The sequence below is a fragment of the Macaca nemestrina genome, chromosome 8 (assembly GCF_043159975.1).
Source record: "Macaca nemestrina isolate mMacNem1 chromosome 8, mMacNem.hap1, whole genome shotgun sequence".
Taxonomy (NCBI): domain Eukaryota; kingdom Metazoa; phylum Chordata; class Mammalia; order Primates; family Cercopithecidae; genus Macaca; species Macaca nemestrina.
Window position 1 is genome coordinate 113,302,157 of NC_092132.1, and position 70,872 is coordinate 113,373,028.

Consider the following 70,872-nt stretch of genomic DNA (forward strand, 5'->3'; position numbering starts at 1 on the left):
CACTGTGCCTGTAGCTAATTCTTAATCAGCTAATTCTTAAAATTCTTAAAATTGTGCCTAATCAGCTAATTCTTAAAAATTATTATTATTTGTAGAAACAGGGTCTTGCTATGTTGCCCAGGCTGGTCTCAAACTCCTGGCCTCAAGAGATCCTCCTGCCTTACTTTCCCAAAGTTCTGGGATTACAGGTAGGAGCCACTGTGCCTGGCCATGGGTGTCCTGTATTTTTATTTGTAAATCTGGAAACCCTATGAGTAGTAGTTTGTACAAAAGTAGTGAAGGGCATTACAGATAGAGAAGACAGCATGTGCACACAGCATGAGCCCAGGATGAGAGGCAAGCGAGAAGCCGTTGGGTGGGAAAGTACAAGTATTTCTGGAGACTGGAAACTAGGCTGGCGCGGAGTGGTGGGGAGGTGATGCTGGAGAGGTCATGGGGGTCAGGGCTGGGTCCTGATATTATCCTGGAGCTTGGGCTTTTTCCTGTGGACAAAGAGTGTGTGAGAATTTTAATCAGAGAAATAGTCCATTTGATATTTTTATTTCTATTTAAAGAGTCCTCTTAAAATATGCCTTTTATTTTTAGTTCTCTTCTTTCTAGGAGGTGGTATGCAGATCTTCATTTATTTATATACAAATTATCGCCATAAATATATTTATAATATAAATTATAAATCAATTAATGTAGTAATAAATGAACAAAAATTGTCAAGCCCAGTTTGACAGAGCCTCACCTGGAGAGTGGGCAGTTGTCACCATCTGAACAGAGGGGCAGGGATGGTGACCCTGGCCTCCCAGTTTGGGGCTGGCTGAGGGTGTCTTCCTGGCTGCTTATGATAGGAACTCATCCTGCGATGGCCTAGTAAGAAATCATAGGGAGCAGAGTTTCCCTTCAAGGAAGGAAGAACATTCTCGTGGACTGTTTGAACTTGGTGACTATATCCCAAACAAGTAAAAGGAATGCTCCATTAGCTTCTGTCAAGAATGGTGCAGAGGACTAGGTGCGGTGGCTCATGCCTGTAATCCCAGCACTCTGGGAGGCCGAGGCAGGAGGATTGTTTGGGGCTAGGAGTTCAAAACCAGCCTGAATAACATAGCAAAATCCCATCACTCCAAAAAAAAAAAAATAATAAATAAAAATAAAAATAAAAAAATAGCTGGGTGTAGTGGCCTGCGTCTGTAGTCCCAGCTACTTGGGAGGCTGAGGTGGGAGGATTGCCTGAGCCCAGGAGGTCAAGGCTGCAGTGAGCCAAGGTCCTGCCACTGCACTCCAGCCTGGGGAACAGAGTGAGACCCCGTATTGAAAAAAAAAAAAAAAAAAAGATGAAGAGGGAGGGGTGCTTACTCTAAGAAGAGATGGGGCTGGAATTTGCCTTCAACTCCGAATTTTTAAGATGCTTCCCAGACATTCCCAGAGTTCAGGTAGCAGGTCAGGCCAGTTCTTGAAAGAGTTAAAAAGGCTCAGGATTACACATCTACAGAGGCAGAATGCAGAAGAAGCTTGTCCAAGTAAGAGCATGACCAGGTTTCACGGCATCTGACATCGAATACCATTTTGGTCCTTTCAGACTCGCTTGAAAGTCTAAGGATGTGCCTCGAGTGACCCTACATGCTGAGAATTCACACTTGTGAGCTAGCAGGGCAGCTGGGCAGGCATTAATAGCTCTATTTCACAGATGAGAACACTAAGGCCAGAAAGAGGAAGGGTGATTCCCATGAGTCAACCCAGCCAGTTAGGAGCAGAGCTGAGGCTGTAGCCTGTGTCCTCTGACTGTGGGCCAGCATGCTTTCCTTGGCATTGCCCCTGACCCACGGACACCCAGCTTCAGGCGGAGCTCCCTCCCTAGTGCTGTTGGCTGAGGGAGAGTGAGGTGAGTGTATCTTTGGAGAGGATGGCAGAAATCACTGATGATATGATAGTGGAACACAATGGGAGCTATGGCTGGGAAGGCTCCCCTCCCAGTTTTTCCAGGAGAAGCCAGGAAAAAGCTCTCTGTGTGGGAAGAGGCCACCTGGGAGGCACCTGGGGGGGGCCCTCTGTGACCCTCTGTGGAGGCTGAAGAACTGCGAATGCCTCCTCAAGCTGGTGTTTTGAAGCAACAGAGGACGTGCTTCCAGGCTTCATGCATGGGCATCTAGCAGTGTGGGAAAATCAGAACTTTTGGGAAATGAGAAACATAAGTTAAAGCTGCATTTTGCCTCTGTTTATTTAAGCCATTTAAGAAGAAGGGAGGATATGTCTCCTGGCCCACAGTTCTCATACTCAGGAATCCTTATATCTGGGAGCTCTGTCATGTCAGTTGCATGTTTAAAGGACCTTTGTTCCAGAATCTTCTCCTGTACACACAGGAGTGCATGCACACACAAACACACACACAGTTGCCATTAGGAAACAGGGGACTGGATTTTGAAGTGCAAACATTTGACAATAAGTAAAAGGACAAAAGTACTGTATGTACCTCTACAATACAAAGTCCTCAGGTTGTTCTGCCTGGCGCTGTTATGCAGCATGTGAATTGCCTGGAAGGGTGGGGGGCGGGCGGTCCCTCTCCCACATCCCAGGAATGGATTAAAGTCTCTCGGTGGGACTGAGGTCTAGGGTCTTTCCTTTCCAGCTGGGTCTGGGAGGAGTCAGGAGTGCACTGGATATAGGATTCTGGGGTCTTCTCCCATCACTCCCTTTTCCACAGAGACAATTGTGTTCCCAGCAGGGGTCAGTAAAGCAGTAGGACCACTAGGGGTGGGTGGGGGAGGTGGCAACTGGAGGTGATCAAAGTCTACGCGGAGTGAACAGACACGGGCGAGGTCTTCCCCTGAATGGATTTGTGAGATTTACTCTTGACTTGGGACTTCCAGGGCAGTCACCTGGATGAATTTCCAGCATTTAACGGTGGACAGACACAGGCCCTCCTGCCATTCGAGAAAACTGAAATGTGACTGAGCCGTCAGCTAAGCCTGGGTTCAAAGGTGAGAGGATGTTATCTGCAAACACCCATCTTTTCAGTGAGCAAAGACACATTTGGCTTGAGGCAGGGGACCTGGCCCTAGGAGACAAAAAGACCCCCTACCAAACAGCATTTTTCTCTAAATGCCCCTTGAATTGAGACACAGTTGCCGGGTCTCCTGCGGTCTATTCTCTGTGAGGAATGTCTTCCTCAGCTCCACAGGCTGGCCTCACCAATTGTCTTGGGATTAACCCTTGGCCATCCAAATCTTGCTTTCTCTTCTCTGTGTCTACCTCCCAGCCCCCGTGTCACCTCTTGGGTGTCAAGGCATCTTCCATTGGCCATGAAATGACAGAGAAGTCATCCCTCTGCAGAAGCCTCCTGTGTGCATCGTGGAATCACCGTGTCCGTATGGGCACGATTGCTTTAAGAAAACAGCCCTGCTTCTTCACAAACTCTAGTCGTTTCACTTGGAATCTGTCCATCAAGAAATTAGGTCTGCAGAGTCCAAAGCAAGCTCCCTAGAGCTTTACAAACAAGCTGGCCGGCAAGGCAGCGCCTCCTACGGTGTCTCTGTGGAGCGCTAAGATCTGTGGCCCCTTTGCCACATGGGGTGTGCGCTCAGATTCGGTTATGAACACATCGGCCTCTCTCCACCCGCACTTAGGAACAGAAGGTGTGGAGACTCCAGGAACTTCATGAACTGTTTGCTGTGGTCTTCTGTCCCGGGATAGTCCGGGTCTCACTCCCAGCTCTCCGGAGCTTAACCCTCCCTCTCAGGGGAATGTTTGAAATCTACGAAGAATTCTCAGGAATTCGAGGTAGAGGGTAGCAGAGAGACTTCCGTTCCTGGGGGCCCAGCTGTTTGTGCTGATGCTGTCCTCTTGGCGTCTGACCTAGTGGGGACCCTTGGTTCTGACTTGACGTTCCTGGACTGCGTCTGACCTTAGCATGTGTGTCTGAGTGATGGACTTGGTATTCACACCAGCCACGCTGATAAGTGCACATGTGTTTTTAATGTTTTGGCTTTCCACACCACAAACACACAGATGTGCTGTCGCCTGGGCTAGGACTTGAGTAGAGTTTTTCTATTTAAATCTATCTATCTATCTATCTATCTATCTATCTATCTATCTATCTATCTATCTATCTATCTATCCATCCATCCATCCATCCATCCATCCATCCATCCATCCATCCATCCATCCATCTATCTATCTATCTATCTATCTATCTATCTATCTATCTATCTATCTATCTATCTGTGTGTGTTTAAAAAAGTGTCCTCCCAAAGCTAATACCGTTGCTAGCAGGACTTCCCGCCACACCGGGCAAAGTCCACCCACTGCCCCAGTGTTGAGGGCCACCATGGGTGGCCCCACCTGGAGAGGCGCTGCTCACAGCAAACAACTCCAACTGCGCCTTCGCCTCGCCTTCCAGGGAGCCCAGCCAGGCCCGTTGGGGATTTATACGCAGACCTCCCTCGCTTCAGCGTTCCTGACCCCCAGTTAGTTGGGAAACGACCTGTCTGCACCGCAGCTAGAGAACCGAGGAGAGGAGCCTCTAGTCTAAAGGGCTGTTGGTTGAAATTAGGAAACAGTGTTCAAAAAGAAAAAGAAAGAAGAAAAAAAGTTTGGGAGGCCGAGGGCAGGCGGATCACCTGAGGTCAGGAGTTTCGAGACCAGCCTGACTAACATGGTGAAACCCCGTCTCTACTAAAAATACAAAAAATTAGCCGGCATGGTGGCGCGCGGCTGTAATCCCAGCTACTCGGGAGGCTGAGGCAGGAGAATCGCTTGAACCCGGGAGGCGGAGGTTGCAATGAGCCGAGATCGTGCCACTGCACTCCAACTTGGGCAACAACAGCGAAACTCCGTCTCAAATAAAAAAAAAAAAAAAAAAAAAAAAAAGCCTTCATAATGTCATGGGTTTAAGTATGATCCAGGCTCCTCGCTTCTCTGCAAGCCAGTGCGAGTTAATTACAGGGTCTGCCCTGGTCTCTCTCCACCCCACGCCGCGATCCATTCCCCCTCTTTTTTTCCCCTTGTCTCTTTCCTCCTCCCCCTTTCATTTATGTATTTTTGGTTTTGTTTTTTAAGGGATGTTGAGCTGTGGCTGGTTCTAGTAAACCGAACCCGCTCGCAAGGGAGGCGATTGGCTCCCGCGCCGGTGACGGACGTGGTAACGAGTGCGGCTCGCCCCGCCGGGAGCTGATTGGCTGCGCGGGGCGGCTCCGAGGGCTCGGCCGTAGGAGCCCCGCGCACTCCAGCCCTGCAGCCTCGCGAGTCGGTGCTGCGCGCCCGCCGCCCCGCGCCTTCCTGCTTGCTGTGCCTCCTGGAGCCGGGGCGCACCCAGCCGCAGGGCCGCCTCCCCGCCCGCGCCGCCTCCGACCGCAGGCCAAGGGCCGCCACCGGCTGGGGGGACCGGGCAGCAGCTTGCGGCCGCACAGCCGGACAGCGCTGGGGACTGCGCCTTTTGTCCCAGGAGGTCCCTGGAAGTTTGCGGCGGGACGCGCGCGGGGAGGCGGCGGAGGCAGCCCCGACGTCGCGGGAGACAGGGAGCAGAGCCGGCATGGGCAGCAGGCGCAGCGCGGGGGGCTGCCGGGGGGCAGCCCTGGGAGTGCTGCTGGCGCTGGGCGCCGCGCTCCTGGCAGTGGGCTTGGCCAGCGAGTACGACTACGTGAGCTTCCAGTCGGACATCGGCCCGTACCAGAGCGGGCGCTTCTACACCAAGCCGCCGCAGTGCGTGGACATCCCTGCGGATCTGCGGCTGTGCCACAACGTAGGCTACAAGAAGATGGTGCTGCCCAACCTGCTGGAGCACGAGACCATGGCGGAGGTGAAGCAGCAGGCCAGCAGCTGGGTGCCCCTGCTCAACAAGAACTGCCACGCCGGCACCCAGGTCTTCCTCTGCTCGCTGTTCGCGCCCGTCTGCCTGGATCGGCCCATCTACCCGTGCCGCTGGCTCTGCGAGGCCGTGCGCGACTCGTGCGAGCCGGTCATGCAGTTCTTCGGCTTCTACTGGCCCGAGATGCTCAAGTGTGACAAGTTCCCCGAAGGGGACGTCTGCATCGCCATGACGCCGCCCAATGCCACCGAAGCCTCCAAGCCCCAAGGTAAGGCTGCCCCCTCCCACGTGTGCGAACCGCCCCCGCCTCCTCCCCACTCCCCCGGCGGGGGCTGCAGGAGAACCAGCGCCACCCTACGCCTGCCCGCCGCTGGGTCCAGGCGCTGGGGACTGACGGCCCGAGGTTGCTCGCATGCTGTGCACGTGATTCCTAAGCGCGTCTGGTCTGTCCCAGGTATCGCTCAGCACCCCTCGCGACCCAGGTGCACGGCGGGGCTGGCCCAGGAGCGGTGGATCTGTGCCTCGGCCTCGCAGGGACTCGCTGTGGTCTCCGGAGCCAATCTTCCTGGGATCCAGCTTCGCCTTTTCCATACCTGAAGCAAAGCTTTGCGCTTTAAGTAACAGGGAAGCTTCCCTCTCCTCGGGGAGAACTCCGAGACCCCATCGAAGTTTTTAACCTCCTAGACGGGAGGAAAAAACCAAAACCCAAAATGTAGAAAGTTCAGAAAGGCCGAGAGAATGTTTGACGCAGCTTTTGTTTATTTTCATAGGTTCGACAAAGATTTAAAAAATAAAACCAAGCCCTTTCCTTCCCTGGTCATTCAGTCAAGTAGCTTCGGGATTGCTGCGGAACTGGCTGAGAAAGTTTAGGAAGCATGGAGGCTTCTGTTTCTCCACCCCTTCCAGGTACCAGCTCTGCCCTCGCAGGGCTGGGGGTGGAAAGTATTTTCTCCCTCCCTCTCGCTTACCCCCTGCTTCTCTCATTTACACAAATCCTCAGCTCATTAGAAAGATAAAAATGTAATTAGCTCATTGTTCATCTCCTCCCGGGGAGAGCAGCCCTGCAAATTGGAGACTTTCCTAATAGCCTGAGGGACCGGCCTGAAGTTCCTCTCAGAACCCCCTTATTCTTGAGGGGGAAGAAAAAAATTCTGGGAAGTCAAAATGAAATAAATATAAATATAAAATATGCACATCACAGGCCTGACTTCGATAGCAGTAAATTGAACCCAGAATTCGTTGGAAGCGAAGTTTAGGCTCTGAGGTGTGGAGAGGGTCAGGGATGGGGGAGCTGTACCCCAGCTGCGCTTAGCAACACACAGGCTTCCTGAGGGCTTTTTGAGGAGGGCCTTTAGGGTGGGGAGAACGGTTGCCTACACTTAGCTCACCTAAAGTGTCTTTTTAACTCTGTTATTGATGCTAAAAGAGGGGCGTACAGTCACCTGGCTCCTCAGAGTGAGGATTTGGGCAGGTTGGGAAAAGGGACACCCCAAATTTTGGATGCTTTTGCTTATTCTAAGGAGGGAGGAGATGGGTCCACAGTGACTGACATTAGATGGCTGGGTGGAAACGCACTGATTGTCCGCAGTGGCCAGATCTGGGCACCGCTGCTCTCAGGGTCAGCTCGTGGTGGGAATGGAGTGTGGGTAGCGGATACATCTGCACTTCGCGAGCGAGAACTGAGCAGTTACCTGGAGCAAACAAAGCGCCTTGTGTTCTGTTGGCGTGCACCCATTCCCTGAAGCCTGCGGGAATTTCCTTCTCCCCTTCCTCAGCCAGTGGGGATTAGCCCGGCCCTGCCCTGAGAGGCCGTGCCCAGCCCTGAGCTGGAGTCCATTCCCAATGGCCACCGATGGTCTCTTTCTGGGACTGGCTGCAGACATGAGTGGACACCTTAGGGGGATCGGCTGCGGAAAAGGTGCTGCAGTCCACAGGGAACATGGGGGGATTGGACGGGTTGCCTGCAGAAGAGAGGAAAGAATCCTCACCCCAGCCCCCAAAAGGCTGTGATGGGGTGGGGAAACCCCATAATCGCTGTCTTCCGGACACCTTTTGCCCCTTGGCTGCAGTTCCACCAGTCGGCGCCCTTCTCAGCCTGGCTTGGAACCGTCCTCACTCTCCTCCCAGCAGCGCTCAGGTAGTCACCCTCTCAAGACAGGTCTTTGAGGAACAAAGAGAAAAGCGGGGAGAGGGCCGGTCGGGAGTGGGGCTTGGAACTGGTTTTCCCCTCAGTGGTTTTGGTGGGGGGCTCTGCCCTGAGAGGGCACACCATCCTCCCCAGGACTGCAATCCCTGGTGTAAGGGAGCCCCACGTGATTTCCTCCGAGGTCCCTGTGGAGGGGAGGGTGGGGCGTGTGTGTGTGTGTGTGTGTAGGTGTGTAGAGACAAACCTGACTACTGATCCTCATAACCTTATGGCTTGTGGCTGTGGAGTAATAACTGGTACTTTCCAATGAGAATAAGTACGCATGCACTACTCTTTTATTCGTTTATTCTTTATGCTTTTATTCTTTAAAATTAAAATGCATTTTCAAAGCAGTGTTGTATCTTTGCATACTAGTTTCTTTTCACACACTTGGGCATATTCAGTTTTGGGGTATTGGCCAGCTCTCCGTGGTCATGTGTTACTAAGGAGAAACCTGATAATGAGAAATGACTTGACATTTTTCCCCCCACAAAGGCTGATACCCAAGCCATAGCAGCTTCTGTTATGGAAGAGGCAATTGTTCCTTTTTCTAGGGAAGTTATTTCTAAATTTGGCACTTCCACTAGAACTGTGAACTCCCAGGCTGATGCATTGTTGTTTCCCTCTCTGCCTGGTTTTACTGGTTGAAGTTGTATGAGCCAGCGCACTGGGTTTGATTTTGTTGTCGTTTGGGCATGTCGTGCATTTAATCAGCCTGGCAGAGGCCACAGAGCCCTCAGTTCCCCAGAAAGCCTTCCTTAGGGCTCCTTTTTGGACCCCCAGGAACTGGCCAGGGAAGATTGTGGGGGTTGTATGTGAGAGAGGGAAAGAAAAAAGAGAGAGAGAGAGAGAGAGCGAGAGAGAGCGTGCGCACTTGTGTGTGTGGATTGATATATTACAAAAATCACTTAATCCTGATTCAGTTGTTGGGCTGTCTCCTCCACACCCCCTTAAATATTAATAAACACAAAACTTTTTTTTGTTGTTGTTGTTCATTTGCTTTAAACATTATTTGAAATACACCTGAAAACAGCTGTTTAGTTCCACCTTTCAGAAGGATGACTGGGTGGATTTCTCCTGCAGACGCAGCCTGTACGGCCCTAAGACGTACCAATGAGGTGCAGATTAATACCGTATCACACATTTCTCTTTCTCTCTCTGGATCAGGCTGCTCCAGAGTCAGCCGTTAGAAAAGCTGAGATAGGGGAAAGCCGTGATAAAAACACACAGAGCCCACCCCAATGAGCTCCTGCCATTCTGAGAGGCACTGAAGTCAAAACATATTTGACGGGACTGAGGAAAATGTCCCTGAGAAGTGCAGAGCCATCCTTGGCTGGTTGGGTCAGGTGAACTTCAAGCGTCCAGAGGAGATGCAATGAGTGTGTGGAGTGGGCAAGATGTGCCCTTTATATTCGGATCACTGTGACTTTGCTATTTGGTCAAGATTGTATTCACAGAACCTTGCAATGTGTGTTTGTGTAAATCCCACTTTTCTTTTTTCAAAATAACCTAAACAAGGAAAACCCAAAAGCACAGTTCACTCTCCTTGTGCAAGCAACCTGGTCTTTTCCATGTTGTCACACTTCCTCTTCCCCAAGCGGAAGCAAAAACCATAATGCAAAATTCTTGTCTCCTTTGTGAGAATGACCACCTCTAGAACCCAATCTCAAGTTCTGGGTGCAAAGCAGATTTCCAGCATCTGGGCTAAGGACAGTCATGCCATCGTCTGCTTGGAGCGTGGTTCTTAACCGCACTGAGAATCTGGAAGGTGTTTGCTCCTGGGTGCAGAATAAAGGTGGGAGAAGAATGTGTCAATAAAAACTAAGGATGGGGTCTCTGCTGGGCCCTGCAGGGACCCTGCTTGGAAGTGGGGAGTGGTCTATGGGCACCTGTGTCTTGAGGGCAGCCTTGAGCTGGGGGTGCTCTGCAGGTCCACTCTTCTCTTCCACTTGTGGAGCCTTTGCCTATTTCAATGTCTGAGCCATAGTGGGAGCTGATGGGGAGGGAGATGCTGCCACAGAAGCCACGGTGGAGGAGGATGAAGAACAGTGGGCTCCAAGCACACCAAGCCCCACCTGCTCTCCCTGAGTGCAGTGTCAGGTGTGACTTTCCTGTGCTCTTCAGCTCCAGCCTGGCTTGGCCTCCTGTGCTGTGCCTGGGGTTGGGGTGCCCCTAGAATGTGCTCATGATATTTCCTAGACAGTCAGTAAGCTCCAGGCTGCTTGATAGGTGAGGATGATGACAATGATGATAAGCCACTTCAGCTCTTGGAGGAAAGCGCTGTCCGGCTCTCCCTCTGTCCTGGGAAGCAGGGGTCCTTTACCTCTTCCGACTTCAGAAGTATATTGGCTTGGAGGAGGCCTCTGCCCTGGCCTCAGATATCTCCTCCCAGGCAGTGGAGCTGCCTCCCAGCGTTATGCACATCTGCCCCCACACACCTCCTCTTCAAAGCACTTCACAGTTGCCCAGGAAAGAGCCTCCAAAGGGCCCCTTCCTATCCAGCCCTGTCCTCCCATTTGGCAGTGCCTGCTAGTGCCCCACCCCGCCCGCCTGCCCTGGCCTCCTGCTGCGGTGGCCCTTTTGGAGAGGAAGTGTTCAGGGGCTGAGGGCTGGAGTTTGTGAGTCTGGCTGAGTTTCTTTCTCTCTTGGCTCCCGGAGATCTGGTCAGAGGGATCAGCAGGCTAGCTGGGAGTGTGGAAATGGGAAGGGGGCAGGAATCGGAGGGAGGTATTGAAAGGAGAAGGGAGAGGATGGGAAACAAACGCCAGGAAGAGATCTCTGTGAGTTCGTAAGCCAGCTTTTCCCGGCACTCACAGCGTCCCACAAGTCATCATTCACATGACCTGCCCCCACCCAGCCTCAGGTCATGCTGGCTTAAATAACTGTGTCACATTTAGCAGCTCTGGGCCAAAATGTTTCAAGAAACCCGCGCCTGCTCTGATTGTAGACCCTGGGCTCAAGCCTTCTTCTTTTCAATTCTCAGGTCCCCTTCATAAGTTCCAGAAGACCTTTAGTCACTTTCAGCCTGGACCCAGGGCTGATCTCTTCCCCAGGGGCTGCTCCCTTCCTGCTCTGTAACTTACAGTTCTGTTTCTCCCTACTTCCTTTCCCAGGCACAACGGTGTGTCCTCCCTGTGACAACGAGTTGAAATCCGAAGCCATCATTGAACATCTCTGCGCCAGCGAGTTTGGTAAGAAAGCGTTTCTAGCTGCCTCTGGAAGGTTTGGAACCTCCTGGTCTGTGTCCCTGCCGGATGGAGGCCCTGCTGGTGTATCTCCTTGCAGCTTTCTACATTCTCTACCTCATTCCTCTCCAAATAGCTGCTTTTCTCAGGCAGATGGGAGACTACACAGAGTCCAGACCCAGCCAATTTTTATGAAGGCCATACTTTGCCCTCCTTTGTGGGGGATCGCTGGACAGATTTTTGGGGATCTTCTCTAGGCATGCAGGGAGGCTGAACTGGGGACAGGTCGAGAGGAGCAGGGAAGGACAGCAGCTCCTTCTCGGAAGCTGCAGGAGGTACAAGTTGCCACCTGTTCCTGCATCTGGTTGGGCCCAGCTTTTTCTGGACTGGCTCTTTTTTTTCTTTTTTTTTTTTTTTTTAACATCTACCCCTAGGTGTCAGCATGACTCTGTCCAGGATTTAAACGGCTGCCCTCCGGGTGCCTTCCCAGGGAGGGGAGATTTCAATGCTTAGGGGATTCACAGGAGGGTCCTTATCAGGTTCTGCAAGGCAAAGAAAATGGACATTCCCACAGTAGTGTGGTTTTTCTCTCTTCTTCCCGTCACTCTCCATCGAAAGAGAATTCTGAACCAGCACTCTCAGCTCCAGGAGGAGGAGGAGCTGGTGGGGATCAGGGGGAGGTGGGGGAGCTGCCAGGGGTCTTGGGGCCTTTCAGGGATGGTCTGTTATAGTCTGACCTACAGAAGACCCGAATTCACCACACCCCGAGAGTCTCTCCTCTGAGCCAAGTAAATGTAAACGGCATCCCTTTGGAGGGCCAGCTCCCTCTCTCTCGCGTCTATCTGACATGGATGCAGAAAAGTGGCTCTGGCCAAGCCACACTTTCAGAAGGATCAGTGTGATGCTGAACAATGTGTTTCTCATAATTCCTGCCTTGTGTCCCTGAGATCGGCTTTCTTGCAGAATTCTTATCTGGAAAAGTGTAAAGATAGCTGATGGGAGTCCATTCGGAGGCATCCCAGGCCATGTTTTCATTAATCAAACCTGATAAAGTACATGTTCCTGCAAAGAGCCCTGTCAAAGTAAGCTGCACACACGTGGGAGGACACACGCAAGTCGGAGGGAATCATGCCTCATGACGGTCATTCTCAGGGTATTGCAATTGTGGATGAAGATGGAAGCTGGATGTAGATGGCCACCAGAGCTGAACTGGAGACCGTGTGTCTTATTTCCACACATGGGGAAGATTGATGTGTTCTCTATGATGCAGCAGTGTGAGTTACTTGTCTGTTTCTGCATTAACTCAAATTTGTCAGTGAGGATTCCCTGTATACCGAGTGCTTTTTGAGTTCTATAGATACGGATCGAGGGTGAAACTCTTCCTCTAAGTAAATGTAACACATGAGTATTATTTTTTTAAAAAGACAGAAATTGGCGGATTCAGACCCTTTGCCACACAGGCTGAAGAGGCAAGCCTTGGGAAAGAATTTGAATCTGGCAAGGTTGACCTTAAGGTGTAGGGCAGGAGTCTAGAGGGCACTCAGGTAACTCACCTGGAACGGACATCATCTTCCCATGGCAGCAGACACCTGTCAAATCAGCCAGCATCCTGTACACAGAAGAGGATGGAGGATCTCATGTCGATAACCAATCAGGGTTTGTGGAATCTGAGTGATTAGCTGTTTGGGATTGGGTTCCTTTAGCCCTGACAATATTTTCTTCTTGGGTTCACAGAACTTTTGGGTTCCTCCTAGACCTAGATCTTATCCAGTCCTCTTATTTGATAAAGAAGGAATTTGACTTTCCCAACTGGAGTCCTTTTATACTCTGCCACCTGGCCTTGTCACTTAAGAGTCAATGCACAGCCTCTGAGCTTCGCCACGGAGGCACTGACCTCCTTAGTGTGCGTATGGTGTATGGCAGGCTTTTTTGAGCTGGTTGCAGGAGAAACCTTTTTGGTTTTTTGTCTGTAATGTTCTCATAAAACAATATATAGGAATTTTTTTTTCTTTCTCTCTCTGCAGGGGCTGAGCTTAGCTCTGCCCTTCTTAGCACCTCAGAGAATGCACCCTTGTCGAGAAACATGTTTCCTAGCTCAGCTCACTTCAAGTAAGTGAGGCAGTCAGCCACAATGATGGGATTCAGTTAGGAAACAAAGAAATTGAACAATGCAAGCTGACACACAGCAGAGAAGAAAGAGAATGCTTGACTCCCTCTTCCAGGGATCAAACTTTGCATTAAGTGGCCCTGACATCCTCAGTGGGAAGACATCAGGGTGCTGGAAGGCTCTCTGTGAGCTCCAGGAATAAGGGGGTGCATTTCCCTGGGTAAGCAGCACCCTCGTCCACCTGCCACTGCATCTCTGGTCCCTGGCAGCCTCTGTGGAGCTGGGCATATCTGACCCCTGACCTTCTCCCCATGCAATGCGCTTTAACCCCTTGGCAGATCTGCTTAGTCACTCGTGTCTCCAGCCCTGTGCCCCCTCAGTTCAGGGCACATTTTTTCCCCAATAGGAAAAAAACATGAGCAGAAAAGCCTGGGTGCTGATGCTCAGAAGTGCAGCTGATCAACCTGGATCAAGCACCAGATGTGGGAGCCAAGACTTAGACTGGGCAAAGTCACCGCATTGAACATGGCGACCGGCCTGTCTGCTGGCTTCCGTCAGCTCGCAGGGCTCTGTTTTTTGTTCTCTCTCTGCTTTTCCTGCTCTGTGACAACAGGGTGCCACTCTTGCCTCTTAAATAGCCCAATATAGTATTTGCGAGCCGCCACACTAATCATCTTGCTGTTAACAGCTCAGCACCCACAGCCGTCTTCCCTTTGGATTGGTTTATTCCAGGGATATGAGGATCTGATTTATTTATAATTGCGGTGAGGTTAATTCCTGCCTCTGGCCACTTTCTCTGGCTTCTTCTGCAGTATCTGTAAACACCCGTAAGCTTTTGTGGGGGCAATCTGCATGGTGATATACTTCTGCTAGGAGAGTTCAGAGCTTCCACTTGTACTGCTTTCTTCAGTGTTTTGAGCTTGAGAGTTCAGGTGGCAGTTTCTTCAGCCCAGTATTTTCTCCTTATGGAAAAGGATTTCTTTGCCCCTAGAAACTTTCCTTGCCATCTGGAAGGATTCTTTTTTCCATATATATATTTCCTCCTAAAGAGAAAAGCTGTACTCTGCAACATTAAGGTTAGTCAAATAGGAAGGAAAAGAACATCAGCTTTCACAGTTAGCATTAGCGAGTATTTCCTAGTAGAAAGAGTTTCCTGCACCTCCATACCTCCACTAATCTGTTCTCACTCTGCCTCCAACTTCTTTCAAGGTGTCTTGGCTGTGCTGCTGTTTGGGGGACAGCGTTTTAGTCTGATGGGAAGTTTGAGCTCTTGCAGAAAGTAGGCTCAGCCTTTCCAAAGTAAACCTTGGGTTTCCTCCCAAAGATGAAGCAAGCTGGCTGCTAGCACAGTCACTGCAGCACCTGCAGGCTGCCCGAGAGCAGCCTCTGTATCTGATGCCATGTTTTACCTGGTGGGAGAAGGTATTGTGAGACACACTATTCAGTTTGCACTACTGACAGAAAAAACAGAAAAACAAAAAAAATACTTCTTGCAGAAATGCGCAGAAAACCTGTGTCTTGGAATGAACAAAGTAAGGCCCATTTGCACTCAAATAGTCCCCGGCACAGTGTCTTATACATGGTAGACATAAAATGAAAGTTTGTCAGCTGAGTGTATGAATGACAGGGGATACTGGATGTGGATGTTGGAATTTTTTTTTTTTTTTTTTTTTTTTGAGACTGAGTCTTGCTCTACCCTGGCTGGAGTGCAGTGGCGTGATCTCAGCTCACTGCAATCTCTGCCCCCCCGGGCTCAAGCAGTTCTCCTGCCTCAGTCTCCCAAGTAGCTGGGACTACAGGCGCCCGCCACCACACCTGGCTAATTTTTGTATTTTTAGTAGAGATGGGGTTTCACCATGTTGGCCAGGCTGGTCTTGAACTCTTGACCCCAAGTGATCCCCCCACCTTGGCCTCCCAAAATGCTGGGATTACAGGCATGATGGACTTTTTTTTTTTTTTTTTTTTTTTAAAGGAGAAGGCTCTTTTCAAGGTGGGTATCGGCAACTTGTGTATTAAGTTCAGGGAAAACTATATGCCCTGTTTTGGGTGACTGAGCATATAAGCATCCAGAATCTCATTCGGTCAAATAAAATTAGATATGGAAGGAATTGTTACCCTGGGGGTGGAATTCGTAGGTGGAAAACAACTGAGTTTTATTGTTACTGAAGATACATATCCTATCCACAGATCTGTATGAAATGGAGCAGTTAGGATGTTTTAGGCGTGTAAAAACCTGAGATTGGTCGATTGCTCAGTGCACTAGAGGTGTGACTCCCAGCTGAGAGCCTGTGTCTCTTTCTGAGCAGCCTTCTTGTGCATGGGAGGTGGGGGGTGGGGGTGGGCGGGCAGTGAAGAGATGGAGGCTGAGCCAATGTTTGTCTTTTTGCATCTGGCTTATTTTACTATGCATCATGTCCTCATCTTTGGATACGACTACAAACTCTCGTAAGAAGGGGAGTGGAGAGAAGGATTTGCCCTCAAGTTCACCTTTATTTTCTGAAGCTTTTCTTGAGGTGGGTAAAGAAGAAGGGACAAGGGACGAGTGGGACGAGGGGGCTGTTCACAGCTCATGTGAACTGCCCGTTTCTTTGGGTGCTGTGTTGCTCACCTGTACCACTTAAATTTTTTTTAATGGATATAAAAGAGTTGCACATATTTATGGAGTATGTTTGATATTTTGATAAAAGCATCCAATGTGTAATGATCAAACCTGGGTAACTGGGGCTGGGCATGCTGTCTCACATCTGTAATCTCAGTGCTTTGGGAGGGTGAGGCAGAAGGACTGCTTGAGGTCAGGAGTTCCAGACTAGCCTCAACACCACAGGAAACATACTGAAACCCCATCCCCATTACAAATTAAATATTAACTGGGTATGGTGGCACACACCTGTAGTCCCAGCTACTTGGGAGGCTGAGGTGGGAGGATTGCTTGAACCCAGGAATTTGAGGCTACAGTGAGCCATGATCACACCACTGTACTCCAGCCTGGGCAACAAAGCAGGACTCTGTCTCAAAAAAAAAAAAAAAAAAAAAAAATTGAGTAATTGGGATATCTACTACCTGAAATCCTGATCTTTGTGTTGGAAATGTTCCAAATCTACTCTTCTAGGTAATTTGAAATATACCGTAAATGATCGTTAACTATAGTTGCCTAGCTGTGCTACTGAAGACTGTATCCTACATCTTATCCTTTGAAAATACAGAACACTTCATGAACTCACATGTTTTTCTTGCACGGTGGCCATGTGAATCTTCTCTGTATTGTTCCAGTTTTACCGTGTGTGCTACTGAAGTGAGCCCCTGTACCACTTTGCCATTGTAAAGCAGTGTTGAGTTGGATAGGACATCAGAGATCAGCCAGTCCATGCCCTCACCTTACTGACTGAAGGCAATAAGACAAAAAAAGTAAAGGAGTTAGGCATTCAATGACCCAGGAGCACTGTACCTGGAACCCTGTTACTGCCCACCAGCACTTCCCTGGCAGCCAGGCCAGATTGCACACCCTTGCTCCTTCCCATCCTCTCACACCCATCACGGTGGACAGTAGTTGAGGAGCTTCCTGGGCAGGGGCATCAGGTGCTCCTTTACCCTCAGGGTTTGTAGAATTTAAATGGACTGATGTCTGTGCCCAGCACACAGAAGGAGCTCAGGAATCAGTGGCTCCCTTATTGCTGGGAAAGCCGGCAGTGTAGCAGAATGGAAAGAACACGGGCTCTGGGCCAAACAGACTTGGATTAAATCCCAACCCATTAAGCTAAGCGACCACCAGAAAGTCTCTTAAGCTCCCTCAGCCTGGCTCCTCATCAGCCAACTATGGATGAGAATTCCTACATGACTGTGTTGGGAGAATTGGATTTAATCAAGTGTGCACAGTTCCTGGAATACGGTGGCTGTTCAATCTGTAATAATTATTAAATCTTCTTATTGGAAAGAATTGTTTTAGGATGAAATTTAGCCCAGGAAGGAAAATTCTAGCACCAATGAAATCAGCTTGTTGGGGGAGAAGTTTTTTAGGAAGAAGAATGGAATATGCTAGTTAATTCTCTGGTTAACAGAGGATTCAACTGAAGAAGTGTTTTTAAAAACCCATTTGGAAGACCTTTAATAGCTTTAGGCTGCCGGGCGCGGTGGCTCATGCCTGTAATCCCAGCACTTTGGGAGGCCAAGGTGGGTGGATCACCTGAGGTCAGAAGTTCAAGACCAGCCTGGCCAAAATGGCAAAACCCCATCTCTACTAAAAATACAAAAATTAGCTGGGGATGGTGGCAGGCACCTGTAATCCCAGCTACTCAGGAGGCTGAGGCAGAAGAATCGCTTGAACCTAGAGACCAAGGTTGCAGTGAGTTGAGATTGCGCTGCTGCACTCCAGTCTGGACGACAGTGCGAAACTCTTTCTCAAAAGAAAAAAATACCCACAAAAAAACTGCTTTATGCAGCTTCAAGGTGCTGTAGTTAACAATAACAATAACAAACAACTCCCCCTCGGAAAGCCAAACCCTAACTAGAAGTTAGGAGATCTGGGTTTTAGTGAGATGACATCCTTATGTCAAGGTAAACCTGGAAGCCTCCAGACAGTGATGAGGGCTGAATGTGGGAGCTGTGACTGCCTGGTGTTCCAGGATAGGCCCACTGAAGTTTCATTTGTGTGTTTTTTAGAAACCCTGTACCTAACATGTTCTCCTTCTAATTTAGCAGGACTTATGTATGAGGGACTTCAGAGCCCCTTTGTGCTGTTTTACTTCCCTCCGTCCCCTCTTTTCTCCAGCAGTATCTCTGGGACAGTTTTCCCTTCCCCGACCCCAATACCTGCCTTGTGATATTCACTTCCTTTAACCAAAAAATAGACTATGCATTATAAGGCGAATGAGCATTTAAATATTGGTAAGTTTCATCCAGTTTTGCAGAAATGTGCTGGAAGCTCCAATCTGTATGTGTGTGTGTGTGTGTGTGTGTGTGTGTGTGTGTGTGTGTGTATGTGTTTAAGAAGAACAAATGGCCAAGGAAATGTCAGACCATTGGCCTGCCTCGACCTTAGGGCAGCCAATTAAACATGCGTTCGCTTTGGAAGGCTTCTCAAAGGCCTATAGATTGTGCTTGAAATCTTTGTTTAGTCTTTCAGGAACACTGTCACATGGATGATTTATCAAAGAAAGTTGTTTATCTGGCAGTAAAATAAACTCTGGGCCTGTTCAGACTAAGATTTCCCGTGAATTTTTACCAAGGTAAACACTACTAACTGGCAGGTTGCAAACTCCGTGTGAAAACCAGACACATACAATACATATTTGAACTATAGCTTTGCTGTGTAGGGGGTCTGGCCTGCCGCTCGTGCTTGTCACTCCCACCGTGCTCAGAGGACCTGGCACCGCAGTCTGTCTGTCTGGGCAACCAAGAAGAGGGACTTGCCCCATCGTCAGTGTGTGCAGGAGCTGCCCCTGTAGCGTGAGCCTCCCTGGGTTTGAGTGCCTCTTACTGCTGTCACCTGGGGACTTCCTAATTCAGAGGGGGCAGGCTCAGGATGGTTCCCCTTCGCATCCCACAAATAGTTGGTGATGAGTTATGAGGACAGTGAACCAGAAGCAGCCAGCTTAGGTTTCTTTGAAAATAGACATTTGTTGAACCACTTTGGCAGGGGCTGGACATGTTGACTGATTTGGGAGCCGGGACCAGGGCGTGGTGGTAGGGGGTGAAGTCATCTTCTGGATTCTGCTGAGTGTTAATGACAGTGGCAAAAAAAAAAAATTTTGCTGCAGATGCTCCCCCAGTGTCTCTGGCTTTGCTAGTGGGTGGCTGTGGGAGACCCATTTGGGAATTAGGTAAGTCGAGTTCTGTGAGTGCCGCAGCACATATTTAAGTGAGGGGGTGGATGGACACATGAATGGTGATGATGGGGAAGAGACGAAATGAAGTCTTCCAAGTCTTTCCAGGGAAGGTACTGTAGTGATTTCTTTTTTTTTTTTTTTTTTTTGACAGCCTCTTGTTCTTGTTGCCCAGGCTGGCGTGCAGTGGTGTGATCTTGGCTCATTGCAACCTCTGCCTCCTGGGTTCAAGCATTTCTTCTGCCTCAGCCTCCCAAGTAGGTGGGATTACAGGCACCCACCACTACGCTCGGCTAATTTTTTTTCTTTTTTTTTTCTTTTTTTTTTTTGAGATGGAGTCTCTCTTTCTCGTCTAGGCTGGAATGCAGTGTCGTGATCTCAGCTCACTGAAACCTCTGCCTCCTGGGTTCAAGCAATTCTCCTGCCTCAGCCTCCTGAGTAGCTGGGATTACAGGCGTGCGCCACCATGCCTGGCTAATTTTTGTATTTTTAGTAGAGACAGGGTTTCACCATGTTGGCCAGGCTTGTCTCAAGCTCCTGACCTCATGATCCGCCCACCTTGGCCTCCCAAAGTGCTGGGATTCCAGGCGTGAGCCACTGCACCGGCCTGTAGTGAATGATAGTGGTTTTTTCAGGGAGACTGCTGGATTATAAACTTCTTGTTCTTACAGTCCCAGCCAGCCCCAGATGCTGAAGTTTCTGTGTCCCACTAGCCTTGGGGTTCTTCCTGCAGGGCTGAGTTTAAGATGGTTGTGGGTAGCTCCCATAACTCATGCTGCACCCTGGGTCCTTCTCATCTCAACTCCTCAAAGGGGCAGGAGCAAGAACTGGGGACTCCTGAGAGAAGGTGACATTTGTGTCTGTTTGGGCTTTTGGGGTTGGGATCTCGGTGCATGTGCAGAGCTTCCATATAGATGTTTGAGTCTTGAATGTAAAAGGTGTTGGTCTGTTAGGTTTGGGGGGCTGTGAGCCTGAGAGCTGAGGTTATTTGACAGTTCTTAGGGACTGATGTGCAGGTAATAGATGCTTACTGACTTGCATGTATTTGAAGGCATAAAAGAGGTATTTTCTGTAGGGCAGGAATTAAGGGAAATCATTTACAAATTCTGAAAGGATGTCTGTGAGTTGTAAAGAGATGCCAAAATAGTACTTTGGCAGTGGGGAGAAAACGAGAAACCAGCTTCTCTAAATGATGTTCTTTCTCATTCAGGCAGGATTATGAGGGGGATTTTCTCTCTCTTGTTTTCTCTAGCCCTTCCATCAGCTTTCTCCGCAGGACATTTCCTTTTGGGACTACCTCAGATGTGTTCTCTTCTCTTTGTGAGCTCTTTGAAAATTATTTCACACTGGCGTCTTCCGCAACGGATGCATTCAGCTTTGGGGAATGGCTTATGGCTGAAGGAAATCCCCAACTGTATGTCTGTGGCACCAGAGCTAGAAACAAGCCTGGATAAGCACTTTAAACCCTGAGAACAGCTGGTGCCTGGAGAGCGCATTCCCTCCTGCGGTACTCCATAGGGTGGCCGTGCCAGCCCGCTGTGCTTGCCTCTCAGCCTCATAGACAGCCTGGGCACCCTCCACTTTTCCTTTGGTCTCAGCACCATATGGAGGACCCTGTTCTTGCCCTCAACATATTTAAGAATCTGGAGGCCAAGTGTGGTGGCTCACGCCCGTAATCCCAGTGCTTTGAGAGGCTGAGGCAGGAAGATTGAGCCCAGGAGTTCAAGACCCTGTCTCTACAAAAAATAAAAAAATATCCAGATGTGGTGGCACATTGTGGTCCCAGCTACTTGGCGGGACGGGCGTTTGAGCCTGCGAGGTCGAGGTTGCAGTGAGCTGCGTTCAGGACACTGCACTCCAGCCTGGGTCTGAAACAGGGCGAGACCTTGTCTCAAAACAGAAACAAAAACAAACCCCCCCACAAAACCTCCAAGAATCTGGTGGGTGAGACAGGCCTTTGCCATGCTTGTTTGTCTCTGTTCTTTGTATCTTCAGATGCCTTTGTGTGTAGTTCTAGCTCTCAGGCCTGAAGGAGGGAGGGGTGTTCGGTGGGGCCTGGAGAAATTCAGGGAAGTTTCTTGGAGGAGATGAGGATCTAACTGTCAGGCTGAAGATTAATGGAGAAAGTAGAGGAGGGCATTCCTGGTGTCAGGAGACGAGGACAGGGAAAGGGAGTTAAGACTCAAAGCAAGTAGTAATTCTTCAATTGATGAAACCTAAGCTGGTAAATAAATACAGAGGAGAATGTTGGTTTGTCATTTGTCAGTTATAACAACTCACTCCCCATTCTGTGTTCTGGTTAGCCCTGGCCCACAGCGTGGGGACTCAAAAGCTGGATCGAGGTATGGGAGGGGGAGTTGCTTCTTCCGATTTGCAGCTGTCTGTGTACCCAGCTCAAAGGGTGACGAGGTCCCAGCAAGGCTGCACCTGCTCCTGTGGTGCAGCAGTTGGAATGAATGGCCCATGTGTTTCAGGGTTCCCTCGTGGTTGTGGCCATGGGCCCGAGTCAGAGATGACACCCAGGGAGTGCATAGCTGCGAGGGGAAGGAGTTCAGTCAGGTAAGTACTTGTTGTCAGCCCCGGGCAAGGTGCTGAGAAGTGCACAGGCAAGATTTGAGCCTTGAGAGCGGCCTCTCATCTCCACGTTACCCGCAACCACTGCTTCCACTTACAGGATGCAGGGCTGGCTGGAAAGAGTCCCGACCTTTGTTCTGAGATGTAGAGGCACTAGAAGCCAAGATGTCCGCACAGTGCCAAATGCCAGCCGGCACCCAAACTCTCCGGTTACAGGGTCTTTACTCTTAACACACATTCATTTAAAAACAGGCTCATGATGTGTGTTTGTGCATGTGTTTTCTTTTGAAAATCTAACCACCTGCAGAAGGTGTGCACTCTTGCAGAGATAATTCAACAATCGTTGGGCTTTTACTGAGTCCTGCTTAGTCTATACCACATCTGTTGACTAGAATCCACATCCAGAAAGATTTTAGCTGTGTAAACAGAAGTGTTGATATCATTTCTTCCCAGGGCTTGGGAAGAGGGACGTCTCCATAATTGTATTAGTTTGTTCTCACAGGCTATAAAGATACTACACCATTCTGGATACTTTATAAAGAAAAGAGGCTTAATTGACTCACAGGTCCACATGGCTGGGGAGACCTCAGGAAACTTACAGCCATGGCATAAGGGGGAGCAGGCACGTTCTACATGGCGGCAGGTGAGAGTGTGTGAAGGAAGTGAAGGGGGAAGAACCCCTTATAAAACCATCAGCTCTTGTGAGAACTCACTCACTATCATGAGAACAGCATGGGGGATACTGTCCCTGTGATCCAGTCACCTCCCACCAAGTCTTTCCCTCAACACCTGGGGATTATAGTTCAAGAAGAGATTTGGGTGGGGACACAAATCCTAACCATATCAATAATCAGAGCCAAAAGGGGCTGCTATGGGGTCCTTGCTGCAAAGAATTCTGCAGCCGTCTCCTCCCTCCAAGTGCTCTGAACCCAAGTTAAGCCCTGGGTAAGGAAGGTGAAAACTCTGTTGGCCATAGATAGCTTTTACCTGCACACCTGAGTCCAGGAGCGGAGGTTTTTAATGGTGTAATTCTGCCTGGGGTGTGTTGCCTTTGAAGTGTGTTATGAGTGTGAAGCCCTGCAGTGAGCCTCGGGCTGGCCAGACAGGGGCTGGTGAGTTTTGGAGGAGAGGTTGAGAGTGTCTGTATTGAGGGGCCCCTGGCCACACTGGGGTACCTTGCTGTCTGCACTCCTGGGGCCTGTTTGAGGCAGAAGCTTTGGGTTTGTCACAGGCTTCGCCAAGGTGCCTCTGTCCATGCTCCAGCCCTGGCTCACAGTGCCTTTGTGCTGCTCCTCATGGTGTTTCCTGCCTCAGGGAGGAAACGCCTGGATTAACCTAATCTCATGTTAGTGTCACAGACCCAGTCAAGGCTAATTGCATGGTATGCGTGCTAGGCTCCACGCTGGTGAGTGTCCAGAAAATGGTCATGGGGTGTGACTGGGAAGTAGTTCTGCTCTGCCAGGACTTACCATCTAGAGGAGGTCAGGAGATGCAGAGATGCCTGTGATAGAGAAGAGCTGGGAGCCACGGGAGCATAGAGCAGGGAGCTGGTCTTCAAGGAAATGAGAAAGGGGAGCTGCAGAGATGAGAGACCCTGTGCTGTCCTCCATGGACCTGGTAGGCATTTGTCCTCCATGGACCTGGTAGGCATTTGTCCTCCATGGACCTGGTAGGCATTTGTCAGGCAGCAAAGGTGGGCCTAGGAAGATAATCCCAGCGGAGATCAGACCAGGAGCTGCGACGCTGCACTGGGGAGTGGTGAATCTTTTTGTAGTTAGCTTATCAGGCTGTGGTGGCGAGTGTCTAGAAATGATGACAAAACAGGCAAAAGACAGCTTGTGCAGCTATCTGACTGCTTTCTTACAGAATGGAGATTTGGCCTTGTTGGCAACACAGAGACACTGGGAACCTATTTTATTTATTTATTTATTTATTATTATTATTATTTTTTATTTTTATTTATTTATTTTTTTTTTGAGACGGAGTCTCGCTCTGTCGCCCAGGCTGGAGGGCAGTGGCCGGATCTCAGCTCACTGCAAGCTCCGCCTCCCGGGTTCGGGCCATTCTCCTGTCTCAGCCTCCTGAGTAGCTGGGACTACAGGCGCCCGCCAACTCGCCCGGCTAGTTTTTTGTATTTTTTAGTAGAGACGGGGTTTCACCCTGTTAGCCAGGATGGTCTCAAACTCCTGACCTAGTGATCCGCCCGTCTCGGCCTCCCAAAGTGCTGGGATTACAGGCTTGAGCCACCGCGCCCGGCCGGGAACCTATTTTAAAACATGACTGTCTTATATCTTTAAAAAAGACCTCAAAAAAAAAAAAAAAAAAAAAAAAAAGAGAGAAAAGGAGGAGGAAGAGGAGGACAAGAAGAGGAAGACCTCATTAATTAAATAACGAAGTCCTAATGGCAGAACTGCAGACACCAGTGGTGAGACGTTTTGGACAGGGAGCCTCTGAGTGAGGGTGGGAGGGAGAGAGGAGCCCTGGAGCCATGTCCCTGAGGAGAGGGCTCAGGGTGGTGCCTGTTGGGTCCGGGCCTGCTCAGGGCCACCCACTTGAAGGAGCCCTCGGGAGGTGGCTGATGAGGTCAGCACAGCTGCCCTGGCCGTCAGGGAAGGGGTCATCTGCAGCGGTCAGTGCCCCGGGACACCTGCGTTCTGCGTGTGCAGAGTGGGAGCCAGAACCTGTAATCAACTCATACTTGGGTCACCGCAGGACTGGCCATTACCAAGAGCCGTTGTCAGGACCCATAAATGGCCCTGACTTTTCTTTCCAGACCTTGTTTCCAGATCAGGGGCAGGAGGCACAGTGCCTCCGGAGCCAGCCCTAAAGCATTGCACTGGGAATGGCATTCATGAGGGCCTGTGGGGCTGGGTTAGCCCAGGTGTCTGGAGCTTCCCTGAAAGAGGGAGGCAGGAGAGGCTGCAGTGACAATAAGGGACAAGGGGAGGTGCGTGTGTGGTATGTGTGTGTTTATGCCTCTGTGCACATGGGGCTATGTCTGCAAGATGTGGGTGTCTGTTGATGCCTGTGTATAGCCGGGGGACACAAGGGATCACCTGCTGTGCACACATGTGTGTTTGTGTCTGTGTTTGCCTGTGTATGGGTCAATCTGTGAAGTGTGGGTGTAGACAGATGTGGGTAGTGTGTGGTGTGATGGGCTGTGTACATGTGCCCTCCTGCGTGTCTGTCTGTGTGTGCATAGCACATCTGCCTGGTGAGCGTGGCTGTGCCGGGCAGCTGCCTTTTCCAGCTGATCTGACCTTCCCAGGGACTTGGTCTCCACTGGTGAGGCCCAAGGCTCACTTCGTCCCCCAGCACTTGAGAGAGACACTGTCTAGAACATGCTGCTAATCCACCATCCTCCAGAAGAGTTTCTGAGAAGCCCAGGAGGGATTTCTCTGCAGTGATGCCATTATACAAACTGAGTGCCATCTTTGTAAGTTTGGGGAACACTCCTATGGTCTTGGTATTTTGTTTATTACTTTGAGTGCCAAATAGACCTCTTTTGTTTAAGTTTCAGTGTTTGCAGCAAGTCCATTTAGAACTGCTGGTTCTCCGGGCAGGAGTCACTTCCTTAGCTGATTCCAGCGGTTAGCAGGGATTAGCATAAAGGCTGTGCTGTAATGCCTAGGATTTAAAGAGTGCATTGGAAAGAACACTTGTAGCCTTAGGAGTTGTACAGGTGTGAGCCCAGTGCCTGGTTCTACCACCTACTGTGTCAGCGCCCGCAAGTCACCAAAGCACTTGGTGGCTCAGTTTACCCACTTGTTAAAAAACAAAAACAAAGACTTGCATTAGAAGATAAAATATGGGGTAAGAAAAAAAATAACACAAGTTCTGGAGTCCTGGCACCTAGTTTCTGCACTGCTACTGAACTGTTTGTGACTTTGGCCAGTCAGCTCAAATCTCCGAGCCTGTTTCCTTAGGCGTGTTGAAGGGGTCACCATAGGTGATCTGTGATATCCTCCAGCTCTGCAGTTGGGTGGTTTTGTTCTGTGGCAAAAACTCTGTGACTTGCTCTCTAGGTGTAAAATCTTGGTTGGCACCTCCTGCTCCCCAGGCAAGGCCCCTGGGAACACTGGCCTTCACCTTGAGTGCATGGGGAAGAGGAGCCTCTATGTGCCTGAGAGGGTGGAGCAGATGGAAACTGAGTTGGACAAATTCATTGAAGGGTAGAGTTGGGGGTGCAGTGGAGGGCGTAGGACCACTGCAAAGGGCAGTGCATTGTATAAACTGTGGATCAGTGGTCTCTGACCAGGGCTGGGAGCTGCTGGACATCGTGGTCCCAGTGCCATCTTCTTGGGCTGGTCCCCGCATTTGCAGCCTCTCTCCTGAATGTGTCTCTGTGCTCCTGCTGCTTCCTGTGTTCTCAGAAACCCAGCGACGGACGTCATAGGAGCCCCTTCCACTGCATAGGGTAGGAGAGAGCCTCCTTTGGGGAAGCAGTTTGGAAGCAGTTACTTTCTAAAACTCAGAACTGAGTTTTCATTCCTGCCCACAATTTACTAGTCACATGGCTTTGGCCAAAGGCAGTGCGTGGAACCACAGTTTTCTCATTTGCCGAATGGTGGCCATCATGCATCCCCCACAGAGCTGGTGTGTATGGAAGAGTCTTGGAAACTACAAAGTGCAATGTAGTTTTTATTTATTGGACAGTGTCTCTGTTGCCCAGGCTGGACTGCAGTGGCACAATCATAGCTCAGTGCAGCCTCGAACTCCTGGGCTCAAGCGATATTTCTGCCTCTGCCTCCCAAGTACAGGGACTACAGGTGCATACCACAACGCGTGGCTAATTTTTATTTTTATTTTATTTTTTTGGAGACAGAGTCTCACTCTGTCATCCAGGCTGGAGTTTGTGATGGTGTGATCTCGGCTCACTACAACCTCTGCCTCCCGGGTTCAAGTGATTCTCCTGCCTCAGCCTCCTGAGTAGCTGGGATTACAGGCACCCACCACCACACCTGGCTAATTTTTGTATTTTTAGTAGACACAGGGTTTCACCATGTTGGCCAGGCTGGTCTTGAACTCCTGACCGCAGGTGATCCACCTGCCTCAGCCTCCCAAAGTGCTGAGATTACAGGCATGAGCCTCTGTGCCCTGCCAAATTTTTAATTTTTTAAAAATAGAAACGGGGTCTCGCTATGTTGCCCAGGCTGGTCTTGAACTCCTGGCCTCAAGTTATCCTCCTGCCTATAGGCATGAGCTACCATGTCCAGTGTACAAAGTGCAGTTCTCCTCTAACTCGTCATTCACCCCGTGGCGGCCAGTCCCAGCTGCCCTCTCACAGCTCCGTGTGGCATCCCTGGAAGGGCTTCCTGTTTATGTGAAGGCTGTCAGGACGCCCTGGTCCCTTCCCTTAAAGCATTTGTGACACATGCTGCACTTTCCTTAAACCATAGCAGGTGAATGCATTTTATAGATATACCAAATTGAAGCCAGGATAGTAAAGGTAATGTATTTCTCAGAGAAGTTTAAAAAGAACTTCAGAGGTTATAATAATACACACCGATCTATCCGCTCACCTTCTCTGTGGACTCACAGGGAGAGCAAATATTAGCTGAAGACCCTGAGATTGAAAGCATTAAATCAGAGAGGATGCTTGAAAAATCCAGGCTTGAGATGTAGAGTCAGGCTCACCCCCAAAGAGGGAACGGAGCCCACAGCAGGCCCTGGTACAGGTGGGATGGATGCATCGGGGCCACCAGCCTGCAGTGGCACGTGACCTGGTGCTCTAACCCACCCTCCATGCTGTTCCTCTGAGCCGATGCCAGCATTTAGAATGAGCACTCAGCATCGCTTTGGCCATGGCGGCCGATGGCAGAGATTTTGTGTAAGAGGAACTGTGAGCTGAGAGAAAACGAGCTGGCACGCCTGTCATTCCTAGACATTTCCCACTTTCTTGGGGCCTGGCCATTCTCTTCCCCATATTCCCCCTTCAAATGGACAAGCCCATGTGTTTCAGGATGTCCACCTCTTAGGACTGCAGGTGTCAGGAGGAAAACAGATGTGAGGGCCAAGGCTGTGCAGTCCAGCAAAGGGAACACTCCCGTGTGGCACCGGCAGAACTGGGCTTGAGGAAATGAAACTTTGTTCCGCAGAGGGGCGGACTGCCTTGTTCCGTGGTAGGGTCCCACTGTGGAAGTTATTCAGAGACCTGGCGGCCTTTTAGCTGCGATACCTGGAGGCCTGCACTGAACAGGAAGCCAGAGGCATGACCCACAGGACTCTTTCAGCTCTTCAGATGCCACGCTTAGGGCACTCACTGTGTGCTTTCCGGCTCGTGACTTCTCCCCAGAAGTTGGCTGTGTTGGTGGGTGAACTTTTCTTCTGGTGGAGTGTAAGATGATCTTCTTGAGGAGGGTGGAGGAGCCAACTAGGGACCCCATCTCTTTAGGTCACCAGCAGTGTACGAATCCCACCCTTGAAATTAGTTCCTAGCTGCCCCGGATCTCGTGTGTGGACCCACTCTTCAGTGAAGAAAGGGATGATGCCAGGGTATGTAAAGACGGAATCCTGGAGTCTTTCCACGTTGCGTGTCTTGGAGAGGAAGGCCAGATGGCCTGGAGCATTCTAGTGGCCGTGACTCTTTGGGAACGGACCTCCAGTTGCCAGCAAGGAGGCCCCGTGGACGTGGAGTGAAGTCCAGGCCCGGGGCTGAACCCCCTCCCCCTGCCCCGGCTTCTTTCATCCAAGGAGGAGCCACCGGTCCCATACTCCCTCTGCCTCCTTTGGTGTCGATTTTCCTGGTGACTTTGGAAAACAAATCCTTTTTTGCCTTCACAGTTGTGTCCGCGTGTGTGTGCAGCGGGGGAGGCAGTGGGAAGGTTGAGTGGGAACCGCCCCTGCCTCGGAACAGGAGTAGAAACCATGTATTGTGTTGGGTTTTCCCTGTGACTGACAGCTCTTTGCCCGGAGCCTTCTTCGCTTACAGACTTAATGTATCTCCTGGCAGGTTTCCTTGTTTTGGATGATTACTCGAAGTCGGGAACAGGCAAGCCCAGGGAGGAACACAGAGTGTTTCTCTCTCTTGGGTTCATCGTCCCCATCTCTGTCCCCCAATTCCCGATGCTCTTTGGGAGTGGGGTGGTGCCAGGAATCAGGTCTGGGCCAGCTGGAAACTCTGAGCTTCTGCCTTACCCACCCACGCCCTCCCCCTGCCTGGTTCCATAGAATGAGGACCCTGAGTTGGAGTGGAAACGTTGCCTGTGCCTCCTCTGGAGCCCTCAGCCTGAGAGTTCCTGGGGACTCACACCCCAAAACTCCACACAGAACACCAAAGGGTGGCCACTTCCAAGGCAGCTGGGAGGGATCATTGGCACTCCTGACCCCAGCCTGGACCTGGCCATCCCATCCGGTGGAGCCTCCATTCTGCTTGAGCTAACTGAGCACGCCTGTCTGTCCTAGGTCCCTGCCTCACCCCAGAATGCTCTTCAGAGGAGGCAGGGCAGGGGCACTCCCTGGCACTCGCAGGGGTTCAGTGCTTCCTGAGTTGGAAGGGCTGGAGGGCTGGGCCACAGCCCGGCTGTTGTATCTGACTATGGTCCTGGGATGAGTGCGGCCAGGCGGGCTGACCTCAGGGTCCCTGGCTCCCGGCTTTCCTGCCTCACTGCAGCTGCATTTCTGTCAGGAAATGACTTATCTGATAGTAAGCTGGGGCTGCACTTCTTCAGCCTATAGTGGGGCTTAGTTCTCTGGTTTTTGGCATTTTGTTCTGGAAAGGAAGTGGGGAGCGACTTGCTTGCATTTGTGGAAGAAAGGAGGGAGGCTGATTGAGCCTGTGGGGCTGGAACCTGAGGGGCTGGGGCGTCACCCTTCCGGAAATGTGTGCCTGAAGGGAATAGTGTGTGGGGAATGAGGGGCAGGGGACAGCAGTGGCTCCAGAGAGTCAGGAGTCCTGGTTCTGGTGCAAGCTCAGATGGTGACGGCTGAGGGGCTGGGGGCCTCATTTTCTCTCTGGGCCTTAGTTTTCTGATCGGTAAAATGAGACTTTGGTTAGATGGCCTCTTAAATCCCATTGTGCTTTAATATTCTGTGCAGTTATATGTGAAGTTCGTGTTCCTTAAACACTCAGGTGCCACAAAGCACAATTTGTCTTCAGAGGAAATCTCACCTGGAACTCCATTGTGGAAAACCAGGCAGCATAGGCCACCAGGTTGGAAGCAGAGGGGACTAAGTGTCAGTCTGGCTTGGCCTACACTTACTCTTGGGGTGCATCTGTGGGACATAGGGAAGAGTGAGTGTCTGACCTCAGGGAAGAAGGGCAGAGTGAACTCAATGAGACACTGAATCTGTACTTTCTTCCTGGACTGGAGCATTGGCCCTGGCCTCACAGCCTGGGGGTACGCATGATGGCAGGCCATGTCAGCCTGCCAGCCTGCACTTGCCTGCACTTTCTAGCTGCTCCCAGAGGCTTTGCCTCTGCCTCACCCCAGAATGCTCTTCAGAGGAGGCAAGGGAGACCCCTCCCGCTATGCCACCCTCCCTGGGCTCTGTAGAGTGAGCAGGTGTGGTCCTGCAGGCTGGGCTCTGTGGAGTGAGCAGGTGCAGTCCCTGCAGGTCACTTCATTTGCTGCTGCCCTGAGCGGCTGTCCTGGCTGCTGTCAGCCATGCTGGAGGTCCCTGGCTATTTGCAGCCCAGTATCTCCTGAGTGGTAGCTCCATTGCCAGCCTGAGGGTCCCTGTGGCGCTTTCAGCCATCACAATGCCGCCAGAGCATTGTGCCCAGCGCATGAGTGGGGTTCGCTGTGGGAGGGGCCCTCTGGCAATGTTCTCCGGGCCCTGGTGTGTCCCAGCCTCTAGTGAAAGAGCTCTTCAGTGTGTTTACCCAGCACTTTCTTCCCACAGTTGTGGCTGGTTTCCATAATAGCCACTGTGCTGCACCTGGAGCTGCCGTTCTCCTCCTCCTCTTCTATTTGAGTCTGGGCTAATGAACCAGATTCTTTCTTACTATTCTTGGATTATCTAGCTTCCCATCCTCACTCAGTGATGAGGCTCCGGTCAGCCACTCTAGATGTGCCTGCCTAGGTTTGGATCCTACTTGCTGACAGTCTTTAAGTTTGCCATGGCAAACAGGTAATGCTGGTGGGGCTGTAGGCAGTCCCCCAGAGGGTCCCCTGACCCAGCTAGGACACCTTGTGTACAGCAGTAGGTTGGATGGAACAGTCAGGCTGAGCAAAGGAACAAGCTCTAATGAACTCTTTGTATTAGCCCAACTCATCAATAGATACAAGAAAATTGGAGGAGTTTGGCCAGGCATGGTGGCTCACACCTGTAATCCCAGCACTTTGGGAGGCCGAGGCGGGTGGATCACCTGAGGTCAGGAGTTAGAGACCAGCCTGACCAACATGGCGAAACCCTGTCTCTACTAAAAATACAAAAATTAGGCAGATGTGGTGGTGGGTGCCTGTAATCCCAGCTACTCTCGGGAGGCTGAGGCAGGAGAATCACTTGAACCCGGGAGGCAGAGGTTACAGTGAGCCGATTTTGTGCGACTGCACTCCAGCCTGGGTGACAGAGTGAAACTCTGTCTCAGAAAAAAAAAGAAAAGAAAAGAAAAGAAAGTTGGAGGAGTTTAAGTTTTTTTCTTTTAGTTTCTGTAAAAATAGCGTTGATCTGAATGATTTTTACAAGTTTAGCTGCTGACTTTGGCCTGATCTTCTGATCACTTCATTGGATTATCTTTAAGTAAATCTTGAGCATGGCTGAAACAGCAATCGGGGGCCTGCACGTTTTCTGTCTAGATGGTCTTATGGGGTTTCTTACCTGGCCACCAGGTCTGTCTAATGCAGAGACCGTGACCTATTCGCGGCACAAGGCCTAAAGATCACCCTACTCCCATTCTATGGGAGGCACACACACTCTGAAGGGGACTCGGAGGAGGAGATAGATGTGACACCTACCTGGTGGTCTAATTCTGACACTTGTCAGGGAAAAGTACTTTTTACTGTAGCAAAGGGAAGGAAAAACAAAGACATGACTGACTTGAAACTTAATAAAGAAAGATATTGAAATCTACATCTAGAAAGAAAGGAAGAAACAGGATGGAGAGTCATGTCGTCCAAGGTCATGTAATAAAAGCAAGAATCTAAATTCAGCAGTGCTCTTATCTGTGAGATACGTTGGAATCTTCATTCTTTTGGAGTGGAATGAAGAAGAATGAGATTGTAGATCACCACAGAGAGCTTCTTGAAAGAACATAGGGAAATGAATCAAAATTTCTAAAGCTGGAGTTATTTTGGCCCGATCAGTGTAAAAAAACTTTATTTGCATGTCTCTGGCTTTTCCTGAAAGCAGGGCAGTACTTTAAAATTGGACAGAAAGCCAGGAAAATAATAAATGAATGGATGAGTAAAGTATAGATAAACATGTATATAACTCTGTACATATATTTGTGTATATAATTTATTTTTGAATATTTAGTTTCAAAAAGGCAATGTATTCACATGGTATAAAATAAAAAATGTCCAAATAATGCAGAATTAAAAGTAAGAGGAACATGTTGCCGTGTTCAAAATGCTTTCCCATGCTTGAGTTTATTTTTATTTTATTTTAAAATTTATTAATTTATTTCTATTTCAGATTTCCAAACAAGCATTTTTTTTCTTTTGTGTTTTTGGAGGCAGGGTCTTGCTCTCCCTCCCAGATTGGAGTGCAGTGGCACCATCATAGCCTGACCTCCTGGGTTCAAGCAGTCCTCCCACCTCAGCCTTCTGAGTAGCTGGGACTACAGACCCACACGACCAAACCCGACTAGTTAAAAAAAAATGTAGAGACTGAGTCTTGCTATGTTGCCCAGGCTGGTCTCAAACTCCTGGGCTCAAGCCATCCCCCTACCTTGGCCTCCCAGAGTGTTGGGATTATAGGCCTGAGTCACCCTGCGTGGCCAAAACCTAATTTTTAACATTACAAAACACAGAGTTACAAGGTGCACACATCTGAACACTTTGGGTGAGAGTCCCTTTGCCATGCAGGCAAACCAGGGACAGTGAGAGGCAGATGTGGGAGGCAACCAACCAGCTACCCAAAAGGCCCTTAGCAACCCAGTCCTATAGGGTGATGAGAGGAATGGAGGGGCCACCTCTTGCGTCCCTGGCCCTGAGTGCTCTGAAGGTCTCCAGCAGTCTTGTGAATTGTCTTAGCAGCTAATTTCAAGCTCTACATACAAATGAGGACCCTTTGAAAGCTGTTTATTTGTTGACCATGAGGCACGACATACGCATTTGCCAGAGGTGCTCTGGGCAAATCATGGTCAGGGTAGGTGAGAACACCAGAGAGCGGTCAGCAAGGTCCCCTAGGAAGGGGATCCTAGATTTTGAGACTGTGCCTTTCCCAGTTGGCCATGTATATGAAATTCATCACTCCGTAGGCTGTGGGGGTTTCCCCTGCACACAGCACGCAGCTCCTCAGGTTACTGATCGTGCTCAGCCAGGGTGTGTGCGGTGTGCGAGGGATGGCTTCACAGTGAGCCCTCAGTCAATGATGGATTGACCCTGTGACTGTTGTTTATATTATGCCCCTTTAGACACATCCATCCACAAGAGATAGGAGCCACAACGGTGCTCGGATAGCTCCTGAGGACTGACTAGCTGCCTCCGCATCCTCAATGTGTCTGAACTCTTTGGATGGCAGCCGTGAGCTGAACCCTTCTGTGCTCTGAAGGGACTTTGCCTCTAGCTATGGGTGTGTGCAAGCTGACATTTGTCTTTTATTTTCCCCTGTCTGTGGCTGCAACATCAATCCCCCAACGCTGAGGGAGTGAGGGGCACTGCATTCCCACTCCACTGGCAAATCCTTGAAGGGCCTGCCCGGCCCACTGGATGTGTCCAGCTGCGTAACAGGGCAAAGCTTGCTGGTGAAGGCTGGTGAGGTGGGCTGTGATAGCAGCCCTGATGCACGCTGGAGGCTTTGGGGAGGAGGTGCAGTAGAGAGGACTCCCACTCCCTCCCTGCACGGGGTGGAAGGCCACAAATGAGGTAGGAGCATTTGGCAGGAGGCAAGAGAGGCAGGAAAAGGAAATAGAGGAGAGGGAGCTGTATACATTAGAGGTGGTCATGCCTGCTGGGAGCTCATGGGCCTGTCCCATGGGACTCAGCCTTGGCCCCCAAACCTGGATGTTGACTGTCTTCAGTAGGAAGAGAAGCATGGTCCCTGGAGAGTACTTGGAACATTAAAAGAATCTGTCCGTTGTGGAGCCACTTGGTAGAGATACTTAGAAAGCACTTGCCTTCTGCATGCTAGGGGCGCATCTGGGAGTTGGGGAAGGTGTTCCAGATTGCGGGCTGAGCGCTCGTTCCTGCAAAGCTCTGTCTCTGTGTGCCCCGAGTCTTGGCCCATCCAGTAGCCTTCTGTGGTCTCCTCTAGGGCTGGGGCTGTTTGTCCCTCTGTGGGTGCTAATTTGGCCCCGTGGGTCAGCAGCCCCTGCCGCCATGGGAAAGCTTTTCATTTGTTTCTTCTCAAGAAATGGCTTCCTGAAGAAGCAGAAAGGGCGTGCAGAGTCGGGGTCTTACGGGATTTTATTGCCGCTTGCTCCCTTCAGCTCTCAGAACCTCTGCCTTGTGACTTGTGTGTAGGCTCCGGATGGGTTGAGAGGAAGGAAAGACCCAGGGAGGGTTCGGGGACCTGGAAGCAGGTGTCAGGGCATTCAGCTTGAGGTCGATGCCACCTGGCTGCCCTGAATGCATGCCAGCGGAGTAGGGCAGGGAGTGCAAAGTCTAGAAAACAGAGGTAAGGCCGGCTTTGAGATAGGACTGGGTGCCGATTCCTCTTAACTTTTTAGATTCTTGGCTTCAGCCAGACCTGCCTCAGGCCAAGACACTTTTCAGCTTTGAGAGGCCAGCGTTCCTCTGCATCCTGTTTGGTGTACGTTGCCATCTCACTGGATGATTGTGTGCCTCTGGCAGGGCTTTGCTGCACTGCCCCCCGACCCTCCACCCCACAAAGGAAAACTGTATGAGCTCTGTCAGCCCTCCCCCTGCACCGCCCCGGGGTTGGGAGGGAAGCCCGGTGCTGCCCATCTTATGCTGGGGAAGGTGTGCGACTTGGGCCCAGGCTCAGACTGGACCTCATGCCCACCAAGGGCTGGAGTCGGAGCAGGCCGCCAGGGTGCCTCTGTCTTCAAGCCTTCCTGCTGTTGACATAAAGCCTAGAAAGCTGAAAAAAAGAAAGAGACTATTCAGGTATAGAAAGTTGGATAAATAGGTGGGGTCAGAAATGGGAATAAGCAAGAACCTTGAACTGTGATTGTGACACTATCAGGTCCAGAGAGACGAGGCCTCTATTTTTGCTTTGGAGAGAATCGTGTGATGGCGAGGATGAAGGATTTTGGACATAGGCATTTTTTGTGCTTTCTTAGCTTTGTATTTTGGAGCTGTCTATGATGGATCAGAGGGATGTTTCCCTCTCTAAATCCCTTTATGCCTAGAAAGCTCTTGGAGGGAAAAGGGGCCAGTGAGACCCTTCTCTGCCCCTAGGCCTGAAAAGCAGCTATCCCCAGTAGAAAGGGGACCCCCAAGACAGAGGCCTCCTGTTCTGCTTATGTGGTTCATTTTGCTTCTGATAGTATTTATATGTTGTGAGCCAGGCCTCTGGGATCAAAGTCCAGCTCTGCCATGGACTAGTTGTGGGACTTGAACCTTTCTGTCCCGGTGTCTTCATCTAGAAACTGGATGTCATTATTGGAGTATCTGCCTTCTAGGCTGTTAGAGGTGTCCTGGAGTGCATCTACTGATAGGTGCATAGACCAGACCCCGGCCTGGGCGAGCACTCAGTGACTACTGGCTCTTGCTGTTGTTGTTAGTGCTGAAGTGGAGGTCTGCGCAGAGAGTTCCAGTCTCACGAGTGAGTCTGTGAACATCCAGGCAGTGGCTGAGCTCTTTCCATTTCTCTGTTCATTTGTGTGCCCCATGAGTGTTTAGCTGAGCCGCCTGATGCATCGGGCATTGCACTAGTCATTGAACAGAGAGTGGATGAGTTGTGGGCCATGTCCTACATGAGGTCGCAGAGGGGAGGAGGAGAGGTGGGAACACTCCTGGGTCGTTCTCCTGCAGAGCTCTGCTGCATCAATGTTGAGGAAAGGAGACCCAGGAAGGTCAAGGCTAGACTGGGCTGGGGAGGCATCAGGGAGAAGATGGTCTGTAGCTTAGCCTGAAGCACAGGTGACCTGCACCCCCTTCCTTCAGAGGGAACAAACCGAGAACATGATAAAGGGAGAAGAGTGAGGTGCACCTGCTGCCATTTTGCAGAGGCATTGGACTAACTTTGTCAGGGGCCTCTCAGTGAAGGGGTCAGCAGCCCCCTAGGCCTCTGCTCCCCATCTGTCACATGGGATGGCACGAAGACCTGCTGATTATTTTGTGTGGAGTGTGTCAGGTGTTTTTCGGGAGCTGTCTTTGAGTTCAGACAACTTTGTGACCAAGATGGTGCTCTTGTGCTGCTATCTGCCCTGCGGGGCTGGCCTCGGGCACATACAAGCAAGGCCTCTGGGGGTGGAGCGGCTTGGGCATTGTTGCCATCTGAGATGTGGGATGTTCCTATTGTGTGGTCTGGGATTCTCTACTGGATTTCAAAGACAGGGAAAGGAAATAGGAAGATGCAGCTGTAGCTCGCCATTGCAGGCAGGGAGACTGAGATGAATGGGTCCATCTCAATGAATGAACATATTCATTTTGCAAATGGCTACGCTGGGAGCCAGAGAAGAAAAATGATTTTACCCAAGTTTATGCTAAAGGTTAATGGTGGAGTCTAATCCACTAAAACGTGGGTGGTGGGGTTGGTCAGCTGGGGTCTGCTGACTCTCCACTTGGGGTCCTTTCCTCTAAATGTCCTGCTTCTTGCTCTCCAAGCTCTTGTTTTCTTGACTTTGCAAGCACCCACAGCTCTGGAATAGACCTCAGCAATTCTGTAAGTAGTGCTGACCACCTTGCCCTAGCTCCGCTGTGTCTTGGACAGGCCTGTGCCAATTTTGCTGGCTTCCACCTGAGCTCCAGTGGGTTTGGGGGGCTGTCCTGGGCCTCTAGGATATTTAGATATCATCCAAGAAAGAGTCCTTAAAATGTACCACTGTGAATAACCAAAGTGACAAATCAAACAACCCACCCTGTCCCAACCCTCAGACTCTTTAAACCAGTGGTTCTCAAGTGTGATCCCCAGACCAGCAGCATTAACATCACTTGGGGACTTGTTAGAAATGCACATTCCTGACCAGGCACAGTGGCTCATGCCTGTAATTCCAGCACTTTGAGAGGCCAAGGTGGGAGGATCTCTTGAGGCCAGAAGTTTGAGACCAGCCTTGGAAACATAGTGAGACACCATCTGTACAAAACTAAAGTTTTTTTTTTTTTTTTTTTTTTTTAAATTAGGTGGTGTGGTGGCTCATGCCTATAGTCCCAGTTACTCAGGAGGATCTCTTGAGCCCTGGAGCTCAAGGCTGCAGTGAGCTGTGATCGCACCACTGTACTCTGACCTGGGCGATAGAGTGAGACTTGGTCTCTAAAAATAAAAAGCAATGCAGATTCCTGGGCCCCATCTCATGGCTGCTGACTCAGGAGCTCCAGGGGTGGAGCCCAGCGGTCTGCATTTTTAACAATCCTCCAGGTGATTCTGATGATGCTCACTCCAGCATCTCTCAGAGCGAGGGATAGTTTGTGGCTTTTCTGAATTCCACTCCCTATCTTTTCCCTCCCAGGAGACCATCCCACATTTCAACTTGCAGTTTGGGCAAACACCAGGGGGTAGATTGGAGAGGAATGAAAAACCAGTGACCCCATGGTAGGAAAAGCTGTTTGCCTTGGCAGGTTTGCCTGGACTCAGAGCCAAGATTCTATCAATCCTAGTGATGGACTTTATTTAAGTGATTCTCCTATTCTTTTCTCTCTCCCTCCAGCGCAGGGTGGTGGCGGTGGTGGGGGGGTGGCGGTGGTGGGGGGGTGGGGGCGGCTGGGGGTGGAAGAGGCTAAGGTGCACACTGGGAAGGGGAGGAGCCCCAGTTCTTCTCTGATCCACTCTGAGGCCCAAGCCCTTGCTCCCCAAGATGCGTGGCTTCCCAGATGAAACCACATCAGGCAACATTTTGCTCTCAGAATGGGGTTTTCATTTTGCACCATTAGCTGAACTCAGTGGGGATTTAACACAATCCAGGAAATCAAGCAGTTAGCAGCAGGATTCTGGATGACTGACACTGATTCTGCTGGTGTGTATGCATTGATGATGCCGGCGTGTGTGTGCGCATCTGTACACGAGCTTGCGTGTGTATGTTCATATGTGAGTATTGGGGAAAGGGCTCTGCAAAGTTGCAATCTCTACTCTCCTGCCTGGCCGTCTTCCCAAGGTGTCTGGAGTCCAGAAAACAGGGCAACTTCAGTTAAATAATTTGTCCCACATGAGCCACTCAGGAGCATTTTCCACATCTGCTATTTTTTGTTTGTTTGTTTGTTTGTTGGAGATGAGAGAAAAAGAAATCTGCTTTGGATCTTGTTCTTTTAGTTTAGTTTTTTTCTTTTCTTGTGTGTAACGTATGTCTTGTAGTCAGCAAATGCGTCTAAGTATGCAGCATGTGGCTTGTGGTCAGGGGAAAGACGCTGAGTTATTGTGACAAAGCACAAGCCCCTTTCTCTGCTAAACGAATTAATGATGCCAGACATCGGCTCCTGCTGGGAACAGAGGGGTCTGTTAAGCTGCCATTGCAAGGCCATTGTCAGTAGGACTTATCTGGGCCCTAGCGCCGCAAAGCCAGCTCGCCATGGTGCCCAGACCTCTGCTGAGTGTTGGAAGGAGGTTGTGGTTGCTTTCAGCCAAACGCTGTTACTGAATCTCATTTGCACAATCGGACTTGGGGAGGGTGCTTTCTGCCTCAGGCCTCAGGGTTACTTACCCAAGACATGTGTGATCTGGGGCTGGGAGGCAGAAACCGGTGCTCTGTCTTCACAGTTTAGTGAGGCTTTGGTATATGAACAGACTTTTCCACCTGGAGGCTCTGTGGGGTAGGAGGGGTGGAGCAGTCCCACGGGACTGGTGCACTGGGGTGCCTGTCTATGGGCCCTTCCCAATCAACCAAGCTGGGCTAAGCCACTTTGTAGAGTTTACAGAATGGTATGGTGGCTCATATCTTTGAGAGCACTTTGAGAGGCTGAGGTGGGAGGATCATTTGAGCTCAGGAGTTCGAGATCACCCTGGGAAAGATGGCAAGAACCTGTTTCTACACAAAAATTAAAAAATTAGCCGGGTGTGGTGCTGGATGTTTGTAGTCACAGCTACTTAGGAGGCTGATGTTGAAAGATCACTTGAGCCCAGAAGATCAAGGCGGCAGTGAGCTGTGATGGCACCACCGCACTCCAGCCTAGGCGACAGAGCGAGATCCTGTCTCTTAAAGAGTTTGCGTCTTGGATCACGAGGTCAGGAGATCAAGACCATCCTAGCTAACATGGTGACACCCCATCTCTACTAAAAATACAAAAAATTAGCCGGGCATGGCAGTGTGCACCTGTCGTCCCAGTTCCTTGGGAGGCTGAGGCAGGAGAATTGCTTGAACCCAGGAGACGGAGGTTGCAGTGAGCCGAAATTCTGCCACCACACTCCAGCCTGGGCGAAAGAGCAAAACTCTGTCTAAAAAAAAAAAAAAAAGAGTTTGCCAGTCTCACTGTGACTAGCTTGCCCTCTACTTCTCAGGTCATCTGTCTCTTTGGGAACTTTAGGCCCCTCTGAAAGAGAAAGCAATTTAGGGAAAAAGTAAGTCTCTTAGGAATCAGAATGTGTGGTCTGGTATCTGCCTCTGGGTGATTTTTTATTATCATCACCTTTTGGAAAAAATTGATCCAACTGCTTGCCCCGTCGTCCCAGATGGCTAGGCCCCCATTCATCCCCTCTTGTTCTCCTACTGGAGGAACTGCCGTGTAAAACACAAAGCTCTGGGCAGAGAGGCAGGGAGCAGGTTCCAGGCAAATACTGACAAATGACTTCACTTTTGAGCGTCGGTTGAACCAGATTTAATGTATCTTCCAGTTCTAAGTAAATAATTCGCATTCTAACCCACTTAATTTTGTTATGTGAAAAATGATGGGGATTGACTAAATCAGTGGACTGCCTCCCTCCTCCTTCTCAAAAAAGAAAAAGAAAAGGAAACAAAAAGCTGGTTGAGAAAGCAGAATTCTTACTCAAAACCCTTAAGAAGTCCTAACTATAGCCAAGTTGCTCCAGCTGAATGGAGGGTGAAGGGTCTGGAGATGTAAAATCTCTGTATTTCCTTCATGATCTGACATTTTGTGGTTCATTTACATTTTGTATATACTGACATTCTTTATTAGACAGTAAGTCTTTTAAATTTAAAATTTTTGATTCAAAATAAATATGGTTTAAAAAGTTAAATTGGAACCAAAGGTTTTTAACAAAAGCTGCAGTTCCCTTCCCACCTCTAGTTCCTATGACCTAGAAGTAATAATTTTCAAGGATTTTAGTGATTTCTTCATATTCAGCAAACTGGCGCAAATAAATAACATGTTTATAATTTGATTTCTTATTTTTAATATTTAAACATTCTTTATTGATTTTCTGTTATTGAAGTTAAAGATTTATCTCTCTTACACTGTCTTTCCAGTATAGTTATATCACATTTTTGGTTAATATTCAGTGTTTAATTTATTATAATTATGTAAATATTATTTGCAGCTGAGCCGTGTAGTGTACTGCATATTTATTTCCTTTCTTTTACATCGTAAAAGCTTTCTGGCAGATATGCATCAGGAAATCGGCCTGAGTTCTCTTTCCTGCCGTTGGTCTGGGCTGATGGAGCTTTATGCCTGTTTGTTAGACAGGATTCTTCAGAGAAACAGAATCAACAGGAAATGGGAGAGGGAGTTAATTAGGGGCATTGGTTCACAGGATCGGAAGAGTCTCACGATTGGCTGTCTGCAAGCTGGAGAACCAGAGAAGCCTCAGAACAATGCAGCCCCCAGTCTGAGGCTGAAAGCCTGAGAGCCCCCAGGAGGCCACTGGTGCAAGCTCCAAAGTCCCAGAGCCGAAAAACATGGAGTCTGATGTGCAAGGGCAGGAGGAGAGAAACAGCCATTATTGGGAAGGGAGGGAGAGCGGAAACTCCACAAGCTGAATACCCATCTTCTTCTCCCTTCTTTATTCTGACTGCCCTCACAGCTGATTGGGTGGTGCCAGCCCACATTGAGATCTGAATCTTACTCTCCCAGCCCACTGACTCACGTGTCAGTCTCATCTGAAACACCCTCTGAGACACACACACGTCGCCAGCCTTCTCAGCATCCCTCAATCCAAGCACATCACAGCCTGCCACACAGTTGTTCTGGAAAAACCATCCTAAGCCTTCCTTTTCCTTTCTTAGGTTAGACCTTTGGTTTCCTGAATCCTGTGTCTTGTTTAATTCTGCATTTTTAAAAATAGGTAAGTGAGATGATGGACATGCTAATTAGCTTGATTTAATCATTCCTTCTCATATACAAAACATCACATTGTAACCCATAAGTGTATACAATTATTGCTTTTCAATCAAAAGTAACATTAATAATGCTTTTTTTTTTTTTTTTTTTTTTGAGACAGAGTCTTACTCTGTTGTCTAGGCTGGAGTGGCATGATCTCAGCTCACTGCAGCCTCTGCCTCCCTAGTTTAAGCAATTCTCCTGCCTCAGCCTCCCGAGTAGATGGGCCTACAGGTGCGCACCACCATGCCTGGCTAAGTTTTTGTATTTTTAGTAGAGACAGAGTTTTGCCATGTTGCCCAGGCTGGTCTCGAACTCTTGAACTCAGGCAATCTGCCTGCCTCGGCCTCCCAAAGTGCTAGGATTACAGGTGTGAGCCACTGTGCCTGGTTAATAATATATTTTATAAATTTAAAAATTCTGCATTTTTGTAGAGCACATCATTGAGTAGTTTCCTAAGAAAAGACACATGGAAGATGATGTTTTAAAACCTTTTAATGCCTGAAGATGTTTTTATTCTACTCTCGCATGCTGATTGATAGCTTGCCCCAGTATAAACTTTGGCAATTTTAAAGGCATTGATTCATTATCCTCCAGCTTCTAGTGTCTGCGTTGATAAATCCAGTGCAACTGGGATACTGATCCTTTGTGTTAGATGTCTACTCTTTTCTCTTGAAGATTTTAAGAGTTCTTTTTGTCCTTCATATTTCTAAATGTCATGATTTGAGCTGGGTGTTGTTTAACCTGAGGAAATGAATTCTGGAAAGTTTTCTTGCATTATTTCTTTGGTATTTTCTCCCATTTGTTTTCTTGGTTCTCTCTTGCTATATAATACCCTTTTTCAGATGTTGAAACTCTTGGATTGATTCTCTGTCTTTTTCTTTCCTCTATTTCCCATTTCTTTGTCATTTTTGTTCATCTTTTCAGGAAATTTCTTCAACTTTATCTTTTAAAAAAAGTTTTAAAAATATTCTTGAAAAAAAGTTTTTTAGACAGTTGGGCTCTGTGACCTAGCCTGGAGTGCAGTGGTGTGATCTCAGCTCACTGCAACGTCTGCATCCTGAGTTCAAGTGATTCTCCTACCTCAGCCTCCCAATTAGCAGGAATTTTAGGCACATGCCACTACACAGGCTAATTTTTGTATTTTCAGTAGAGATGGGGTTTTGCCATGTTGGCTGGGCTGGCCTGGTCTTGAACTCTTGGCTCCAAGTGATCGACCTGCCTTGGCCTCCCAAAGTGCTGGGATTACAGGCGTGAGCCACTATGCCTGGCCTCTTCAACCTTATCTTAAAACCATTATTTATTGATTTTCTGTTATTGAAGTTAAAGATTTATCTCTTTTATACTATCTTTCCAATATAGTTATATCACACTTTTGGTTAATATTGAATGTTTAATTTATTAGAATTGTGTAAATATTATTTGCAGCTGAGCCATGTAGTGTACTGCATATTTATTTTCTTTCTTTTACATCTTTTTACTTATCTTGAATTATACATTTCTTCATATATTTTAAATTTTCAAGTAATCTTTCCTAGTCTCTGAACATTCCTTTTAATAGCTTTCTGTTCTTGTTTTAGGAATACAAAAGTCTTATCTAATTTATTATCATTTAAAACAATTTTTTTGAGGGAGGGTCTCACTCTCTCACCTAGGCTGGAGTGCAGGGGTGCAATTATAGCTCACTGCAGCCTCAATCTCCCCAGACTCAGGTGATCTTCTCACCTCGGCTTCCTAAGTAGCTGGGACTACAGGCATGCACCACCATACCTGGCTAATTTTTTTTTTTTTGGTAGAGACGAGGTCTCACTATGTTGCCCAGGCTGGTCTCTAACTCTTGGGTTCAAGTGATCTGCTTGCCTCAGCCTCCCTAAGTGCTGAGATTACAGGTGTGGGCCACCATGCCTGGCCATATTATCAATTTTTAAAGTTTTTTTTTTTAAATTTTATTTTATGTACAGAGAGCTACCATGGTTTCTTTCATTTGGTGGATGTGCTGGATAATCCATTCAAAGAAGCTCACTTAGTGTAACTTAATGAAGCCTACCTCCTCTGCATACTGATGGAAACACTGGCAGCACATGTTGAGGCCGTAATGACAAGAGCGAGAACTCTGGCCTAATTTTTTTGGGTGACTCCAGGAGAGCCACTGGTGACCCATCTTGCTTTTAGGAGTGCAACAAGGCAAAAAGTGAAATTTTTTTTTTTTTAATACTCCCTGCATTGTCTCTGTTATCTCTGAATTCCTTTTCTTCCTTTTCTGTTTTGAATGTTCGGTCTTTGCCATTCACATTTGGAGGCTTTCCTTAAATACCTGCCAGTCCTTGACTGTCCATTTGAATTTAACGGTGAGACACGAAGTTGGAAGCTCTTTGTGTACATGCAGGGCCTGTGATTTGTTGGGCCTCACTGGAGAATTTTGCGGAGGGCCCATAGGTCTTTTCTTTTGAACTACTCTTAGGTTGATGCAGAAGTAACTATGGTTTTTGCAACTGAAAGTAATGGCAAAGACCGCGACTACTTTTGCAACAGCCTAATAATTTCTTTAGAGAAAAACCACCCAATCTTCTGACACAGGCATATAAATGTAGTGTTCTAAGACGCGAGTGTCTCATTCTTCAATATGCAGACGTTCATGTAACCCTTTGGTGTTCACACAGCAGCACCCTGTCCTGTCCTCTTCTGTGTCTAGTATACCCCAGCCGCAGGCTGTCTGCAGGTTCAGGCCTTCTTTGTTTTTCCTTTCCTTTTTTTTTTTTTTTGAGATGGAGTCTTGCTTTGTCACCCAGGCTGGAGTGCAGTGGTGCAATCTCAGCTCACTGAAACCTCTACCTCCTGGGTTCAAGCGATTCTCCTACCTCAGCCTCCCGAGTAGCTGGGACTACAGGCCTTCTGTGTGGAATGAAGCCCGTGGCTATTGCTGGAGTTGGTGAGGGCAGCCACCTGGACTCAAGGCCCAGGGGAGTGGGTCTGAGTGTCCCTATGTGAACTTGCTGCCAATCCCAACATTGACAGCCTCTGTGATGGAGTTCAGGAGTGTCCGGGGGCCCCAGTTCAGGAGCATTTGTGCGACCTGCTCTGCTGATGGGCTTGTTTCTTACTGGTGTCCCTGTCTGTCCCTCTTTTTCTTCTTTTCTCTGTACTTTACTGGCATCCCTGTCTGCATTTAGCTTTTCTTCTCCCTTTTAAGCTAGATTCTACCATCCATTTACTTTCTATCATACAAAATGTTGTTGATACGATCATGTTTCCTTTACCACTTTCTTGCATGTGTTTGTAACTTGTTTTTTTGACTATAATTTTAAACTGAGTTCAAGAAGAGTGGGAACGATTGCATGTGCTCAGTCTAATCCTAGTGTGCCTGGGAATGCTCCTTCACACTCAGTCCGGAAGCTTGGTGGGATGGCTTCTGTCTTCTTTTCCCTTCCGTTTTCCCTTCCCGTTGGATTTTTGCTCTCTGGAATTTGCCCTCACCACTCTGGATCCTGGCCTCCTGTGGGCTGCCATGGCCCCCTAATCATCCAGTTAAGTGGTCTAGTTTCAGACTCATTCTTAAGCTCTTCGGCCCTTAGGGTTGACGGGTGTTTCCTCCATTTGAATGGACCCTGTGGTTTTCATGACACTGGGCTGCCTGGTTTCCCAGTGGGGCCTCTCATGGCATTTACAGTAACTCTTCTTCCTTTCACCTGACGAAGGTGCTCCTTGGAGTCCTTCTTTCTCTCTGTACTTTACCCTTCATTGCTACTATCATCTGCACTCAGATGAGTTATAGGTTGATTCCTAATGCAACCCCATGCCACCTTTCCCCACAGACCCTTCCTGGATTCCTACAGCCATTCCACAAGACTGGTTATGAAATGACTGGCTTTGGGCCAATGGTTGCCTTACGTTCAAAGTCATGGGTAGGATGTCTCAGGCTTGGGAGGGTTGGAGGCACCATTCGTAGAAGCAGGGAGTCAGGAGGAAGAGACGGCTTTGAAGAATGTGAGGGTTTGGGATGGTGTGTGATGACTTCCTTATTCTCATTTCAGCTTCCCAAATAGGGCCAGGCTTCTTAGGGGAGCCTACCAAGGAAGTATGAGTTGTGAGCAAAAATGGTTTGGGTGACTGCAGGTGGAATGAAAGCATAATGGCCTACTCAAATGTAATGGATTATTTTAAGATTTCCCAAGAAAGACCCAGACAGGCCCTTGTTGCAGCCTCAAATTTTGAGTTTTCAAAGTTTCTGGGTCTCTGAATTCTTGCTGGCACCGATGCCTAGGTGGGAGTCATGTCTTACCCTTGGAGGATGTTGAAACTGTTGCTTAAGAAAAAAAGCACATCATTTTTAAATTTTGTTGTTTGGTTTTAGATCAGGGTCTAGCTGTTACAGGGAGCTGAGATCCAGGGCCCAAGGTGGTAGTTTAGTCTTAGCCCTATCCTCCAGGCACAGCAGGGTGCGCAATGAGGGAAGCATGGAGGGAGCACAGGGTGGGGATAGTGCTGGAGATAAGCCTTGCCGTTTCCTGGAAGTACCCAGCAGGGGCTCCTCGGATGGTTGATCCACCAAGCCTGCAGTTGTATGGTGCCCTGCACTTTACAGAGAACTGAGACTCAAAGAAGAACCCAGGACCTGGGACTGTATCCAGTGGTTGCCCCAGCTGCTACCTTCTGGGCTTCTGTTTGTCCACCACCACCATGTACATTGCAAATTCAGCCCATGGGCAACATCATTGGGGCCCTGGGATGGGGTGGTGGTGATCAGTTCCAGGCTGCTCCTGGGCCAGCACCTGCCCTCGCCCCAGCAGCCGTGGGATGCAGCATGGTGGGAGTCTGCACACACACTCACGAGGAAAAATCCACCCGGGACGGCTCATGATCTTTTCAACATTGTTGGTAATCTGCACCCCTAAAACAAACCCTTGAAAGATGGAAAGATGTTAGTAATTTCTGGCCATATGTGCCTTCTTCCCTGCTCTCCCCACCTCAAAAAAGAAAGGGGCCAAGTGGCAAGACAAGAAGTAAAGTCTAATGTGTAACACATTCCCATACTCTGATTTCTCCTCCCTCGCTGCTCCCCCACCTGTATAAACTACATTCCTTTACACGGTCATGGCAAAGGAACATTAATTTTTGATTTGAAGTGTGATTGAAAGCAACATGATCAGAAGAGTGAAATAGTTTCCACTGAAGCAATATCATTTCTAACCGGGTTGTGGTATGTATGGCAGGAGAGAGTGGTTTTGGGGTTAGGTGTGGCTTCTGATCCTGATTCTGTCTCTTACAAGCTGTGGCCTCATGCTGTTTTACTTAACCTGAGTCCTTCTCCTTGATTGTAATGAAGTACTATTGATGCCTTCTTAACGTGGTTGCTGGGAGTATTAAACAAGGAGTCATAGATAGACATATCCCATTCTCATCTTCAGAGCCCAGCACATGGTGGGTACTGTATTATGATGGCTCAATTCTCTGCAGAAAAGAGGGCACCTGCCTTGTCAGCTGGAGTGTGTATTGATTTCTCCCATCTCTAATGAATAAAATAAATTAAAATATTAAATAATAAAGCTTTCACAAATGCAGTTTCTCCTTTGCCAGAGAAGTCTCTTTCAACCAGGAGGCACTCTTTTACCATTTCATAAGTGAAGTCATTTTGAAATGTAGGTGAAACTGGGAAGAGGGTCTGAACTCCTCCCCATGATCTTCTTGGTCCATTTAATCAGTACTCTAAGTTTGCCGTTCATTCTAAAGAATTTTGGAACCATAGAGTCAGCATGGACAACATCCAGATTAAAAGTGCACATTTAGACATGGGTTTCAACTTAGGATTAGTGACTTTAGGCAAGTCAACTTAACCCCCTATGCCTCAGTTTTCTCATCTATTAGATGGGAAAATAATTATGCCTTCCTCCTGGAGTTGTTAGAATTAACTTGAGGAAATGCACGGAAAATACTTAGCATGTGTTCTGGCAGGTCACATGCTTTCGTAATTGTTAGCCATTGTGATTTAGTTCAGGTTCAAGACTTTCCACAGGGTGTGTGGGTGGAAGCCTTGCGTCATTAAAAAGAGGGGCCTTGGTAATTTTCTATTAAAAAGAATTCAGAGGATATGCAAATTTACCTGGTGACTGGCACCTAGAAAGTGATTTCCAACTCCTTTGGGAATATCTGGGGTTGGCCAGTCTTAAAGGGGAGTTGATTGTACCAGCGACACTGTGTGTTCGCTGCTTTGTTTATAGAGCGTGTCCACACTCATTTATCTTCATCAGTAGCCCCTGTGGAGCCATTGCTACAGGATGTAGCTCACAGGTTAACACTGTTAATTCAATGTCCATTGGGACAGAGAAAAGAGAAAGCAGAGCTGGTGAATGGACCGGTTTCCCATCCTCCTGGGAGTTGAGAACAGAAGCAGCCCTGGTACCATATTGGATTTGAAGAGAGCTCATCACCTGGATTTATCAATTAGGACTTCACCAGGACTTGCTCTAATCTGCCAGGAGGTCAAAGTAGATTTGCATTTTGTGTAGGTCTTCTCAGTTGGCAGAAGATCAGTACTGCCTGTCAGTGGGGATTAGTAGTTGATTGGTGATTGACTGATACTAGCAGTACCTGCTCTCTTACCGCCATAGAGACCCAGTAGTAGAAACTGATTTCTCCCATGCTGTGGTTGGACGTTGATGTTTAATGCAGGAAGCATGACCATTTGAAGCAATCTTTAACTTTCCCTTGCTGAGTGCACACACATAGTTCTGCCTGTCACTTTATAGGACTCAATTTTCAAGGAATTATAGGTCTTTCAATGTTAAAATACTAAACCAGTAACTTGCTCTTTAAAACAAAACCAAACAAAAAGAAACCCTCATGGTCAGGCATGGTGGCTCATACCTGTAATCCCAACACTTTGGGAGGCTGAGGAGGGAGGATTTCTTGAGTCCAGAAGTTCTGGGCAACATAGTGAGACCCGTCTCAAAAAAAAAAAAAAAAAAAAAAATCAGCCAGACATGATGGTGCATGCCTGTAATCTCAGCTACTTGGGAGGCTGAGGTGGAAGAATTGCTTCAGCCCGGGAATTTGGGGCTGCAGTGAGCTGAGATCGAGACACTGCACTCCAGCCTGGGCAATAGACTGAGACCCTGTCTCCACAAAGACAACAATAAAAAGCAAAAACACTCGGGGTTTTTTGTTTTTGAATGCTGAGATCAATAGCATCAGATCGTGTGGATTAAATTGGGTTATAGGACCCTTTTTTCTCTTAAAGCAGTGCATGATATTCTGAGTCACTGTATTTTTAAAAAGAGCAATGTGATTTAGTTTTGAAATTTATTTGAGGATCTCCTGGTACCGATGGCCATTACAGAGAGATACTACTGGATATCACAGAATACGGGGCGGAGGCGGTGGCAGAATGGGTAACTGAGACCTTTATTTTTATTTTTATTTTTGAGATGGAGTCTTGCTTTGTCCCTCAGTCTGGAGTGCGGTGGCGCAATCTTGGCTCACTGCAACCTCCGCCCCCCGGGTTCAAACAATTCAACTGCTTCAGCCTCCTTAGTAGCTGGGATTATGGACACCTGCCACCGTGCCTGGCTAATTTTTGTATGTTTAGTAGAGATGGGGTTTCACCATGCTGGCCAGGCTGGTCTTGAACTCCTGACCTCAGGTGATACACCCGCTTTGGCCTCCCAAAGTGCTGGGATTACAGACCTTGGTTTTTATGGATAAAACTGCTGGTTTCTTGACTTGTTACTTGCCTTTCATTTTCTCCTCCACCTCAGCTGTACACTTGGGTTATTGCTCTAGATGAAAAGCTTTGTTCTACAGTAAACACTGGAGAGTCCAAAAGACGTGAGGGAGGATGACTGACACTGTAATTGCTGCTTGGGTGATGGGATTATTAGAAGCCCAAACCTCAGCATCATGCAATATCCCCATGAAACCAACTCTGCGTGTGTGCCCCTGAATCTAAAATTAAATATATATATATATTTGAAAGAAGAAAGTATAAGCAAAAAATAAAATAAAATGATAAAATGCAATCACTTGGAGGATCAAAAAAAGAAAAGCTGTGTTCTAAATGCTTTCTCTTCCCCTCTTTTCTTCTGTCCTCTCCATCTCTAGCACTGAGGATGAAAATAAAAGAAGTGAAAAAAGAAAATGGTGACAAGAAGATTGTCCCCAAGAAGAAGAAGCCTCTGAAGTTGGGGCCCATCAAGAAGAAGGACCTGAAGAAGCTCGTGCTGTACCTGAAGAATGGGGCCGACTGTCCCTGCCACCAGCTGGACAACCTCAGCCACCACTTCCTCATCATGGGCCGCAAGGTGAAGAGCCAGTACTTGCTGACAGCCATCCACAAGTGGGACAAGAAAAACAAAGAGTTCAAAAACTTCATGAAGAAAATGAAAAACCACGAGTGCCCCACCTTTCAGTCCGTGTTTAAGTGATTCTCACGGGGGCGGGACGGGGAGGGAGCCTCGGGTGGGGTGGGGGCAGGGGGACAGTGCCCCGGGAATCCTGTGGGCCACACACACGCACTGCGCCTGTTGGTAGTGGACATTGTAATCCAGTCGGCTTGTTCTTGCAGCATTCCCGCTCCCTTCCCTCCATAGCCACGCTCCAAACCCCAGGGTAGCCATGGCCAGGTAAGGCAAGGGTCATTTAGATTAGGAAGGTTTTTAAGATCCACAGTATGGAGCAGCAGCCACTGCACAGGAGGAGGTGACAAACCATTTCCACCAGCGATGTAGTCACTAAAATACAAAAAGGGGGATTGGGCAGAAAGTGAGAGCCAGCAGCAAAAACTGCATTTGGCAACTTGTTGGTGTGGATCGACTGGCTGATCTATGCCTTTCAACTAGAAAATTCTAATAATTGGCAAGTCACGTTGCTTTCAGGTGCAGAGTAGTTTCTTTCTGTCTGCTTTAAATGGAAACAGACCCATACCACACTTACAATTAAAGTCAAGCCCAGAAAGCGGTAAGTGCAGGGAGGAAAAGTGCAAGTCCATTATGTAATAGTGACAGCAAAGGGACCGGGGGAGAGACATCTCCGGCTTTGCCCACAGTCTTTCCGTGTGATTGTCTTTGGATCTGAATCAGCCAGTCTCAGATGCCCCAAAGTTTCGGTTCCTATGAGCCCAGGGTATGATCTTATCCCCAAGACATGTGGAGGGGCAGCCTGTACCTGCCTTCGTGTCAGAAAAAGGAAACCACAGTGAGCCTGAGAGAGATGATGATTTTCGGGCTGAGAAGGATGTAGTTTTCAAAACACATAGTTAAAAAAGAAACAAATGAAAAAAATTTTTAGAACAGTCCAGCAAATTGCTAGTCAGGGTGAATTGTGAAATTGGGTGAAGAGCTTAGGATTCTAATCTCATGTTTTTTCCTTTTCGCATTTTTAAAAGAACAATGAAAAACACACACTTATTTTTCAAGGGTTTAAAACAGTCTACATTGAGCATTGAGCATTTAGAAGGTGTGCTAGAACAAGGTCTCCTGATCCATCCGAGGCTGCTTCCCAGAGGAGCAGCTCACCCCAGGCATTTGCCAAGGGAGGTGGATTTCACTGGTAGTGTAGCCGTGTGGCTCTCCTTCCTGAAGAGTCCTTGGTTGCCCTAGAACCTAACACCCCCTAGCAAAACTCACAGAGCTTTCCGTTCTTTTCTTTCCTGTAAAGAAACAGTTCCTTTGAACTTGATTGCCTATAGATCAAAGAAATTCAGAACAGTCTGCCTGTCTGTCCCCCTGCACTTTTTACATATATTTTTTTCATTTCTGCAGACAGAAAGTTGACATGGGTGGGGTGTCCCCATCCAATGAGAGAGTTTCAAAAGCAAAACATCTCTGCAGTTTTTCACAAGTGCCCTGAGATATTTCTCAAAGCCCTTATGTTTAATCAGTGATGTATATAAGCCAGTTCACTTAGACAACTTACCTCTCTTGTCCAATGTACAGGAAGTAGTTCTAAAAAATGCATATTAATTTCTTCCCCCAAAGCCGGATTCTCAATTCTTGGCAATACTTTGAGGACTTTTATGATTGTCCCTCTGGGCCGATGCTTATACCCAGTGAGGATGCTGCAGTGAGGCTGTAAAGTGGCCCCCTGCGGCCCTAGCCTGACCCAGAGGAAAGGATAGTAGATTCTGTTAACTCTTGAAGATTCCAGTATGAAAATCAGCATGCCCGCCTAGTTACCTACCTGAGAGTTATCCTGATATAATTAACCTGTCACACTTAGTGATCCTATTCTTTTAACACCTTTTTTTGTGGGGTTCTCTCTGACCTTTCGTCGTAAAGTGTTGGGGACCTTAAGTGATTTGCCTGAAATTTTGGATGATTAAACAATGTGTATATATATATTAGCTAATTAGAAATATTCTACTTTTCTGTTGTCAAACTGAAATTCAGAGCAAGTTCCTGAGTGCATGGATATGGGTCTTAGTTCTGTTTGATTCACTCCAGAGTTCAGTGCTCATATGTATCTGCTCATTTTGACAAAGTGCCTCATGCAACCAGGCCCTCTCTCTGCGGCAGAGTCCTTAGTGGAGGGGTTTACCTGGAACATTAGCAGTTACCACAGAATACAGAAGAGCAGGTGACTGTGCTGTGCAGCTCTCTAAATGGGAATTCTCAGATAGGAAGCAACAGCTTCAGAAATAGCTCAAAATGAATGGGAAATGTGAATTGCAGCTGCAGGTTTTACCACCACCTCAGAGTCCCAGGACCTTGAGTGTCGTTAGTCACTTTATTGAAGGTTTTAGACCCAAAGCAGCTTTGTCTCTATCACATCAGCAATTTCAGAACCAAAAGGGAGGCTATCTGTAGGCCCAGAGCTGCACTCTCATGAACCTTTGTTTTTCTCCACAAAGTATCTAACACAACCAATGTGCAGACTGATTGGCCCGGTCATTGGTTTCCGAGAGAGGAGGTCTGCATGTGATTTGCTAATTATCACTAGGGCCAAGGTGGGATTTGTAAAGCTTTACAATAATCGTTCTGGATGGAGTCCTGGGAGGTCCTTGGCAGAACTCAGTTAAATCTTTGAAGAATATTTGTAGTTATCTTAGAAGATAGCATGGAGGGTGAGGATTCCAAAAACATTTTGTTTTTAAAATATCCCCTGTAACACTTGGCTCTTTGTGCCTGTGGGTTAGCACCAAGTTCTCCCCAGGGCAGAATTCAATCAGAGCTTCAGTTTGCATTTGGATGTGTGAATTACAGCAATCCCATTTCCCAAACCTAAAATCTGTTTTTCTCATCAGACTCTGAGTAGCCGGTTGCTGTGTCGTAACTTCATAGCTGCAGGAGGCTCAGGCGATCTGTTTCAGGGGAGCACCCTAGGCAGCCTGCAGGGAATAACATACTGGCCGTTCTGACCTGTCACCAGCAGATACACAGGACATGGATGAAATTCCCGTTTCCTCTAGTTTCTTCCTGTAGTACTCCTCTTTTAGAGCCTAAGTCTCTACAAAAGCTTTGAATACTGTGAAAATGTTTTACATTCCATTTCATTTGTGTTGTTTTTTTAACTGCATTTTACCAGATGTTTTGATGTTATCGCTTATGTTAATAGTAATTCCCGTACGTGTTCATTTTATTTTCATGCTTTTTCAGCCTTGTATCAATATTCACTTGACTAAAATCACTCAATTAATCAATGATACTGTGAGCTGTGACTTTTTTTTTTCCCACTCAGCCATACACTTCTCACCCTCTCCAGTGAAGCACATGTATCTTTCTCCTCTTGAGTTTCTTCAGTGATGCTTTCTGGTCCCAGTTCAACAGCTTGCAAATGGTAACTGGGTGTGGGTGGGCTGAAGGAGAACTTGGGAGGCACCACAGGCTACCCACGGCCCCCCCCTCCCATTTACCATCTGCTCCTAGAAATAACTTCCAGAAGTGTTTCTCCTGGCTGTGTGTGTTTCAGATCAGAGAGAAGGTTAAATGCTTGCTCTACAAGAATGTAACTTTCGGCCCTGCCTGAATTTCTTTTCCATGTTTCTCATGGAAACATGCTGTTTCCCCTCCGGCTCAACTCAATGTTAGAATTACCAACTAGAATTGGAAAACTTGTTCGTATCTGGGGTCTTAGACACTTAGGAGGCCTTGGAGAGGAACATATGCACCCTTTTAACATAAGATGGGGTTATAGCTGGGATTTCCCAACTAGTTTGGGACTCCCAGGTCACTCGCCTGGTTGGAATTATAACCCAGGGCTCCTGCATCCCACTTGCGTAGGCGTGATGTCTGCGCTCCCTGCCGAGCTTCCCTTTGGACTCACAGTGCTGCACCACACCCAGCCCAAGCTGTTTCATGTTAGGTTATGTGCTTCTTGACTAAGGAATTCTTCCATGTGACTTCTAATTCTGCAAGCAATTACAGTGACAACTTCAACGGACGTAGTTCCCTGATCAATAAGTCACCTCCAAACCGCAGACAATGGGCAGTTTTACCCAGAAGTGATAAAATATTCCCAAGTTACCCAAATCCACACCCAAGCACAGAGACACAACTTCTTTTAAGATGTGGTATGAGGACTTGTAAACATTCTATCAAAGTCATGCTCTAGTCCAGAAAGATTCTCACATACTAATGTATCCGACTGGTGAAATAGTGAGATACTAGCCCAGCTATGGAAAATGTCCGTATTTCCTTTTAGTTCCCCTGTGGTTAATAAGAAAGAAAATTTATTCAGGCTGGGTGAAGATGTCATTGCCAGCCCCCCCGCCCCCCGCACCCTGAAGGTCACCACCATGACCCACCATTTCCATTTTTTTTAAATCTGCGAAAGGATGATGAAGTGTGTGCAAAGGTATCTCAGCTCCAGCTGCTGGAGTCACTGTGGTGGAGTTTGGGGTACCCAAGGGTCAGGACTGCTTCAGGCTTGTGCCTCAGAGACGCTGGCAACACTGGGAACCACAGGCTCGTCCTCAAGCTGCATGGCAGCTGCACCTCTTTAATGAACAATTTGGGCACTCCCCTAGGCAGGAGGTATAAAAGACCAAGGGACACAGAGGTAGGCTTGTCTTAACTTCAAAAGCTGTCTCCTCACCTTGGGTCCAGAAATGCTAGCAATTCACTTTTGCTCCTGACGGAGGGACATTGTACTAATCATCCAATTGCCATTGAAGGGCAGAGGGAGAATTGTTCTTACATTTCAGCCTATGTGAGTATCACCAAGGAGAGCTTGCTAATGTGCAGGTCTTGGCTCCTCCCCCCAGACATTCTGATTGGGAAAGTTTGGGAAGGTTGGCAAAGGGGCTCTAGAACCAAGGTGCTAGGTTTCTCTGATGGCAGCAGTCCACGGGATCTTTGCAAAACATTCTCATAGGACCTGCGTGGCCTGGGGATGAGAGGCAGGAGGTTATTTTGTGATCTCCCTCTCCCCACATCCACACTTCATATTGCTGCAGTCCCTTCTGAAGCTCTGTGAGTTCATCTTACCTGGCATCAGCTAATAGAGGCAAGTTAAATGCAAGGGGAAATGAGCCCTCTTTCCTTAAAGCTGGGTACATTTGGCCGTCCAAGGAGTGTTTCTCATATTTTAATATGTATGTGAGTCACTTGAGCACCAGTGTTAAAATGCCAATTCTGAAGGGTAGGTCTGAGGCAGGCTTGAATTCTGCATTTCTTTTCTTTTTTTTTTTTTTCCTAATTTTTTCCCAGTTTTATTTGTATAAAGACATACATGGCCTAGCCAATGGAGCTTTGTCAAATAATCCATAAGTACCTAAAGCACACATGACTCGTAATGCTTTTAATATCAAAAGAGGTTATTTTTCTTAATCCAAAGATTACGTTATATAATTATTCTTTTTTTTGTAAACTACTAGTTGGCCATATTAACATTTGAATAATCTTTAAAAAATTTAAATATAAATTTTGGATTTGGAGGCACATGTGCAGCTTTGTTACAAGGGTAAATTGCCTGATGCTGAGGTTTGGGCTTCTATTGACTCTATTATTCAGATAATGGACATAGTACCCAACAGGAAATTTCCCAATTCTTAACCCCGCCCTTCCTCCTTTTGGAGTCCCCAGAGTTGATTCTCTCTATCCTAATGTCCATGTGGACCCATTGTTTAGCTCCCTCTTATAAGTAAGAACATGTGGCATTTGGATGTGACTGCAAAGGACATGATTTTGTTATTTTCTATGGCTGTGTAGTATTCCATAGTGTATATGTACCATGTTTCCTTGAGTACCCGGGTGAGGCTGAAGCTGTGAAGCTGTCAGTGTGCAGAGTGTACTTTGCCTAGGGAAGCTCTAACAGGTTGATGGTTTCAGGCGCGTCCTCACCCCCTGTTATAGTATCACCATCTCTATAATCAGCACAGCCCATCTCCTAGGGACTCAAAATATTGACCACGCTTTGGAATGGGAAGAAAATCAAACCAGAGAGTCACGCTTATAAACCCAAAGCTGGGGCTGATCTTCTCAACCCACTCATTAGATTTCATTCTTGTCCCAGACCTTAAGGGTTAATTATTTTCCTTCAGACTCGGCTCATTATGGAAACTCACAGGTCCCTTCTTATTTCCCCCACCTATTAGCATTCTGGACTGTGCCCTTTACCAAACTTCCCAGTCCCCAACCCCCATCCCCAGACCCACCAGGGATTGGTGGAGTTAACCAACTGGTGGTATTTACCTGGACAGCTAAAGTTATATAGGAATTTGACAACAGAATTGGGACTTTTCTTGTTCCATTTGATCATGTCTGGGCAGTTTCAACCTCAGGTTATGGGAGGAGCCAATAAAGAGGGGGGAAATTGAAGTCTTTGGAGGGAAAATCCCACCCCTGATACATTGAGGACAGCCTACCTCCTGGGCTGACTTATTAGGGGAGCAGGCGGTAGGAATTGCTGTCAGCAAGGTCTAAGGGAGGCCTCTTGCTGTAGGTTTGGAGAAGACCGGCACCAAAACAAGCTCCGAATAGGAACAGAAAGCACCTGTGTCTTCATATATCTGCAGACTATTTAGATAAGAAGGGGCTGTCCCTAATCATGGAGAGTTGTTTGCTTAAATAAAGGAAGGGAAAGCTGCATGTGTGTGTGCTTAAGGGAAGGAGGAGGTGGGAAGAAGGAGAAAGGGCCCAGGAATTTTCCACAGCTGAAACCCACCACGTGGTTATCATCAGGATGACCGTCCTATCACCTGAGTAAGGGGACTGGTGGATGGGGGCTGGTGAGGAAGGATTCAGGATCCGATCCCTGGGATTTCAGCTAAGTTCTGATGTGGCAATTGTAAGCACTAAGGAGAAGTTCTTATCTCCTGCTTCCCTGGAGTGCCTGAGTCCACAGTCCTACAGCTGTGAACCCTCAGGAAGCCTGCCCATTGGCTGGCCAGGTGGGATCCAGGGATCCAGCTTCTCTGAGACCCCTGGGTGTCAGGCTTAAATATAAATAAAGCAATCAGAACCCAGAGCTTGGCACGGATGCAGTGAAAAGGGAATGCTTATACACTGTTGATGGGAATATTAGTATAACCTCTGTGGAAAACAGTATGGAGATTTCTCAAAGAACTGAAAATAGAGCTACCATTAGCTCTAGCAATCTTACTGCTGGGTATCTACCTAAAGGAAGAAAAGTCATTATATCAAAAAAACACCTACACTTGTATGTTTGTTACGGCACAATTCACAGTTGCAAAGATAGGGAATCAACCTAAGTGCCCATCAACCAATGGGTGAATATTGGAAATGTGGTATACACACACCATGGAATACTACTCAGCCATAGAAAATGAAATAATGTCTTTTGCAGCAACTTGCATGGAGCTAGTGGCCACTATCCTAAGTGAAGTAACTCAGGAATGGAAAACCAAATATTGGCATATTCTCACTTATAAGTAGAAGCTATGCTGTGGGTATACAGGGGCACCAGAGTGGTATAATGGATATTGGAGACACAGAACAGCAGACGGTGGGAGTGGGGTGAGGAATGAGAAATTACCTATTGGGACAGGTACACTGTTTAGGTGATGGTTACATTAAAAGCCCAGACTTCACTATAAAATTCATCCATGTAACAAAAAACAATCTGTACCCCTAAATTTATTGAAATAGAAGAAAAAAACCCAGAACTGCACAGTAAATTTCCTTATAAGGAAGAGAATTAGAAAGAAAACAGGAGATTCTGCTAAAATGCTTTGCACATGATCCCCATCTCTATTGCACTTTTTATTTTATTTTAGTTTTATTTTTTTATTTTGAGACAGGGTTTTGCTCTGTTGCCCAGGCTGGAGTTCAGTGGTGTGATCTTGGCTTACTGCAGCCTTAACCTTCCAGGCTCAGACAATCCTTCCACTTCAGCCTTCTGATTAACTGGTACTACAGGCATAAGCCACCAAGCCGCACTAATTTTCAAAATTTTTTGTAGAGACAAGTCTCACTATGTTGCTCAGGCTGGTCTTGAAATCCTGGATGCAAGCAATCCTCCTGCCTCCACCTCCCAAAGTGTTGGGATTACAGGCATGAGCCACCGTGCTCGGCCATCCATTGCACCTCTTAATGATTTACACTAGCATCTGCTGTTATTGTTTGTACCTGGGAATGGATTGAGGGTGGAAGGGTGGTTTAGGGGCCTCAGTTTCCATTTTTGCTGCCTAGTTCTCTGGGGGGGCTTATGCAAATCTGGGTAATCTTGTCCCATCACCTAGATGAGTAGGCCCGTCATCTGAAGGAATAAAGAGATCACATGCCACAACCCAACCCACAACTCAAGTGCCTGTTTCACAGTGTGGCCCAAGGACAACCAGGGTGGGTTCCACAGATTTAGCTGGATTCCTCTGGGGTCAGTGCTCCCTCCCAAGGCCAGCAGTTAAGGCCATGGGAATCCAAACTTGGCTGCTAGTCTTGACAGGTTGCTCAACGATTTCTAGCTGTACAAATCAGGCCCTGAACTGGGCCAGGCTTGAGGGAGGCCCAAGGGCCCTACAGAAGAAGAGGAGCAGGAGGCAGCCAGTAGTTGCCTAGAGAAAAAAATAAGCACCAGCCTATAAATTGTAATGTATGTCAGTGTGAAGCCTTGCTAGCTCTGCCCACCCCTTGCCAGCCACTGCCACGCAGAAACTCCCTGCGTTCTCTCCAACTTCCCCAGGCTGCCGCCTTATTTTCAGACGCCTCCTGCCTGCAGTGCCAGAACCAACAGCTGCGAATGAGAAACACAGGCTGGAGCTGGATAAGGAAGGCATCCCATAATGGAGACTGAGTAGATGTGTACGAGGACCCAGAGACTTGCACCGATTTTCACTCAACCGATGGAAGAAAATAATGTACCTTTCAAACCCTAGGAACTAGCTTGACTGTTCTGTGGATCTTGATGAAGAAAACAAGGAAAGCTGGTGTGTCCTGGTACATTTGGCTCCATGCAAAATATTTCTTTCCTAGGCCCTCTTCATTGAAAACCTGCCTCTGCCCTGAGTTGGAGAAGATGGGCCTTTTCCCCTGCTGTGCATGTTTTCCCACAGTGAGAAAATCCTCTCTAGTTTTCTCACTGTTTCCTCCCTGCCTGGTGGATGGAAACCAGTTTGCTCAGGAGAAGTGGTTTCTAATGCAAGGATAAAAGATCTAGTCTCTAAGTCAAGGCAAATAAAATTCATGTGTTAGACACACACACACACACACACAAACACACACAAATACAGAGTCATACAGTTGCCCAGGGAGAGGGTCGCAGCTCTGCCCCAGGAGGACAATTTGTTTTAAGGTGCAAGCTGCCCCAGCTTTCAATTTGTTGCTCTCATTTTTATAATCACTCTTGTGTTCCAATTGTCGTAAGTGGCACTGGGAATGTTTGTTCTCATGTAATTGCTTGTTTCCTACTGAAATTTCCATGTCAGACCCCTTCATTGTTCTCAGTATCGCTTGCCTCCCATTCTGTGGGGTTGGCATGGATTATCCTAGTGGTGTGGCTGGCAGGGCATGTAAGCACCATTCTGCTCAGTCCTGACCCAGCTGAGGACGGCTGGGTGTACTGGTGCCAGCAGCTGGGCCAAATGCTGGGATGAGAGAATCTTGACAAGGGCCTGGCCTGCCTCTTGATTCTGGACTAGGCCAAATTCGGAGTGCATTTTGCACCCCCACCCCCAAGTATTTCAGAGGAAATGTGACCCTGTGTTTCTGATTCATGTGCACTTAACTCGTTAAAATGTTGATTTACAAAGGGTGGGTGGTGTCCAAATAAACCTCTGGAGCCTCAATTCCAAGCCAGCTTTTTTTTTTTTTTTTCTTGGTGACTTTTTGTCGGGAGGGTAGGTGGGAAGAAGGAATCAAAGATTTTGTCTTTGATCGGGAAGTTACATTCCAACAGGAATGAAACTTGGACCCAGCAGGCAGGAACAGGGACCTAGACCTTTGCAATTGATTGGGTTCTCTATTGGACGAGTTATGTGCTTCCAGACCTAATCAGAACCACCTGGACTTTCTCAAGGCTCATCACTGTCCACGCTGCATGAAGCATTTGAACTTGACCTGCGCTGAAATTGAGCCAGGGTACATAAAACAAAAGCCCAGCATCCACTTACAAGAATAAATGAACATCTGCAGAGAGGACTTGGAATTCTGCAAAAAACACTCTGAGCTTGGTGCTTCTCTTCCTCACCTGGAATTCTAGCAGCTACCTCCCATGAACATTAATCTACTCCTCTAAAACCCCACCCCACCCCAAGGAACTTGCAGTGTACTTTTTATAAGGTGCATATGAAACCTGTCTAGAATGGGGCAAAAGATAGCGATATGTTATAAATTCAGCCGTGCTGTCTTCTTGGGCCTCCAGACTGCTTTAGGAAGCCCAGGGCTTTTGTCCATTTATCATTTCTTATTTATTTATTTACTTATGTTAGATACAGGTCTTGCCCTGTTGCCCCGGGCTGGAGTGCAGTGGCATGATCATAGCTCACTGCAGCCTCAAACTCCTGGGCTCAAGCAGTCCTCCCAGCTCAGCCTCCTGAATAGCTGAAGCTACAGGAGTGCATCACCATGCCTGGCTAATTTTTGTATTTTTTGTAGAGATGGCATCTTGCTATGTTGCCCAGGCTGGTCTCCAACTCAAGTAATCTTCCTGCCTTGGCCTCCCAAAGCACTGGAATTTCAGTTACGAGCCACTATGCCCAACCCATTTATCATTTCTTTTAGGAGAGGAATGTTAAAAAAAAAAATGTATCCCTGCACTGGTGTGGGAAGAGCACATCTCTGTTTTAGGGTGCGTGTTTATGCGTGTGGGTGCATATCAGTGTCAACGTGTGTGGGTGCTGGCATTGCGATGTGTGCTTGTGTTTACGTTGGTGTCTGTGTGTACAATGTGGCTCCAATGCTAGACCACTGGGACTGCCTCTCCTCACTGGCCCCTCTGCTGGAAGCCCCTACCATACTTGGGGTCGAGTGGAATGTTAAACTGTGGTACCAAGTCTGCTTTGTATTGATCACCTTTTTTTTTTTTTTTTTTTTTTTTTTTTGAGACGGAGTCTCACTCTGTTGCCCAGGCTGGAGTGCAGTGGCATGATCTCAGCTCACTGCAACCTCTGCCTCCCAGGTTCAAGCGATTCTCCTGCCTCAGCCTCCTGAGAGTAGCTGGGATTACAGGAGCCCACCACCACACCCGTCTAATTTTTTGTATTTTTAGTAGAGAAGGGTTTTCACCATGTTGCCCAGGCTGGTCTCGAACTCCTGACCTCAGGTGAGGCCTGCCTCGGCCTCCCAAAGTGCTGGGATTACAGATGTAAACCACTCCCCGCTCGGCTTGTATTGATCACTCTTTTTCTTGAACGTCTCTTCATCGCTTCCACTTGTCTGTCAGCACCATGAGGGCAGCTGCCATGTGTAATATGACCTCTGTGTCTCCCTCCCCACTGCCATTGACCTTAGTACAGTGCCTGGCACTTGCCTTAAATTCAAGAAACTTGTACGGGGTGGTTAAGAAAGAAGAGGAATGAAATGAACCAATTGGACTTCAGAATGTGGCAGAGCATGGCCTGGTGGGGCTCCCTGGGGAAAGGCAAGTGACTTTAAAGTGGGGAGAGTTGGGCAGCACTCCAGGACCTTTCCTGTCCCTGCCTGGGAGCCTCTCCCCCACCCCCTGTTGGCACTATTGGGTTGACGTCATCTTCCATTAAACTAGCTTTGCTTTTCCATTACTAAAGGAAAATGATGCACTCATTCCAGTATATTTGGATGTTTTAAAGGTTGGTCTGGCTTCACAGACGATGTCCATCAGCGGCTGACATACGAATGAAATTGAAGAAAAGCTGGTTTTCCAGTATTTCTTTGGCTGAGAATCCAGCGGCTGACACTGGATCAGAATTAGGGCTCATAAAACTTAGAGCCAGGACCTTGAATGCTGAGCGCTCACTTATAAGATGCTTTCAAGTCCTTATCTTGCAGAACAGTTAAATGTCTGCATCTGGCTCACTCCCCTTGGGATCACTTTTTAGAATGATCCCTGCCAGTGCAAAGTGTGGAGAGCTGAGCCGGCCAGCAAACCTGGGATGTTTTCTTCTGAATAAGTTGTTCATTTGAATCTTTTATGTGAAGTTAATTCTGCAAGATTCCTTGCTGCAGGACTTGAAAAACCATAGTCAGAAGGCAGAGATACAAACCAAAACACCACCAACATCAAAACAAAACCCAATCAGACAACGAAACAACAAAAAAGCCATAGATCTGCAAAGAAGGAATTTCTGGGAACCTCACATACAGACTCTGATAGGGAAGGGAACGGAAGAGGTGGATTTTGTCCTAACTTGGTCAATGAGCTCTGGTGAGGCTAGGCTGAAATACTGATGGATGGGGGTGCACACACTTTATAGTCATCAGGGCATGGTTTTATCTTGTTGTTTCTCAATTTTTTTGTTTGTTTGTTTGAGACAGAGTCTCGCTCTGTTGCCAGGCTGGAGTGCAGTGGCACGATCTCGGCTCACTGCAACCTCCGCCTCCTGGGTTCAAGTGATTCTCCTGCCTCAGCCTCCCGAGTAGCTGGGACAACAGGCACACACCACCATGTCCAGCTAATTTTTGTATTTTTAGTAGAGATGGGGTTTCACCATGTTGGCCAGGATGATCTTGGTCTCTTGACCTTGTGATCCACCTGCCTCGGCCTCCCAAAATGCTGGGATTACAGGCATGAGCCACCACGCCTGGCCTCTTTCTCACATTTAGTGGCATCTTGAGAAGTGCCATAGTATTGCAGTTGACTTAAAGTACTGCTTCTTTGCATCAAAGGACACAATCAACAGAGTGAAAAGGCAACCCACAGCATGGGAGAAAATATTTGAAAATCATACATTTCATAAGGGATTAATACCCAGACTACATAAAGAACTCCTACAACTCTACAACAACAAAAACCAAATGACCTGATTAAACAATTCACAAAGGACCTGAATAGACAATTCTCTAAAGAAGATATACAAATGGCAGATAAACAAGTAAAAGACGTTCAACATTACTAATCAGTAGAGAAATGCAAACCAAAACCACAATGGGATATTACTTCCTTCCCATTTGCATGGCTACTATCAAAAACAGAAATTAGCTGGGTGTGGTGGCATGTGCCTATAATCCCAGCTACTAAGGAGGCCAAGGGAGGAGGATCACTTGAGTCCTGAAATTCGAGGCCAGCCTGGGCAACATAGCAAGACCCAATCTCTTAAAATAAACAATGGAAAAAAACAAGTGTTGGCAAGGATGTGGAGAAATTGATTGGAACCCTTGTGCACTGTTGATGGGAATGTAAAACACTGCAGTTACTGTGGAAAACAGTATAGCAGTTTCCACTTCTGAGTGTATACCTAAAATAACTGAAATCAGGGACTCAAAGAGTTATTTGTACATCTATGTTCATAGCAGCATTAATCATAATAGCCAAAAGGTAGATGAGTGGGAAAACAAAATGTGCTCTATACGTGCTACACAATAGTATTCGCTTTTTCCAAGAATGAAGGAAATTCTGACATGCTACAATGTGGATGCACCTTGAGGACATGATGTTAAGTGAAATAAGCCAGTCTCAAAAAGACAAATACTATATAATTACACTTACGTGAGGTATCTGCGTTAGTCAAAGTCAAAGAGACAGAAAATAGGTTGAAGGTTGCCAGGGGCTGGGGGAAGGAGAAATGAGGAGTTATTGTTTAATGGGTAGAGAGTGTCAGTTTTGCAAGAGTTCTATGGAGGGACAGTGGTGATGGTTGCACAATAACGTGAATGTACTTAATGCCACAGAACCGTACACTTAAAGTGGTTAAGATGGTACATTTTATGTTATATGTATTTTACCACAATTAAAAATTAAAAATAATTTTAAAATATTGTTATTTCTCTCATTTCTGGGACAAAAGATGTCCAAAGTCCAGGAATATGTAAGTTGAAAGCTATGTGTGCAGCAGAACCTTATTTCTGAGTTATGCAGTTTAGTGACCTCCTAATCGAAAAAAAACTTCACAGAGTGTGTTTTCAACCACCTTCTGCTCACTGCACTGAGGATTACAAGAGGAAAACACCTACACCAGAGTCAAAAGTGATCAGACCTCTGATTTTCCAACTCTGGCAGACAAGTTGCAAGCACGTGCGTACACACACACACACACACACACACATACACACACACACTCTTACACACTTTCCAGCCAGCTCAGCTGACTTCGTCTGAGAGATGACGCCACTTTGCAGCCTCCCTGTGGGATAGAGTGGAACTTGGAATTCGCTTTCTTGGTTCTCCCAGGACTTTGGCTGCCTAGAAGGAAGAGTTTCTCTGAGAAACTCACAGCTTCCTCTGCAGCCCTGCTCCTGGCCAGCATGAGAGGAGGGAGCTAGGACGAAGAGTCCTCTCCTAGAGGGGAAACCTATCTAAGAAATATTTTCTATCAATCAGTGAGGCTCTCAAAAGCCGTTACTGCCAACATCGTTTCTTACTTGCTGTCTATTCTCCCCCTTTTAAAAACGTCCTTACTTTTTCCCGTCTTTTCTTTCTTGTCCATACCTTTTTTTTTTTTTTCTGACAGTTTTGTAAAGAGGAGGCACCCTGCGCACACTCTTTTTTTTTTTTTTTTAATTTTACTTTAAGTTCTTGGATACATGTGCGGAACGTGCAGGTTTGTTACATAGGTATACATGTGCCATGGTGGTTTGCTGTGTCCATTCTTTTTTTTTAATTTTTAAAAATCTTCTTCCTTCATTTCTCCCCTTCTGCCTCCTTCTATCCCCCTGTCCTCATTCTTTCTGTTTTTCTTGCTTTCTCCTCATTTTTCTCTCTTTCTTGACTCCCCTTCATAGCTAAAGATACCGTCCTTGGCACAGGACTCCGGTTTTGAGGGGTGATACAGCAGGAGTTCACACTGGGGACCCTCTCGCAGGCGGCGCTGCACACAGGGAACCTGTCCCGGCTGTGGGAGGCCAGGCTGTCTCCTCCTCCAAGCCAGAGCCAGATGACGCTGTCCGTCCTCCTTGCATTTCTCTGTCACCTTGTTCAGACGGCCTTTGACTTGGGGGGAGCCACGCTGATTTACAGCAGGCGCATCAGGGCTGGATTGCAGGAAGAGCCACCTCTCTGCTGCGGGGGCGGGGGGTGTGGATTGGCGCCTGTAGGATGAAATGTGGCACATTGGGCCTGGTCGCTGCCATCAGTCCAGGGGCATTCTCAGATGCAGGAACACAAACAAAGCACGATTGTGTTCCAGCCTTGTGGTGCATTCCTTCCACAGCTCATCACCCTGTCATCATGCCTCGTGCCTGCCACACACACCGGGGGCTGAAACAAAAGCCGTTTCCCTTCACACAGCACTGAGCTATCTTCCATCTGTCGGGGCCGCTTCCCCATCCTGGGACAACTGGCAGTGGGCTCTGACACCCTGCTAGGGAGTAAGAGGCCCAGGAGAAATGAAAGGAGACGTCCTGCTCAACTGAGACAGGGGACAGCTGGTGTCCTCATTTTCTGAAGGGCTCAGAGAGGCACAGAGCAAGTCAAAGTGTCCACTTAGCAACCGACCCTTTTCCCCAGTGCTGAGGGAACTTCCCGGGCTGGGAGCCTTCAGGGTCTGGGCCTTACTGGCACTCGAGGTAGGAAGAACAGACAAACAGCTGCTTATCTCTGTCCAAATGACTCCATCCAGACTCAGGGAGAGTTTTATATATATATATATATATATATATATATATATATATATATATATATATTTTTTTTTTTTTTTTAAATTTGAGACAGGGTCTCACTCTGTCACCCAGGCTGGAGTGCAGTGGTGTGATCTCAGCTCACTGCAGCCTCTGCCTCGTGGGTTCAAGTGATTCTCCTGCCTCAGCCTCCAGAGTAGCTGGGACTACAGGCGCACACCACCACATCTGGCTAATTGTTGTATTTTTTGGTAGAGATGGGGTTTCCCTGTGTTGGCCAGGCTGTTCTCAAATGCCTGACCTCCCACCTTGGCCTCCTGAACTATTGAGATCACAGGCGTGAGCCACTGCGACTGGCCTTACTGTTTTCAATCATTAATAAAAGTCAGTAGTTTGACAGTAGCCACTGTACCAACTCTTAGGAAGGATGCAAAGATAAGTCAGAAATGAATTCTACCTCCAAGGATTTTACAATCTCACAGGGAAGGTAAGAGGTTGGTGTAAGAACCCCAGTGCTGAGTAGGAAGTGAAATGAGAAATACGAGCAGTGTGGATGAACTCCCCTGCAAATCCTCAGAGTGACGGTATCGGGAGGACTCACAAGGTGGGGCAGTGAAGTGGAGGCTGAGAGTGGTCAGGACTGGATACGCGAGGGCAGGAAGAGGGCACAGCAGTCAGAGAAGGAGGACGTGGATCCATGCTGGGCGGTCTGCTGACGGCTGATGCCAGGGGGACTGCTCTAATCAGAAGTGGCTTTAAGGAGGCTGGAGAGGCCAGCAGGGAGACATGAAAGGCATGGCCTAGGTCTGCCAAATGGCCTGCAAGTTTTCATGACCGGCCTCCTGGGCAGTGCAGTGGCCAGGGCTGGCTGCCATGAACAGTCCCTGGCTGGGCTGGGGCTGCTCACAGCGTGGTCTGTGAACTGGCTGTGCCTGGTCCATGAAGAAATAAGTACAGAAATTGTTATTTGATGGAGTAATTTTATGTCCATCCAATCTAATAATACACATCTTCAGCTTGCATTTTGTGTGCTTTGTTTTTATTCAATTTCTCCTAATAACTCATTTGTATTGCACTTTACAAAATATAGATCTGTGACAGATTGGACAGAAAAACAACTGGTCTTTCCTGACAGGTGGTTTGAGAAGATGTTCTTCATGGAAGAGGCTCCATTTTCCTAGGGTGACGCGTGCTCTAGCCTCATATGCTTTGCTGAGGGCTGCTGACTGACACCTGATCTATTTCTTCTCTTCAGCTGGAGTGCAGGTGCATGTCATATCTACATACCTGTGCTAGGATCCCACATGGTTAGGCAGGGACACAGGTCTTCAGGTATGTGTGGGAGCTAGGGCTGGTGTTTCTGGCTCCACCCTGAGAGTACCCTTGGGTCATGGGGAAGGTCTAGAGCTGAGGACTGCCACCAGCCTGCAGGTGAGGCCATGGGGTGGGGGACTCAGGAAAGACAGAGCAGCCTGCAGGGGAAGCCATGGGGTGGGGTGCAGGGGAACTAAGGGTGGCTGGGAGGGGAAGCCACGGGGTGGCGGGGCACTGAGGGAAGTTAGAGCAGCAACCTGCTCTTTGTCCAGGACTCTGGGCTTCCATCTCTTTTCCTATGAAGATTTTTATGCGTCTAATATTTGTAACTGGTTTACTGAAGGAGTTAGGCTGGGGCTGAAATAATGAAATAGTTTTCTATTTTCCACCTGATTGCCTTTCCCGCCTGCTCCATTGGATCCCTGTCGTGGGGGCCTCATTTAGATTCCATTGCTTTCTGGTCCTTTGCAGGTACTAAGACACCGTCTCGTCTTCCTGTGCCAAATAGTCCAGACTAATCTAAGGGAGTTTTTAAATGTTTTAATTTTATTTTATTTTAGTTTTTGTTTGAGACAGAGTCTCACTCTGTTACCCAGGCTGGAGTACAGTGGCGCCATCCTGGCTTACTGCAACTTCCTCCTCCCAGTTTCAAGTGATTCTCCTGCCTCAGCCTCCTGAGTAGCTGGGACCACAGGTGTGCACCACCACGCCTGGTTTATTTTTGTATTTTTAGTAGAGACAGAGTTTTACCATGTTGGTCATGGCTGGTCTTGAACTTCTGGCCTCAAGTGATCTGCATGCCCCAGCCTCCCAAAGTGCTGGGATTCCAGGCGCGAGCCACCGCACCCGGCCTTAACGTTCTTATTGAAGTTAAACTTTCCACTTCCCCTGCCCCACAGCCTCCTAAACCTACAGTAGAGGAAGGGGTATGTCTTTTCCCTCTCCATGCCTCTTCCTCCTCCGTGATAAAAGAAAAACCTTAAACAACATTAAATTTTTTTTTATTATACTTTAAGTTCTAGGGTACATGTGCACAACATGCAGGTTTGTTACATATGTATACTTGTGCCATGTTGGTATGCTGCACCCATCAACTCGTCAGCACCAATCGTCATTTACATCAGGTATAACTCCCAATGCCATCCCTCTCCCTTCCTCCCCTCCCCATAATAGGCCCTAGTGTGTGATGTTCCCCTTCCAGAGTCCAAGTGATCTCATTGTTCAATTCCAACCTATAAGTGAGAACATGTGGTGTTTGGTTTTCTATTCTTGCGATAGTTTGCTGAGAATGATGGTTTCCAGCTGCATCCATATCCCTACAAAGGACACGAACTCATCCTTTTTTATGGCTGCATAGTATTCCATGGTGTATATGTGCCACATTTTCTTAATCCAGTCGGTCACTGATGGACTTTTGGGTTGATTCCAAGTCTTTGCTATTGTGAATAGTGCCGCAATAAGCATACGTGTGCATGTATCTTTATAGCAGCATGATTTATAATCCTTTGGGTATATACCCAGTAATGGGATGGCTGGGTCATATGGTATTTCTAGTTCTAGATCCTTGAGGAATCGCCAGACTGTTTTCCACAATGGTTGAACTAGTTTACAATCCCACTAACAGTGTAAAAGTGTTCCTATTTCTCCACATCCTCTCCAGCACCTGTTGTTTCCTGACTTTTTAATGATTGCCATTCTAACTGGTGTGAGATGGTATCTCATTATGGTTTTGATTTGCATTTCTCTGATGGCCAGTGATGACGAGCATTTTTTCATGTGCCTGTTGGCTGTATGCATGTCTTCTTTTGAGAAATGTGTGTTCATATCTTTTGCCCACTTTTTGATGGGGTTGTTTGGTTTTTTCTTGTAAATTTGAACAGCATTAAATTTTTTTAAAAAAACATTAAATTTAACAGACTTTAATTGAACAAAGAATGATTCACACATTGGGCCCACCCGGGAGCAGAATAGGTTCCGAGAAGCTCCAACATAGCCATGTGGTGGAAGAAAGTTTATGGACAAAGAAGGGAAAGTGAGGACCAGAACACAGAAGTGAGGTGCAGAAACAGCAGGGTGATTGCAGCTGGGCACTTGCCTTGTGTGAACAGAGTCTGAACAGTTGGCCGCCTTCAATTGCCAGAAACTCGGTGATTGGCACAAGAGTAGGCTGCAGTCTGTTTAGCCTCCAGGTAGCTTACAGCTCACTATGCACGGAAAGAACTTGAGGCCAAACTTAAAATAGTCAAAGAGGCAGTTTCAGATCAGACTTAGTTCAACAGCCGCTGCTGGCTCTCCTGCTTGTTGGGAGGTGGGTGAGAGGGAGGTGGGGAGCCATAAAGGGGTGAAATGGTCATCCCTGGCTGGCGATAGGAACTGAGTAGGTGCCTTCTAACTGGGCCGGTTGGTGCCCAAGGCGATGCTTTCTCTCTGGGGACTTCTAGGAATTATTGGACACTCTCTCCCCTCCCCTTGGGGACCTCCCATCTTCCACGTGACACTGTTCCCTCAGTTCCTGCTCCTGGAGGCCCGGCCTGTACCTGTCTGCTGGGGCTATCTTGTCCTGGAGGGTGCTCTTGTGAACACGGCCTTTATTTTTCATTTTATTTTATTTTATTTTTGAAACAGGGTCTCACTCTGTCACCCAGGCTAGAGTGCAGTGCTGAGGTCATGGTTCACTGCAGCCTTGATCTCCCTGGTTCAAGTGATCCTTCTGCCTCAGCCTCCTGAGTAGCTGGGACCACAGGCAGGCACCATTAAGTCCATTAGGCCCAGCTAATTTATTTTTATATCTTGTAGAGACAGGGTCTTGCTATGTGGCCCCGGCTGGTCTCAAACTCCTGCCCTCAATTGCTCCTCCTGACTTGGCCTCCCAAAGTGCTGGGATTGCAGGCATGAGCCACCGTGCCTGGCTAGCATGGCTTACCCAGAGGAAGCACCTGGCTCTGTGGCCCTGCCAGTCCCTGGCAGGCACTCCAGGACAACCCTCTCATCGCTGGCCCTTCCACATAGCAACCCATGCTTTGGCCGTCTGGCTCTCCTGTAAAGGTTGGACACCTGACCTGGGGCCTCTCAACTCCAGGGAACACCTTGTGGGCTCCCCTGGGAACTCTTCCTGGGCCTCCCCTCTAGTTGTAGGCCCCTTTGCTTTTGGCAGAAAAAGGTGAACATCTATATCACCTGTCACCAAACCACCAGCCCTCCGCTCCATCTCTCTCTTTTACACTGAAGGAAGGTGGGCAGTCCTCATGGGAGATGGAAACACACATTACTACTGTGGAGAGAGCGCAGTGTAAATCCCTGTTAGCGACACAGCTCTCTGGTTGTATTGGAAAACTGAAAAGGCTCAACCGACTCCTAAGGTATTACAAGGCAGGGACTATAGCAAGCGGTTACTCCTCTCAGGGACTGGAGGGCAGAGAAGAACTATGGAAACTTCAGTTACTCGGGAGGCTGAGGTAGAAGAATCGCTTGAACCCAGCAGGCGGAGGTTGCAGTGAGCCAAGATTGCACCATTGCACACTCCAGCCTGGGCAACAAGAGTGAAACTCTGCCAAAAAAAAAAAAAAAAAAAAAGAAAGAAAGAAAGAAAGAAAGAAGGGAAGAAAGAAACTTAGAAGCACCCCTGCCACGAGTGGTAACAGCATCTGCAGTTGTCTCCCTGTCATGCACAGCTGAAAAACTGGACAAGAAAGACACGTGCAATGACAATTGTCAGACACTGGGTAGTGGGTAGCCTGAGACTGTGATTGCTGGGAGAAGGAAAATGAAGCAAGTAAGCCCTATAATTTCCCTGACTCTTTGCTTGTGGGGGATTTCTGAATGAGGGTGCAGGGAGAGTGAATCCCCAGTGGTCTTGTTGAGGCAGAGATTGGAGTTCTGGAGGCTGAAGGAGCTGGGACTTTTGAGGCAGAGAATAGAGATGAATAAACTACTCAGAAAGTGACTCCAGAAATGTGCAGAGGGGTCCTCTCGAGTCTGGGACTGAGCAGGATGGCATCCTTGAGATTGGGCAAAGAACAACCACTAGGGAAAGAACAATTGCTGAGAGGCTGCTGGCCAAGAGATCTCCAGAGCTTACACAGGACTGGGACTCATTCAGTTCCACCAGGTAGCTTGGAGAAGCCTAGTTTAATACTAGAACAGCCGCAGAAGGTATACATCTTGAGAGTGGTACTTAACTAATCTAGAGTAACACTTCTCTAGACCTCCTACCTGATAAAAAGGTTTTCTTTTGTTTAAAGCCCAAACTATTCAACTGATGTGTGAATAACTTACCCGAAAGCCAGAATAAAGTCCAACACTCTTGAAAGAAATGCAACAAAATCTGACATTCAAGAATGTAACATTCACAAAATCACTAGATTTGCAAAGAAGCAGGAAAAATGTG

General features: G+C 47.9%; 1 protein-coding gene and 1 non-coding gene across 2 annotated transcripts; one reads left to right on the forward strand and one right to left on the reverse strand.

The window, feature by feature from the left end:
* The first annotated feature begins 5,202 nt into the window (after positions 1-5,202).
* LOC105476541 (secreted frizzled related protein 1) lies at positions 5,203-52,727 on the forward strand. The gene is made up of 3 exons (XM_011732552.3): positions 5,203-6,059; positions 11,090-11,167; positions 49,192-52,727. The coding sequence occupies exons 1-3, from the start codon at positions 5,516-5,518 to the stop codon at positions 49,512-49,514; spliced, it is 945 nt and encodes a 314-aa protein (XP_011730854.2). The 5' UTR covers positions 5,203-5,515; the 3' UTR covers positions 49,515-52,727.
* On the reverse strand, positions 16,462-16,568 carry LOC112425712 (U6 spliceosomal RNA). The gene has a single exon (XR_003016843.1). It is a non-coding gene; the product is annotated as a U6 spliceosomal RNA (small nuclear RNA).
* Positions 52,728-70,872: the final 18,145 nt, after the last annotated feature.

Coding starts and splice junctions, on each gene's coding strand:
- LOC105476541 (XM_011732552.3), top strand. CDS start 5,516: ATGGGCAGCAGGCGCAGCGCGGGGGGCTGCCGGGGGGCAGCCCTGGGA. Junction 6,060..11,089: donor CGAAGCCTCCAAGCCCCAAG/GTAAGGCTGCCC, acceptor TTCCTTTCCCAG/GCACAACGGTGTGTCCTCCC. Junction 11,168..49,191: donor TCTCTGCGCCAGCGAGTTTG/GTAAGAAAGCGT, acceptor CTCCATCTCTAG/CACTGAGGATGAAAATAAAA.